The following is a 72,089-nucleotide window of genomic DNA, read 5'->3' as shown; positions in this document are numbered from 1 at the left end:
TATTATTATTACTTTGTTTTGTAGCTAAGATATCACTAATTGAATTTTAAATAAAATATCTGTAACACTGAACAAGTAAATATGTAAACATACCCTACTCGACAACCAGGAATACCAGTATTACATAATACTTCATAGTTTGTGAATTCCAACTCTTTACCGTCAAGTGGAATATATGCTTTTCCATATTTCTCTGAAAATTTGCCACAAATTAAATCATCATCCATTTGACAACGAGCCACATAAATTGCTTCATCTGCTTTAACAGCATTCTTTGGAAGTATACCATCTTTGGCTGGAATCCATGATAAGGGAATTTGTAAACCGTTGCTAACTCTTGCCATTACAAATAGATTACTATAAAATAAACATTGAAATAGTTTGTAAAGTACAAATAAATATTTCAATGGTGTATGATCAACTGATTATTTGATGTGATAGCAATGTTTACAACATAGATATGCTCTAATACTTATTTAACTGTATAATATATTTATGTACTTACTGATAGAAATCTACAATAATACTTTCAATTAATTTATCAAAGTTTGTTTGCATTATTCATTTACATATCCTATAAGGTTGGAAAGCATTTGTTCAAAGGGATTTAATGATCAACTTTAAATATATACCACCTATTCAGTTTGTAATATAATCTCTCCAAGCTAAATGTTTCGATTTTATTTTGCATTATAATTAGTCTTTTATTACTGATGCCAAAACAGTTTTATAACTGTTAACATTAATCATAAATTCATCTCTACAGTAACTGAAACAATCATATTCATTAAAATAGAATCAGTATTTACCAGGAAATGGATTGTAAATACATCTGAGTTTCTATGAAAGTTATAGAGGGATTTTTTTTAAGGTTTACTCTTATCACAGCTAAGAGGGTATTTTTAATTAATGGGATACTTAGTTTTATTCTCATTTTTTTCTTAAATTAAAGAATATTGTTTAAAACTGACCATGGAATCAATAATTTAGACCTTTTTAATTTCTATTATATACATGTCAAAAACATATTTCTACTCTTTCAATCAATAATGATTGGTTTAATCTCCCACTAGAAATCATGATGTAGACTGATGATTAAACCAAATGACTTTCAGACAAGTATAAAATTCAACTCTATCTATTTTGATTGGAATCATTTCTTGTTGTTAATTGTCCTTAATAATGGTATATTTCTGTTTATCTTTACATTCAGACTTTAAAATGTTCTCTAGTTTGTGTCATTTTATGATGAAGGCCAGTTTCAAATTAGAAAAAAAAAAGTTTTATAAAGCACCAAGAAGAATCGCAGTTATAAATCGTTCAAGTTTGCGTGCATTTTTTGTCAAAGTGACCTAACTTCTATAAATCTAACATTTTAAACAAATCATTTTACTGGTGAATCGGTTAAATCTAGCTTCAGCTATTTTGTTGTAAATGATAATAATAATAATCAGGTAGAACTGGATCAAATATGTGACTAAATACATTATAAATGAAACATGATCAATTAATTCTCAAAGATTCTGGTAAATTTGGATAGCAGCCACAAGTGGAATCTAGGAATACTGTTTTTTTTCTTATTTGAGACTAATCAGTTGGATGTACTTACATTCCAACATAGATTGATTAAAATCTAAACAATATTATCAACGATAGGAATATTGAAATTTTTTCTCGTAATAATACAGCAATATGCAATTCGAATTTGTAGTCATTCATTAGAAGTGATGAGAAAAGTCTAACTTCTTATAAGATGTTTACTAGTTCACTGAGTAATTATACTCAAAACTAATTCAAATATATATTTCAATAGTTGAGATCATGAGTCAATTGAAGCTAGACTACTATGGAAAACATGGACGCACTGGACAGCTGTTTTGTTTTATTGTGTGACTCCTCAACAGTGCGCATCCAAGATCCCGCTCGCAGAATTCGAACCCAGGACCTATCATGACTATTGAAATTACTACAACATCTACTCAATAGTGACTAGCTTCAAGATGTATATCTTGGAGTTCTAGTGAGAAACAGTGACCAGTGGAGTTCAACTGGGTCAGTTGTGAGATAGGAACTCACTGAAGACAATGGTGGGTGTGTTGCTCAATTTCGTGGATTAGTTGAAGTTAGACATTAAAACTACTAGATGCCGGTTCAGTGGTCTAGTGGTTAAGCGTTCGCGCGCGAGACTGACAGGTACTGGGTTCAAAGCCTGCGAGGCGGGATTGTGGATGCGCACTGTTGGGGATTCCCACAATAAGAGGAAACGGTTGTACAGCGATTCCAGGTTTTCCATAGTGGTCTAGTTTCAACTGACTCATGATCTCAAATATTGAAATTACTACAATCTCCACAAAACCCCTTCTGATACTAACCAAAGATATATGTCAAATATGAATCCCATTAATCTCAGGAGCAACTTACATGAATTTAAATTATTAACAATATGAGTAAAATGTTTCACTTGAGATTAATTATTTACATTTACTATATATATAATCTATCCCTGATCCATTATTGGTTTATATTGACAACTAATATCGGATTGGTTGGTCATGTTCATTATTGATTGACAAGTATAATGTCCGTAATTTTGAAGTTGTAATTAAACAGTAGTTTAATTGTTTATTCTGCCTTTTATTGGAACCTATCTTTTTTAAACAAAAAAAACAACTAATAACCATTGTAAGATTATTAATTTATATATTGGATAGTATACACCCATTTGTGTTTCTACCGTTCGTATCAATATAATCCTTGTTCACACGAAAGAGATTGTGCTAAACAAAAGTTGAAGAATACAGAAATCAACGTATTCTTTCTTAGATAAGGTTTATGATTATTATTCAGCAATTGAATATATTCTGTTTCGAAATAACTAGTTAAAAAAGACTAATTGACCAATATCCATTATTTCAGTTTTATGACAATTAAATTAACAATAAAAGTGTTCATACGTTGTTAAGGGAATCATTCATTATAATGTAAACATTGTTTACAATTAGAAATAGAGAAATGCATTGAAGCTTTTTGTTAAACTATTTTTTATAGTTAAATTAGTTTATTTAGAGTTTTTCATTTCATCACAGTTTATATGATGAAATATTGTTTATCTAAACAATCATTTCAAACCAGAGAATATTAGGTAACCATACTATCAAACATAGTAACGTAAGTCTCAAGGAGTATCAATTGATAACTCCAACTAAAATTAAGCCAAAAACTTTCAAGCTTCACAATGAGCTAATCTACAATGAGTTAAGGTCAAATAATTCACGTTTCTTACTTAAGTCAATTGGTGATATTTCATTTTTATCATCCATTTTCATAGGTGATACCTGACTTACCCTTGTTATGGTTAAACAACACTGATCACGAGAACTTCAGGAATAATTACTCACTTGTATGTTTATGATTATCACTCCTGTTTCACAGTATTAAGGTGAACCAGAGCTATCAAGAGAAAATTAAAATCTCATAGAGATCACACATTTACTCTAGACTCTAAATATACCCTGTTGACAAATTAGTTAGCATAAAATATTGATTTAGGCCATCTTGCTGATTTCTTCTAATGATGTGACATCAAAATATAGTGCACCCTATATCAATATTGTTACATTATTTATTGGGTGTAGTGAAAAAAATGTCAGTAATCGTAATCAGATTTAAATTCGTATTCTTCTTCTATTAGATGTTTAATGAAACATCTGATGAATACAAAACTAAGTCTTAAATTTTCTGTTATAAAAAAATGAGTTACATTGAGAACAGTTAAGATTGCTTAAACTTCTCTTCAAGTCAATTAGGTAAATTTTAGTCAATTTGTGAATAGTTCAAAATAAAGAATGTTTTGGTCACGAATGACTCTAAATAGAGAACCATGGTGAAAGGAATTGTTGAAGACAGTAAAATATAGGTGACACGATAGAGTAGGGTAGATATTTATAAATCAATAAACTACAATCTAGTAGTTTAAGTTTCCAACTTTATTCAATTCATGATCCACAGAGCGATGATCACTATCAGTTTAAAGTATTTGAACTTGGATGTTCTTGAACTACACCTGTACAAAATAACTGAAGTTAATTATGTGAAACATTGAATTCCTATTCATTTGTTAGAAGCATCATGTTTTCCCCAAGTCTTCAACTTTTGAACTCATAAAGGATTGGGGTGACTATTGAAAAATCTTCACCTATCCAGAAATAATCGCAAAACCCCTGTAGTGACCTACTTTTATCAAGAGAACGCGATTGGTTTAATGGAAACAATTATTATAACCAATTGTACCAGTGATTGTTTTACTGTACTTGTTTGTTAAACTGTACTAAAGGCATACATTTTTCCGTTGATTGTGACTTTGCACGCACTTACGTTTGCTTAGTGATTCCGCTTGTACTCCTTTGGCACGATCTCAGTATTCTTTCAATACCACGAGATCGCCAACAAATATATCTCGCCACAACCTCCAATCACCTTCTGATATCTGGTACGCAACCTTCTTGTAGTGGTGATCATAGTCAACCGCGACTCAACGCCACACTACACCCCTCCCCCAGAGTTTATAATAATTTTCCAACTTATGTTTAAGAAAAAAACAATAGTATTAACGAAAGCAATTCAAACTTATATTTGTATTATAACTAGGTATATGTTTTTGTTCAGGGAAAAAAAACCGGAAACACTTTTGTATGAATGTAAATGTGATTATCTACTTAATTTTCACACGTTTATAAAAACTAATTAAGAGTATAAAACTTGTTATTTAATAGTGCACTTCATATTAATAATCTTTAAATGATATGAAGATTAATTGGAGGTAAAACATTATTATAATTATGAAAATCATTTATGTGAATAGTTTCAAATTGTTTAATTCTATGTATTCTGTAAACAAAAACACGGGCGAATAGATAAGTAAGTGAAAAGAAAGTTAATCAAATAAACCAAAAATTATACATTCATTTTAATGATTACATCATCTTTCATGTATTCAACCTACTGACAAACTGTACATTCATCATGATCTTTTAAGATTCTTTCTCCAAGAACAAACCAATGAAAAATGTTGTGAATGATAAGAGTACTACTTGCTACCAAATCGAATATTTATCAATTATAAACAACTTTCATTTAATTAACTTGTTTATTTATTTATTCAGTAAGTATTTACCATTCTAACATTTGTGAACCATTCAAAATAACAATGAAGTATAGTTTTACATATACTAACTTGTTGAAATATATAAATATTCATATCGTTAAACGGATGCTATAAAAAAACTATGTAGTTCAATGAAATCTTTCATTATATTTGGTTTACCTCTTTAAATACTGTAATATTTTGATAGTCCTATTGTTGCGTAGAAAGGCAATGAAAACTTTACAAATAAGCTATATATCTTAAAGAATCCAATATTATTTGTGTTAATAAGTTGCTTACAAGTAACCGATATCTTAATTATCTAGTCCTTATTACTGACAGAATTTCACTGATCCAGTTCCAAACGGGACATTGAAATAATCTGTTGACTGAAATGGCTTAGATTCAATAAAAAAGGTATAAATTCGCTCACTCTTTGTCAACCAATAAAATTTAATTTTCAAAAATTGTGTTATGCTTTCCTTCTCGTACATATCCTCTATACCTGATCACTTAGACTGCCGTTAATATTGTTACTACTTTTACTACTTAAATATTCATCTCCATAACTTCATCTCACTTTGTTGATTTAGTGTAGCAACTTGACCTGTTACATATTTTTGCCACGTCCAAATGCTACGTGTAACCAACTAGAATGAGCGACTGAATATTGATGTAAAATCGAGGACCAATTAGTACAAACCTCTCAATCCTATGCGATAATTGTTTCGAAATGAATAATTTAGTTGTCATGTCTCTGATTATGAAACCAACTGATTAGGATTCGAATCCTACAACAACAGTTAATTTCCGTAATAATACAGACAAACTTTGCCGACGAGTGCGTTATCAGTCAAACCGAAAATTCTAAAATTAATATTCCTAACCAAGCATTTTTGAGGACTAATGTCCATAATATTCAACTTGAATCATGGGACATCTCCTTGTATTGTCGAAAAAGATTACATTTGGCAGCAACTTTTTCGCTCTATAATACATGAAATTTTCATAGAACATAAATAACTTACATAAAACTATTTCTGAAAGGAAATGTTAAACTTAGTACAAGTTCAAATGAAAACTGCAAAGGATGTGTTCAGTAGGACTAAGTAAACAAGCTATCATCTTTTTGGTTATGTTCTGATTACCAAATATTCCAATATTAAAACAGAATATTATCTAAGGATTGAGCCGTTGGTGATTAAAGCTGACAATCAAATCTTACAATGAAAGATTTAAAATGGGATGAAAACACTCTGGTTATTTATTATGTTTCATACAACAATCATTACTTAAAAAGGGTCAGCTAAAGGATCATTTCGAATTACAAATTTATCATCAGACTCATGTCTATCTAGTCTTCAGTTCAGATTAAATTATATCAATCAAACTGAAATATACTTATTGATCACATGCACTATATTTTGATGTTGGGTGATTAGAAACGACAGAGAGAAAATGTGGTGTTGGAATGAACTGATAATTCCTCTGTACTTGTTGAATGCTTGATTTCGAATTCCAAATACAGTATATTCGTTCGTGCTTATCTAATACTTCTTGATCCGATTACGTTATTTCTGGGATTCTTAGTTCATACTATAATTCAAATACTCCTGATTATCACAAAAAACCATATTCTAACCTTGCTGTCATCCTAGATGACACTCATGAGTACGGTGTATCTACAATTTTCTAAGAACTGATGCTTTCCGCTAGATTTAAAGCCATGTCACCCATTATCACCCAATACCACTTAGCTATCCTGATTAAGAGTAACCTTACATAGGTCTAACATATTCACAAAAACTGATTATTGCTTGACGACTTATGTCATATTTGTCCAATCATTGATCCTGATCAAATTCTATCGATTACTGACTGCTGCATTTTATTTCATCGAAATGATGTAAGTGAAAAATACTCCCTATATTAGCTAAATGGATATGATTAACCACTTTAGGTTAATCAAGTTAATATAACTGAAAGAATATCCTTTTTTTAAGTGATAAAAGTGTTTATATTTGAGCTAAGAGACTTCATTATCAGTTGCTTAGGGTATATAGAGCTCTAACTTCACTTTTTTGAATGCATCCTGAAACATTAACCTGGTCAACTTTGAAACAGTGTTCTTCTAACGATCAAAACTGAAATGATTCACAGTCAACTTATTTCAAGATTGAAAATATAAATTAATAACACTCATTTATTTCTTCATACTACAAGAAATCAAGTGATTAATTCTCATTAGCATAGGAGGATTTGTGGAGATTGTTGAATTTTTATAGTTTAAATCATGAACTGATCTTTATTATTATCATTACTATCACTATTCATGGCTTTATTCAATACTACATTTTTGTTACAATATAGAATTCTCAGCACAAAATATTCCAACAAGTTTCCGTTTCTTACTTCTTGGTCGATCATGACGATAAATATTGAGTGATCGCTAGTTGAATGCTAGCAGTCCAGTCAATCGACATCGAAATAATAAACATTCTTTTCTATGCACATTGCCAGCAACCACGATATCTCTGAATTGGCGTATTGTAACTTGTACAACGAAAGAGTGAACATTTTCCAGAAACGCACAGAACTAGATAACTTGTTGAAATATTTAGACGGCAGGAACAGGTAGCCCAGATGTTCAAGAAGGCCGCCATGTTACATCATTTGTTACACTATCACTCAAAACCTGGAAGCACTGGGCTGCTGTTTCACTCTAGTACTGGACTCTCCAATGGTGCACATTCACTTTTGACTGTAATAATATATTTCCATGTAAGGAAAGTATCCTTTCACTAATACATTTCAGTCCTAATAATCTATCTGTTATGTCTCAACTTCAATTCCTAAAGTTAAAACCCAAAGGCCAAATGGATTTTTTTTTCAGGCGTAGAAAGTGATGCAGTGGGCTAATCAAACATCGACCGAATGTTATACTCACGCGACTAGTTGAAACAAAGCTCTCTTCTCTAAGAAGAGAAAAATACCCTATTGGTGGAAAAATGTAGCTTTAACCTCTAAGATTCAAATATGGATATAAGGAAGTGTAGTTATTTCTCTATTCGGTTTGTCAATAAGAAGCTTCCTTCTCAATCAATTAATTAATTGGACTTACATACAGGAATCTTGTTCATCAGTATCAGAATAAGACACTGCATAACTCAACAATATCACAGAAAATATAACCCATAATACTATTGGTGATGTATAAATTTTAAACTAATTTATTGGATTGCGAATATTTTTTAATTATACAAGGGGCTAAGTTATAACAATTTAAGTATTTTTAATAGTTGAGATCCTGAGTCAATTGAAACTAGACCACTATGGAAAACCTGGAAGCACTGGACAGACGTGTCGTCCTATTGTGGGACTCCTCAACAGGGCGCATCCACAATCCCGCCTCGCGAGGTTTGAACCCAGTACCTATCAGTCTCGCGCGCGAGCGCTTAATCACTAGACCACTGAGCCGGCATCCAGAAGTGTTAATGTCTAACTTCAACCAATTCACGAAATTGAGCAACACATCCACCATTGTCTTCAGTGAGTTACTTTCTCACAGTTGAAGAGTCCCACAATAGGAAGAAACGGCCGTCCAGTGCTTCCAGGTTTTCGATACTGGTCTAGCTTCAATTGACTCAGGATCTTAACTATTAAGATTACTATAATATCCACAAAACTCCTTCTGAACTTAAGTATTTGTTTTTTTTGAATTCATTATGGTTAATATTATTCGTAACTGTAAATAACTACTTTAGTTTACAATGCTGATAGTATTTAAAAATGTATTTCATTTAAATAAAAGTAATTACAATCGAAATAGAAAGATAATCTCCTAAAATTTCATAGGGGTTTTAAATTTCTTAAATCTTTATAAAAGTACTTTGGTGCTTCTGGGTGTGATTTACGTTTCATAAAAACATACAAATAAAGATTAAATTTGATTTGTTAATAATGTGCATTTTAACGAATGATCATGAGCTTGATAAATTACCGTTAATTCTTAATGGAAATATGGTAAAATTATAGGACTTAGTTGTAAGAGCACTAATATGGTGGTTACTTGAACACTTGACATCAACTTTCTAACTGCTTCCGAATCTATTAGAAATCTTCTAGGTTTGGGCCTCGAAAACATGAAAAAAGTAGCTTTACTTTCAAGAGTAGTCCAGACATAGAAAGCAATGGTATTTACAGGTTTATGTTTAACGGTGAAGTGCTAGAAGCTTGTTGAAACATGTGAGAATTAGTATTCGAATCAATAACTGTCTAGAATTCTAGGAGATCCGGATTGTATATTGATTAAACAGAGCATTCTCAGTTTTTGCCCACCTTCTAAAAACTTCTCCCAGGAATTTGCAAGGGCTTCCAACAACTAAGTTAACAAATAATTAGGATCATTTAATGTACATTTAGGAATTTTAACAATAACCTTGTAAAACTAAGATAACTAGTTCGATTATTTTACAGTTTAAATGTTTCTATGTTTTTATCTGTGGTTTTTGTATATACTAATGATTCCTTTGCACTTGATTTCCACCCGATTTCGAATTCCAAATAGAAAACGTTCGTTTGTGCTCATCTAGTTGTTCTAGAATTAACTTGCTCTATTTCTGAGATTCCTAGTTCATATAATAATTCAAATACTTCTAATCATCACACTATCTTATATTTCTATGAAATACAGTGCATTCAATTTCAAATTTTCTCAGTTCTGATTATCTAATTTTGCATTTAGACTTATTTTTTCAGAAATATCTTTAGGACGATAGAACATCTCGATTCGTAAAGAGCCACATAATTTATTGAAGAGTCTTATTGATCCTTAGAAAACTATATTTGTGTAGGTTGAAGAGATTAATACATTTTCTCTATACATAATCACCCACTTTAAACTTAGTCAATAGAATCTTGACGTAATCATGATTTTAAATAACAGATACCACATCCAAAAACCCAAATATATAAATCTACTAGATCGTTTCATTAATGATGCTGGTGAAGAGACTGGGGATATTCAGTTTGGAAATGCTACTTCTCAAAATCACTTTTGACACAATGACGACAAAGAACAAGAACAACCAGAAGTCTAGAACGACGGGATTGTGAAATTTGTACTAATTGGTGATTCCATTGTATTTTATTCGGAGGCTAATTTGAATTCTAAATATAATACGTTCAGTCTGTAGCAATACTTATCGAGTTCCGTATGTCTTAAATTGCATTATTGCAGGAATTCTCAGTTAAAACACCAATCCAACTACTCCCAACTATCGTACAGATGGGAATACTTATTTAAATTCAGGATAAATGTACTGTAAAGCATGGAATCTAAGCTATCTAGTTAACATAAGAAATACACATTTAGTGAGCCGGGATCTGAATCCAGTTTGATCGTATGAATGTTTGCTGTCGAAATATGTCTCCTGACTATTCTCGTATACATTTTTCGACTTAATCCGCGTTGAGTAAATAGCGGAATTAAATAAGTCAAATAATGAGAATGGACTTTTGAATACATATATTTTGTTCATGAAGCGACCCACCGTAGCTGCTACCTTGAAGTTGTGGTCGGGCTTGCCTATCGTGATGACCCAACCGAGCTATATTGGCTGGAACATATGTTCCTGTAGGTTCTACCATGCCAGGCAGGTCGATTGGAGAACGGTAAGACTAAAAGCAGCAACTCAAGGTCTGAGGGCGAAGTCGCACTGCTGACTGTAGAGGGGTTTGACAGCAGTAAGGTGTTTCCCTCAGACAACCAGCATCTGCAGCAATGCTGACTTCTCACAAGGAAGGAAGGGGTTAGAAAAGGCTGACCCTAAAAATGTCACACCACACCTTACCTCCTAGGGCAGAACTAGCTCTCTTAGACTGGAACCAAGTAGACGGTCGTTTGTGCGCTGTCCGACTGAACGGAACAGTAAGGATCCGAAAAGATAGGGACACTCGTCGTTGCCTCTTCGTCGTCTCTGCCTATTCTCCAACTGACTGCAGCGCAGATGATGTAAAAGATGAGTTTTACAGAAAGCTCTCCGACCTCCTCCTAAAAGCTAGGCGCTCGGATGTAGCAATAATGGCTGGTGACTTTAATGCTCAAGTAGGTAAACTAAGCGAAAGGGAAAGACACCTGGGTGGATCTTATGGTGTCGTGGTTCGAAAATCAGATAGTGGCGACCGTCTGTTGCAGCGATGCTCAGATAACCGCCTGTCCCTTGCAAATACTAACTTTAAACATAAGGAAAAACATCTTTTAACATGGAGACCCCCTAATTCGTCCCAACGTTGGACCCAAATAGATCACATCGCTATCAGCCACCGATGGAGAGGCTCGATAGAAGACTGTCGCTCATTCTGGAGCACATGCTTAGATTCAGATTACGCTCTAGTGCGAGCGCGTATTTGTATGCGTCTTACTGGACGTAGGAAAGACGCTGCAAGGAAACCTCTTTAGGCCCTACTTAATGATAGTCAAGCTAAGAGTATATTTCAGGAACAACTAGAAAAACAGTTAGACAGCCATGTATGTGATGCCCACCTCGAGGCAGCATGGAATGATATACGAAAAGCTGTGGAAACGGCAGTGATATCTGCTAGTACGGTAACCTGTAAGGTTAGGGAGAAACACTGGATCTCAGCAGCATCTATCGCACTGATAGATGCTCGTGAACTCATTCCATCTGGCTCTGAACATAATGAGGAGCGGAGTCAACTTAAGCGCAAGCTGACAAGAAGTCTACGCAATGATCGTGAACAGTGGTGGGTAGCGAAAGCAAGAGAGATGGAAAAGGCAGCGGCAATAGGTAATAGCAGACAATTGTTCAGACTTCTTAAGGAAACCGGAATTAGGAAACCGACTGTTAGCGAAACGCTCTCAGAGAAAGATGGACATATTATACATTCTCAATCCAGGAGATTGGATCGATGGGCAGAACACTCTAGGGATCAGTTCAACTGGCCTTCAGCCACACTTCGGTTTCCCACAATCTCCAGTCAACCTGAATGGCAAGTTAATGTAGGTCTTCCGTCTCTTTACGAAGTTGAAAAAACCAAAGGAAATCTGAAGCGAGGGAGAGCAGCAGGTCCTGACAGGTTCACTCCTGAGATTTTTAAGGATGGTGGTCCAGTATTAGCAGGGAGATTAACTGAGGTCTTAGGTAGAATTTGGGAACTGGACGTAATCCCACCCGATTGATCCCAATCACTGATTGTGCCAGTCTATAAGAAAGGACAAAAGTAATCTTGTGACAATCAAAGAGGAATCAGTTTGACAAATATAGTGTCTAAAATATTAGCCTCAATAATACTTCGACGCCTAACTAAAGCTCGTGAAGAGCAGACTAGAGAAAACCAGGCTGGTTTTCGACCTGGACGTGGTTGTATAGACCAGATATTCACACTACGTCAGGTTCTGGAACACAGACACACATTCAGACGCCCCACAATGGTAGTATTTCGCGACCTTAAGGCGGCATTCAACTCTGTTGATCGTGAGGTTCTATGGCAGTGTTTGTCACTGAAAGGAGTACCAAAGAAGTACATTAACCTTGTAAAGGCTCTCTACTCGAACATTGCTGCAGAAATGAGAAGATACAACCTAGAGGTACTTGGGATCAGTGAAACACATTGGACACAAGTTGGACAACCACGACTAACTTCAGGAGAGCTCCTGTTATACTCCGGCCATGAAGAAGAAAATGCACCACATACACAAGGAGTTGCATTGATGCTGTCCAAACAAGCGCAAAATGCGCTTATAGGATGGGAATCTCATGGACCAAGGATCATCAAAGCCTCGTTCAAAACAAAGAAAGAGGGTATTTCAATGAACATCATCCAATGCTATGCGCCTACCAACGACTACAATGAAGACGCTAAAGAGTAATTCTACGATAGACTGCAGTCAATCATCGAGAAGTGCACAACAAAGGACCTGACTATTCTGATGGGAGATTTCAATGCCAATGTTGGAACGGACAACACTGGATATGAAGACATCATGGGACGACACGGACTGGGAGAAAGAAACGAAAATGGTGAGAGATTTGCAAACCTATGTGCCTTCAATAAACTGGTCATAGGCGGCACCATATTCCCACATAAACGCATACACAAAACCACATGAACTTCACCGGATCACTCTACACAAAACCAAATCGACCATATTTGCATCAACAAAACGTTCAGGAGGACTATAGAGGACGTGAGAACCAAGAGAGGAGCTGATATAGCATCAGATCATCACTTGCTGGTCGCCAAGATGAAATTGAAACTCAAGAAGCACTGGACAACGGGGTGGACAGTATCACAAAAGTTCAATACAGCCTTTCTTCAGAATACTAACAAGCTCAACAAATTCAAGATAGTCCTCAGCAATAAGTTGCAGGCCTTTCATGATCTACTCAATGGAGAAGGAATTACTGTGGAGAGCAACTGGAAGGGGATCAAAGAAGCAATCACTTCAACATGTCATGAGGTCCTGGGTCACAAGAAGCACCATCACAAGGAATGGATCACTGTTGATACACTGGATAAGATTCAAGAAAGAAGGAACAAGAAGGCAGCAATCAATACCAGTCGAACAAGAGCAGAGAAAGTCAAGGCACAAGCTGAATACACAGAGGTAAACAAGCAAGTGAAGAGGAGCATCAGAACCGACAAACATAAATATGTGGAAGATCTAGCAACGACGGCGGAAAAGGCTGCAAGAGAAGGAAACATGAGACAATTGTATGACACGACATAGAAACTCTCTGGAAATCGCCGCAAACCAGAACGACCAGTGAAAAGCAAAGAAGGCGAGGTAATCACCAACATTGAAGAGCAACAAAATAGGTGGGTAGAACACTTCGAAGAACTCTTGAATCGACCAGCTCCACTGAACCCACCCAACATCGAAGCAGCACCCACGGACCTCTCAATCAATGTTGGCCCACCAACAATTGAAGAAATCAGCATGACCATCAGACAAATCAAGAGTGGCAAAGCAGCAGGACCGGACAACATCCCAGCAGAGGCACTAAAAGCAGACGTAGCGGCAACTTCAAGGATACTACACATTTTCTTCAATAAGATTTGGGATGAGGAACAAGTACCAACAGACTGGAAAGGAGGACTTCTGATCAAAATACCGAAGAAAGGCGATCTCAGCAAGTGTGATAACTACAGGGGCATCACTCCTCTCTCAATACCGGGAAAAGTCTTCAACAGGGTATCGTTAAACAGGATGAAGGACTGTGTAGACACCCAACTTCGTAACCAACAGGCAGGATTCCGTAAGGATAGATCGTGTACAGGCCAAATCGCAACTCTACGGATCATTGTGGAACTATCAATTGAATGGAATTCATCACTCTACATCAACTTCATTGACTACGAAAAGGCATTTGATAGCGTGGACAGAACAACACTATGGAAACTTCTTCCACACTACGGCGTGCCTCAGAAGATAGTCAATATCATACAGAGTTCATATGACGTATTACACTGCAAAATCGTGCATGGAGGACAGTTGACAAAGTCGTTCGAAGTGAAGACCGGTGTTAGGCAAGGTTGCTTACTCTCATCCTTTCTCTTTCTCCTGGTGATCGACTGGATCATGAAGACGTCAACATCTGAAGGGAAGCACGGGATACAATGAACATCTAAGATGCAGTTGGATGATCTAGACTTCGCAGACGATCTGGCCCTTCTATCCCAAACGCAACAACAAATGCAGGAGAAGACGAACAGAGTGGCAGCAGCGTCAGCAGCAATAGGTCTCAATATACACAAAAGGGAAAAGCAGGATTCTCCGATACAACACAGAATGCACCAATCCAATCACAATTGACGGAGAAGATTTGGAAAATGTAAAAACCTCTACATATCTGAGCAGCACCATTGATGAACATGGTGGATCTGATGCAGATGTGAAGGCGCGGATCGGCAAAGCAAGAGCAGCATATTTACAACTGAGGAACATCTGGAACTCAAAGCAACTGTCAACCAACACCAAGGTCAGGATTTTCAATACAAATGTCAAGACGGTTCAACTGTATGGGGCAGAAACCTGGAGAACTACGAAAGCCATCATCCAGAAAATACAGGTGTTTATTAACAATTGTCTACGCAAAATACTTCAGATCCATTGGCCGGACACTATTAGCAACAACGTACTGTGGGAGAGAACAAACCAGATCCCAGCGGAGGAAGAAATCAGGAAGAAGCGCTGGAAGTGGATAGGACACACATTGAGGAAAGCACCCAACTGCGTCACAAGACAAGCCCTCACATGGAATCCTCAAGGCCAAAGGAAAAGAGGAAGACCAAAGAACACATTACGCCGAGAAATGGAGATAGACATGAGAAAAATGAACAAGAATTGGATAGAATTAGAAAAGAAGGCGGAGGACAGAGTGGGTTGGAGAATGCTGGTCGGTGGCCTATGCTCCATTGGGAGTAACAGGCGTAAGTAAGTAAGTAAGTACTCGAACACAACTGGTCGAGTGAGAGCTTATGGCGAACTGTCACCAGAATTGATTACCTCAAGTGGTGTTCGTCCGGGCTGTCCACTCTCTCCATTCTTGTTCAACTTTGTCGTCGACCTGCTTTTAGAGATAACACTTTCCTCATCTAAATTTCCAAGGGTTGAACTTCTACCGGGAGGTTCACTTGTTGACTTAGAATATGTCGACGACATAAGTCCATTTGGTGAAGATGCTGACAAAATGCAGTCTTCTGACCACTCTAAGCAACAATGCAGTCATGTTCGACATGCGATTCTCTCCCTCGAAATGCAAAATGTGCTTCACGATTGGGTTGCATCGACACCTGAACTAATGATAGGGAGTGGAGTAGTTGAGCGTGTCGACCGTTTCACTTATCTTGGAAGTCTCATCAGCCCTTGTGGTCTGGTGTGTGACGAAATCTCAGCACGGATACAGGAGGCTCGACTAGCTTTTGCCAACTTGCGTCATTTATGGCGTAGGCGAGATATCCGTCTATCAGCCAAAGGACGGGTTTACTGCGCAGCAGTTCGTTCCGTCCTTCTTTATGGCAGTGAAACATGGCCGGTAAGAGTAGAGGATATTCGTAGGTTACTAGTATTTAATCATAGGCGCCTTCGAAATATTGCTCGTATATCCTGGGACCATCGAGTAAGTAACGCAGTTGTTAGGAAACGGGTACTAGGTAAGGATGGCAAATCAATTGATGAAGTAGTGAAACTTCATCAGTTGAGATGGCTAGGACACGTGTTACGTATGTCCAACCACCGAATGCCTCGACGTGCGATGTTTTATGATGTAGGAGTAGGTTGGAAGAAAACTAGGGGCGGCCAGACCAAAACATGGAACAAGTCCATGAAGTCACTGACAAGTGGACTGAGTCATATTTATAGGTGTAGACTACCTGGTTGGGATCCGCGAGATGATGCCAACCGATGGCTAGAGACCTTGAATGACATGGCTCAAAATCGTTTACGATGGCGCAGGTGCATCCACTATTTGTGTTCTCCCAAATTCTAATCTTCTGAATTCCGAATGGCCTTTTCTTTTTACTCTTTCCAAATTTACTTCACTGGATTATACTCCTTGAATAATATCTTCAAACCTTGATCTTTCCGATTACTGCTTATATTGTTACTACCTCTACCATTATGGGATTTGAATTGACAATTGCATCTCTGTGCTAATGTGATATGGTAACTCGAACTGATGTACGTACCTACGAAGTTCTACGTCGTTACTGACTGCCTGAAACAAAAAGAACCCCTCAAAAATCTGTGTAGTTATTATGTAGTTGAATTACAATCTCACCAATATGAATGTTGGTAACTTACTATTTGGTAAACCTTTGGCCAAGTGAAGGAAAATTCATTAATTCAACACGATGACACTTCACTTGAATGTTATTCTAGTAAAATTTATCTATTGGTTTGCGGAATCTTATAATAGTGAGTTTATCTTACAAATCAATCAACTGTTTTTACTAGGACAATTCAACACAATTTCTAATTAATACTATATATTTAGATTATCAGAGACTACAGTAACCAATTTAAGGTGAGATAAAATTTCGATAAGTACTAACAGTGCAAATGACTATTGTAACTGAAACTTATAAAGCGTGTATATTTGTCTTATTTCCGTATTATATTACTAGCAAACACATCTAAACTAATAGGCTTTAAAGAAAATATACAAACGTGTGTGGTAATTTAGCCTATATATTATTTTTTATGTGAAATAGTGTTGTGTTAGGAAAATAGGCGTTTAGTTGACTGGGTTCAAAAAAGTTACTAGCATGTAATGAGTCCTAGTAAGAAGCTCGACAGATTGCTCAAATACAGGTAAATAGCCTTCCCATTAGTAAAATGTAAACATAATTTTAAAAAAAAACATAAACGGACTTGAGTTACCGGAATCATATCGATGAAAAGCAGTTACGCTGAGGGTATTTATTCACGTGAATCAATCAACAGAAGTTTACATACAGGAAGGCATTTGCACCTGTGGAGTGCTTCGAACATATCTATGTAGAGACGCTGTATTTACGCTAAGTGTGAAGTGTAGTGAAATGTTTGGTAATTATAGTACGAATGTTCGCATTTTGACGCGTTTTGCAGAAGTGGAAATTATGGGCTTAGAGTGCTATTGTTGAATGTATATAACATCCAAACTAAATCATTTATTTAATAATTAGACCTACTAAACATTACTGGAAGTTAATACCAAGGTTAACTGTAATAACAATCTGAAACGATAAACCATTTTAAACACGCATGCTTATTCCAAACTAAATATCTGTTACGTACGGCTTAAAAATGAAAAAGTACCTGTTTAATTGAATCTATTAGGATTCTTGGAAAGTAGACTGTCAACCACAGATCTAAAAGTAACTCAATCTGTTCTCACGCATTATTTATGGTTTGAAAGTCTACTACGAAAATTTCTAAAAATTAGTGTTTTTTAAGACTACTAGAATAGGACGAATAGTAGTGGTTGAGAAATAATATAAAATCAACTTTTTTATAATAAAAAATAGTACAGTAAATGCATAAAATTTCAAGTTTAAAACCGATTTAAAAGTATCAATTGACTTTTTCCGTAAGAATTCTCCAGAAAACTGCTATTGCAAACTTCAAATAGAAAGAGCTATCAAAAGTAACAAGTGGAGGAGTCCATGTTAATTCAAGTTTGTCCACAACATAAGTCTGATACGTGATGAAAAATATTCCGCAGAAACATTTTGAATATTGCACCGTAATTCTGAAAAAGAGGGAAAACAAGAGAAAAGAACAAGCAGTATAACAAAGACACAGATGGCTAATGAAGTTCAAAAAATTTACAATGAAAGAATCAGATGCGAAATAAGCCAATCAAGTAAACTAAAAATAAATTCATTCTATTAGATCGACATCACATCACAGATCATCTGATAAGTGACAAACTAAAGCACAGAAGTAAATAACAAAAATATTGAAAGAAAATATTATGAGCGAGACAACAACGTAGAGTCATAAAATATTTACCGTATACTAAAGATTCAAATGCGGAAATAAAGCAAACGAAAAAAGAACAAACGAAGAAAAACCTAAATATGATTATCTTAAGAATCTACGATATTCCAAAACTGAAGAACGAACAAAATCTTCTTAAGTAAATAGATAAAACTAAACAAACCCTACATAAGACAACATCAGACAACAACAAAAATCAAACTTAGAATATGAAAAAAACGGAGCTATATCACGGACATGTGCATTAAAAGAGAATAAAAGAAAATCTCCTAAAGCGCAAAGAGCAAACATCAACCGAATGCTGATCAGACTTCCAAGATAAGTGAAGTTGCCAACACGTTCGACTACTTCATTCCCTATCCTTAGTTCAGGTTCAGGTGTTGACGCAGACCAGTCCTGAAGCAACAACTTGCATTTAGAGGGAGAGAAGCGCATTCCAAACATTCTGGCATTGTTGCTCAGTGCTACCAAGAGACTGTATTCTATCAGCGTCTTCACCAAACAGGACTATATCATCCGCGTATTCTAAGTCGATAAGTGGACCTCCTGGAAGGAGATCAATACCCGAGAACTCAGTCGACGAGAATGTTATTTCCATCAGTAGATCTATGATGAAGTTAAACAAAAATGGGGAAAGTGGACAGCCTTGACGGACACCACTTGAGGTTGCAAAAGTAGATGACAGTTCGCCATAAGCTCTGACTCGACTAGTAGTGTTCGAGTAAAGAGCCTTTACAAGGTTTATGTACTTCTGGGGTACGCCTTTCAATGACAGACACTGACACAGAATCTTGCGGTCTACAGAGTCAAATGCTGCTTTTAAATCGAGAAAGACCACCATTGTCGGACGCCGATAAGTATGCTTATGTTCGAGAACCTGACGAATGGTGAATATGTGGTCGATGCAGCCACGACCAGGTCTGAAACCAGCTTGGTTCTCTCGTGTTTGCAGTTTACGAGTCTTAGTTAGGCGTCTGATAATTATCGAGGCTAGTATTTTAGATATTATATTAGTTAAACTAATCCCTCTGTGGTTGTCACAGGATGATTTTGACCCACTCTTATATATTGGGACGATAAGTGATTGTGACCAGTCAGATGGAATAACGTCTAACTCCCAGATCTTAGCTAAAATTTTAGTCAACCTAATCTTTAAAACTGAGCCACCATCCTTAAAGACCTCTGAAGCCAATGCATCTGGACTAGCCGCCCTTCCTCGTTTCAGATTAGCTATAGCCTTTTGAACTTCATCTAGAGTCGGGGGACCTACTTCAATGGTCCATTCACACTGTCTGGGAATGGAGGGTAGTTGTAGAGTAGCTGAAGGCCAGTTGAACTGTTCTCTGAAATGTTCCGCCCATCGTTCTAAACGTCTGGACTGGGAGCAGATGAGAGTATCGTCTTTTTCTGATATAATCTCACTTACACTTGACTTATTAATTCCAGTTTCTTTTATTAGTCTGTAAAGCTGTCTTGTGTTCCCTATAGTCGCCGCCTTTTCCATCTCTTTCGCTTTCATTGCCCACCACTGCTCACGGTCGTTTCTTAGACTTTTTCTTAACCTAGATCTGATTTGTTGTCGCTCTTCATCACGTTCGGAACCTGATGGGACGAGTTTACGAGAATCCATCAGTGTGATAGACTTTGAAGAAATCCACTGGTTCTGTGTAACTCTGTGGTTTAAGTCGCTAATAGATGTCACTGCTGTTTCCACAGCTGCTTGTATGTCTTTCCAAGCAACATCTGGGTCAGCCTCGTCTTCAGAACTACCTAATTGTGAACTCAGTTGTTCTTGGAACCTACTTTTGGTTTTCTCGTTACTCAACTCAGTTCTAATGGGTCTTTTTAATGTGGCTTTTTTGCGTCCAGTGAGGCGCAAGCAGATGAGTGCTCGCATTAGGGCATGGTCGGAGTCCAAGCAGGTACTCCAGAATGAGCGATAATCTTCTACCGACCCTCTCCAACGATGACTGATGGCAATATAGTCTATTTGAGTCCATCGTTGGTTTGGTGTAGGGGGTCGCCATGTTAGACGATGTCTCTCCTTATGCTTAAAATTTGTGTTTGCTAAAAATAAGCGATTGTCTGAGCACAGTTGCAGCAGACGATCACCATTATCTGTTCGCTGTGCCGGTATACTAAAATACCCACCTAAATGCCTTTCTGAGCATTAAAGTCACCCCCTACGAGTCGATGTAGGAGGAATAATACGAATTAAAGAGGAAGGTTGATTGTGAATAAAGTGATCTTGGGTGCTGTTAGAGGTAAGAGGGCGGTTATCACTTCCCGGATGCCCAAACCGAGGGCGGGTCCTTCTGGACGTACCTGAATTAGAGGCGGTCTCAGTGACCCGACAGCGTGACCGCAGTGCCCAAGAGATAACTACTTGAGGCCGTTCGCGCACGGCCTTTTCGTGGGATGTTTTTCACGTGTTAGCTCTCTTCTTCAAAGGGCCTTGCCGCCGGAAACGGAAATCTGTGAGCTAAGGTGAGGTCTCCATTTCTAGGGTCGACCTTTAATAACCCCAACCCACAATGTGGGAAGGCAGCATCGCCTTCATGCTACTGTCACACCTCTCTATAGTCAGCAGTAGGACGTCGCCTTCGGACCTTGGGTTTCTTGCTTTTAGTCTCACCGCTCTTCAACCGACCTCTCCGACGTGGTAGGACAACGACAAACAGTTGTTCCAGCCAGCAGAGCTCAGTTACTTCATCCCGATAGCCAAAAACAACGACCACATCAAGAAAGCAAAAACGGTAGCGACACGCGGACACCAGCTATCGCATGATCATACGAACAACACTGCTCTCTACATCATACAAACAACATCGCGCTAGACGATCACAAACCAAACAACACAACACAACACAACACTCTCACCATATCCATTCGCAAACTGACTCATCAACCACACTCAGACATCGAAATGACCTACCACACAACACATTCGACCACTCATCATCACAGCAAACATCCTCTGCAATAAACAATCAAACGTCAGACGTCTCTCTATCTATCTGGATGTACGTCTGTGTGTGTGCGCGCACCCTTTCACAGAGGCAGACACAACAACACAGATGAACATTCATTTCGCAAGGTCATTAGTATTCCATGGAACAACAACCAGGAATGTGGAGCTCTTGCACAACAATCACCTCGACTAACAGACAAATTCAAACACTCAACAAACCAACAACAGACACACACACACATATACATATCTATATATATATATATAAATATATAATCGACCTCACTCACATACCATGCCGCATCAAACCGATCACCAATATTCACCAACACCCAAAAACACACAACAACCCAACATTCATGACTGTCACCCACGTCTCCGACACACCTCATCAACATAAACCATAGTCAGTACAATCAAATAAATCCAATACACAACAAATCCCTCGTATTCCTTCACCGACAACATGTCGCAAATATACACACCTTCACACACACACACACACAAACTCCCACCAGATGCAACAGAAACAACACCAAACACAACTTCAAACATCCTTGTCACCATACACAATCAATCAATTTGTCATACAGTCATTCGTCGTTTCAGTACATTGTCACGCCTTTCTCCACTATCAAAAACAAATACCGCCAAACAAATATACATCACAACTGCCACATTTCATTTTCAACTCAACAAAATAACTCATTATACACTCTCTCAACAGTCCGTCTTCCTAGCACCCGCAACCATAACCACAACCACACTCTCCGACATAACATAACACAATCTCCAAACGAACAGATCAGTTCCTACGAATACAATACACGAACGACAGGGAGAAATCTTATCCACATAACACACATAGCAAACACCAACCGACTGCTCAACACACACACACACACACTCTCTAAACGAAAACTCAACTCACAACTCACACCACAATTATGTTATCACATTCAACCAGCATTCGTCACAGATAATATATATATATATATATATGCTTACATTGATATTGTTACACGCGGACACAAGCTATCGCATGATCATACGAACAACACTGCTCTCTACATCATACAAACAACATCGCGCTAGACGATCACAAACCAAACAACACAACACAACACAACACTCTCACCATATCCATTCGCAAACTGACTCATCAACCACACTCAGACATCGAAATGACCTACCACACAACACATTCGACCACTCATCATCACAGCAAACATCCTCTGCAATAAACAATCAAACGTCAGACGTCTCTCTATCTATCTGGATGTACGTCTGTGTGTGTGCGCGCACCCTTTCACAGAGGCAGACACAACAACACAGATGAACATTCATTTCGCAAGGTCATTAGTATTCCATGGAACAACAACTAGGAATGTGGAGCTCTTGCACAACAATCACCTCGACTAACAGACAAATTCAAACACTCAACAAACCAACAACAGACACACACACACATATACATATAAATATATATAAACATATACATATACAATCGACCTCACTCACATACCATGCCGCATCAAACCGATCACCAATATTCACCAACACCCAAAAACACACAACAACCCAACATTCATGACTGTCACCCACGTCTCCGACACACCTCATCAACATAAACCATAGTCAGTACAATCAAATAAATCCAATACACAACAAATCCCTCGTATTCCTTCACCGACAACATGTCGCAAATATACACACCTTCACACACACACACACACACACACACACAAACTCCCACCACATGCAACAGAAACAACACCAAACACAACTTCAAACATCCTTGTCACCATACACAATCAATCAATTTGTCATACAGTCATTCGTCGTTTCAGTACATTGTCACGCCTTTCTCCACTATCAAAAACAAATACCGCCAAACAAATATACATCACAACTGCCACATTTCATTTTCAACTCAACAAAATAACTCATTATACACTCTCTCAACAGTCCGTCTTCCTAGCACCCGCAACCATAACCACAACCACACTCTCCGACATAACATAACACAATCTCCAAACGAACAGATCAGTTCCTACGAATACAATACACGAACGACAGGGAGAAATCTTATCCACATAACACACATAGCAAACACCAACCGACTGCTCAACACACACACACACACACTCTCTAAACGAAAACTCAACTCACAACTCACACCACAATTATGTTATCACATTCAACCAGCATTCGTCACAGAAATATATATATATATATATGCTTACATTGATATTGTTACACGCGGACACAAGCTATCGCATGATCATACGAACAACACTGCTCTCTACATCATACAAACAACATCGCGCTAGACGATCACAAACCAAACAACACAACACAACACTCTCACCATATCCATTCGCAAACTGACTCATCAACCACACTCAGACATCGAAATGACCTACCACACAACACATTCGACCACTCATCATCACAGCAAACATCCTCTGCAATAAACAATCAAACGTCAGACGTCTCTCTATCTATCTGGATGTACGTCTGTGTGTGTGCGCGCACCCTTTCACAGAGGCAGACACAACAACACAGATGAACATTCATTTCGCAAGGTCATTAGTATTCCATGGAACAACAACTAGGAATGTGGAGCTCTTGCACAACAATCACCTCGACTAACAGACAAATTCAAACACTCAACAAACCAACAACAGACACACACACACATATACATATATACATATATATATATACATATACAATCGACCTCACTCACATACCATGCCGCATCAAACCGATCACCAATATTCACCAACACCCAAAAACACACAACAACCCAACATTCATGACTGTCACCCACGTCTCCGACACACCTCATCAACATAAACCATAGTCAGTACAATCAAATAAATCCAATACACAACAAATCCCTCGTATTCCTTCACCGACAACATGTCGCAAATATACACACCTTCACACACACACACACACACACACAAACTCCCACCAGATGCAACAGAAACAACACCAAACACAACTTCAAACATCCTTGTCACCATACACAATCAATCAATTTGTCATACAGTCATTCGTCGTTTCAGTACATTGTCACGCCTTTCTCCACTATCAAAAACAAATACCGCCAAACAAATATACATCACAACTGCCACATTTCATTTTCAACTCAACAAAATAACTCATTATACACTCTCTCAACAGTCCGTCTTCCTAGCACCCGCAACCATAACCACAACCACACTCTCCGACATAACATAACACAATCTCCAAACGAACAGATCAGTTCCTACGAATACAATACACGAACGACAGGGAGAAATCTTATCCACATAACACACATAGCAAACACCAACCGACTGCTCAACACACACACACACACACTCTCTAAACGAAAACTCAACTCACAACTCACACCACAATTATGTTATCACATTCAACCAGCATTCGTCACAGAAATATATATATATATATATGCTTACATTGATATTGTTACACGCGGACACAAGCTATCGCATGATCATACGAACAACACTGCTCTCTACATCATACAAACAACATCGCGCTAGACGATCACAAACCAAACAACACAACACAACACAACACTCTCACCATATCCATTCGCAAACTGACTCATCAACCACACTCAGACATCGAAATGACCTACCACACAACACATTCGACCACTCATCATCACAGCAAACATCCTCTGCAATAAACAATCAAACGTCAGACGTCTCTCTATCTATCTGGATGTACGTCTGTGTGTGTGCGCGCACCCTTTCACAGAGGCAGACACAACAACACAGATGAACATTCATTTCGCAAGGTCATTAGTATTCCATGGAACAACAACTAGGAATGTGGAGCTCTTGCACAACAATCACCTCGACTAACAGACAAATTCAAACACTCAACAAACCAACAACAGACACACACACACACATATACATATCTATATATATATATATACATATACAATCGACCTCACTCACATACCATGCCGCATCAAACCGATCACCAATATTCACCAACACCCAAAAACACACAACAACCCAACATTCATGACTGTCACCCACGTCTCCGACACACCTCATCAACATAAACCATAGTCAGTACAATCAAATAAATCCAATACACAACAAATCCCTCGTATTCCTTCACCGACAACATGTCGCAAATATACACACCTTCACACACACACACACACACAAACTCCCACCAGATGCAACAGAAACAACACCAAACACAACTTCAAACATTCTTGTCACCATACACAATCAATCAATTTGTCATACAGTCATTCGTCGTTTCAGTACATTGTCACGCCTTTCTCCACTATCAAAAACAAATACCACCAAACAAATATACATCACAACTGCCACATTTCATTTTCAACTCAACAAAATAACTCATTATACACTCTCTCAACAGTCCGTCTTCCTAGCACCCGCAACCATAACCACAACCACACTCTCCGACATAACATAACACAATCTCCAAACGAACAGATCAGTTCCTACGAATACAATACACGAACGACAGGGAGAAATCTTATCCACATAACACACATAGCAAACACCAACCGACTGCTCAACACACACACACACACTCTCTAAACGAAAACTCAACTCACAACTCACACCACAATTATGTTATCACATTCAACCAGCATTCGTCACAGAAATATATATATATATATGCTTACATTGATATTGTTACACGCGGACACAAGCTATCGCATGATCATACGAACAACACTGCTCTCTACATCATACAAACAACATCGCGCTAGACGATCACAAACCAAACAACACAACACAACACAACACTCTCACCATATCCATTCGCAAACTGACTCATCAACCACACTCAGACATCGAAATGACCTACCACACAACACATTCGACCACTCATCATCACAGCAAACATCCTCTGCAATAAACAATCAAACGTCAGACGTCTCTCTATCTATCTGGATGTACGTCTGTGTGTGTGCGCGCACCCTTTCACAGAGGCAGACACAACAACACAGATGAACATTCATTTCGCAAGGTCATTAGTATTCCATGGAACAACAACTAGGAATGTGGACCTCTTGCACAACAATCACCTCGACTAACAGACAAATTCAAACACTCAACAAACCAACAACACACACACACATATATATATACATATATATATACATATACAATCGACCTCACTCACATACCATGCCGCATCAAACCGATCACCAATATTCACCAACACCCAAAAACACACAACAACCCAACATTCATGACTGTCACCCACGTCTCCGACACACCTCATCAACATAAACCATAGTCAGTACAATCAAATAAATCCAATACACAACAAATCCCTCGTATTCCTTCACCGACAACATGTCGCAAATATACACACCTTCACACACACACACACACACACACAAACTCCCACCAGATGCAACAGAAACAACACCAAACACAACTTCAAACATCCTTGTCACCATACACAATCAATCAATTTGTCATACAGTCATTCGTCGTTTCAGTACATTGTCACGCCTTTCTCCACTATCAAAAACAAATACCGCCAAACAAATATACATCACAACTGCCACATTTCATTTTCAACTCAACAAAATAACTCATTATACACTCTCTCAACAGTCCGTCTTCCTAGCACCCGCAACCATAACCACAACCACACTCTCCGACATAACATAACACAATCTCCAAACGAACAGATCAGTTCCTACGAATACAATACACGAACGACAGGGAGAAATCTTATCCACATAACACACATAGCAAACACCAACCGACTGCTCAACACACACACACACACACTCTCTAAACGAAAACTCAACTCACAACTCACACCACAATTATGTTATCACATTCAACCAGCATTCGTCACAGAAATATATATATATATATATATGCTTACATTGATATTGTTACACGCGGACACAAGCTATCGCATGATCATACGAACAACACTGCTCTCTACATCATACAAACAACATCGCGCTAGACGATCACAAACCAAACAACACAACACAACACAACACTCTCACCATATCCATTCGCAAACTGACTCATCAACCACACTCAGACATCGAAATGACCTACCACACAACACATTCGACCACTCATCATCACAGCAAACATCCTCTGCAATAAACAATCAAACGTCAGACGTCTCTCTATCTATCTGGATGTACGTCTGTGTGTGTGCGCGCACCCTTTCACAGAGGCAGACACAACAACACAGATGAACATTCATTTCGCAAGGTCATTAGTATTCCATGGAACAACAACTAGGAATGTGGAGCTCTTGCACAACAATCACCTCGACTAACAGACAAATTCAAACACTCAACAAACCAACAACAGACACACACACACACATATACATATATATATATATATATATACATATACAATCGACCTCACTCACATACCATGCCGCATCAAACCGATCACCAATATTCACCAACACCCAAAAACACACAACAACCCAACATTCATGACTGTCACCCACGTCTCCGACACACCTCATCAACATAAACCATAGTCAGTACAATCAAATAAATCCAATACACAACAAATCCCTCGTATTCCTTCACCGACAACATGTCGCAAATATACACACCTTCACACACACACACACACACACACAAACTCCCACCAGATGCAACAGAAACAACACCAAACACAACTTCAAACATCCTTGTCACCATACACAATCAATCAATTTGTCATACAGTCATTCGTCGTTTCAGTACATTGTCACGCCTTTCTCCACTATCAAAAACAAATACCGCCAAACAAATATACATCACAACTGCCACATTTCATTTTCAACTCAACAAAATAACTCATTATACACTCTCTCAACAGTCCGTCTTCCTAGCACCCGCAACCATAACCACAACCACACTCTCCGACATAACATAACACAATCTCCAAACGAACAGATCAGTTCCTACGAATACAATACACGAACGACAGGGAGAAATCTTATCCACATAACACACATAGCAAACACCAACCGACTGCTCAACACACACACACACACTCTCTAAACGAAAACTCAACTCACAACTCACACCACAATTATGTTATCACATTCAACCAGCATTCGTCACAGAATATATATATATATATATATATGCTTACATTGATATTGTTACACGCGGACACAAGCTATCGCATGATCATACGAACAACACTGCTCTCTACATCATACAAACAACATCGCGCTAGACGATCACAAACCAAACAACACAACACAACACAACACTCTCACCATATCCATTCGCAAACTGACTCATCAACCACACTCAGACATCGAAATGACCTACCACACAACACATTCGACCACTCATCATCACAGCAAACATCCTCTGCAATAAACAATCAAACGTCAGACGTCTCTCTATCTATCTGGATGTACGTCTGTGTGTGTGCGCGCACCCTTTCACAGAGGCAGACACAACAACACAGATGAACATTCATTTCGCAAGGTCATTAGTATTCCATGGAACAACAACTAGGAATGTGGAGCTCTTGCACAACAATCACCTCGACTAACAGACAAATTCAAACACTCAACAAACCAACAACAGACACACACACACATATATACATATATATATATATATATATACATATACAATCGACCTCACTCACATACCATGCCGCATCAAACCGATCACCAATATTCACCAACACCCAAAAACACACAACAACCCAACATTCATGACTGTCACCCACGTCTCCGACACACCTCATCAACATAAACCATAGTCAGTACAATCAAATAAATCCAATACACAACAAATCCTCGTATTCCTTCACCGACAACATGTCGCAAATATACACACCTTCACACACACACACACACACACAAACTCCCACCAGATGCAACAGAAACAACACCAAACACAACTTCAAACATCCTTGTCACCATACACAATCAATCAATTTGTCATACAGTCATTCGTCGTTTCAGTACATTGTCACGCCTTTCTCCACTATCAAAAACAAATACCGCCAAACAAATATACATCACAACTGCCACATTTCATTTTCAACTCAACAAAATAACTCATTATACACTCTCTCAACAGTCCGTCTTCCTAGCACCCGCAACCATAACCACAACCACACTCTCCGACATAACATAACACAATCTCCAAACGAACAGATCAGTTCCTACGAATACAATACACGAACGACAGGGAGAAATCTTATCCACATAACACACATAGCAAACACCAACCGACTGCTCAACACACACACACACACTCTCTAAACGAAAACTCAACTCACAACTCACACCACAATTATGTTATCACATTCAACCAGCATTCGTCACAGAAATATATATATATATATATATGCTTACATTGATATTGTTACACGCGGACACAAGCTATCGCATGATCATACGAACAACACTGCTCTCTACATCATACAAACAACATCGCGCTAGACGATCACAAACCAAACAACACAACACAACACAACACTCTCACCATATCCATTCGCAAACTGACTCATCAACCACACTCAGACATCGAAATGACCTACCACACAACACATTCGACCACTCATCATCACAGCAAACATCCTCTGCAATAAACAATCAAACGTCAGACGTCTCTCTATCTATCTGGATGTACGTCTGTGTGTGTGCGCGCACCCTTTCACAGAGGCAGACACAACAACACAGATGAACATTCATTTCGCAAGGTCATTAGTATTCCATGGAACAACAACTAGGAATGTGGAGCTCTTGCACAACAATCACCTCGACTAACAGACAAATTCAAACACTCAACAAACCAACAACAGACACACACACACACATATATATATATATATATATATATACATATACAATCGACCTCACTCACATACCATGCCGCATCAAACCGATCACCAATATTCACCAACACCCAAAAACACACAACAACCCAACATTCATGACTGTCACCCACGTCTCCGACACACCTCATCAACATAAACCATAGTCAGTACAATCAAATAAATCCAATACACAACAAATCCCTCGTATTCCTTCACCGACAACATGTCGCAAATATACACACCTTCACACACACACACACACACACACAACTCCCACCAGATGCAACAGAAACAACACCAAACACAACTTCAAACATCCTTGTCACCATACACAATCAATCAATTTGTCATACAGTCATTCGTCGTTTCAGTACATTGTCACGCCTTTCTCCACTATCAAAAACAAATACCGCCAAACAAATATACATCACAACTGCCACATTTCATTTTCAACTCAACAAAATAACTCATTATACACTCTCTCAACAGTCCGTCTTCCTAGCACCCGCAACCATAACCACAACCACACTCTCCGACATAACATAACACAATCTCCAAACGAACAGATCAGTTCCTACGAATACAATACACGAACGACAGGGAGAAATCTTATCCACATAACACACATAGCAAACACCAACCGACTGCTCAACACACACACACACACTCTCTAAACGAAAACTCAACTCACAACTCACACCACAATTATGTTATCACATTCAACCAGCATTCGTCACAGAAATATATATATATATATATGCTTACATTGATATTGTTACACGCGGACACAAGCTATCGCATGATCATACGAACAACACTGCTCTCTACATCATACAAACAACATCGCGCTAGACGATCACAAACCAAACAACACAACACAACACAACACTCTCACCATATCCATTCGCAAACTGACTCATCAACCACACTCAGACATCGAAATGACCTACCACACAACACATTCGACCACTCATCATCACAGCAAACATCCTCTGCAATAAACAATCAAACGTCAGACGTCTCTCTATCTATCTGGATGTACGTCTGTGTGTGTGCGCGCACCCTTTCACAGAGGCAGACACAACAACACAGATGAACATTCATTTCGCAAGGTCATTAGTATTCCATGGAACAACAACTAGGAATGTGGAGCTCTTGCACAACAATCACCTCGACTAACAGACAAATTCAAACACTCAACAAACCAACAACAGACACACACACACACATATACATATATATATATATATATATACATATACAATCGACCTCACTCACATACCATGCCGCATCAAACCGATCACCAATATTCACCAACACCCAAAAACACACAACAACCCAACATTCATGACTGTCACCCACGTCTCCGACACACCTCATCAACATAAACCATAGTCAGTACAATCAAATAAATCCAATACACAACAAATCCCTCGTATTCCTTCACCGACAACATGTCGCAAATATACACACCTTCACACACACACACACACACACAAACTCCCACCAGATGCAACAGAAACAACACCAAACACAACTTCAAACATCCTTGTCACCATACACAATCAATCAATTTGTCATACAGTCATTCGTCGTTTCAGTACATTGTCACGCCTTTCTCCACTATCAAAAACAAATACCGCCAAACAAATATACATCACAACTGCCACATTTCATTTTCAACTCAACAAAATAACTCATTATACACTCTCTCAACAGTCCGTCTTCCTAGCACCCGCAACCATAACCACAACCACACTCTCCGACATAACATAACACAATCTCCAAACGAACAGATCAGTTCCTACGAATACAATACACGAACGACAGGGAGAAATCTTATCCACATAACACACATAGCAAACACCAACCGACTGCTCAACACACACACACACACTCTCTAAACGAAAACTCAACTCACAACTCACACCACAATTATGTTATCACATTCAACCAGCATTCGTCACAGAAATATATATATATATATATATATGCTTACATTGATATTGTTACACGCGGACACAAGCTATCGCATGATCATACGAACAACACTGCTCTCTACATCATACAAACAACATCGCGCTAGACGATCACAAACCAAACAACACAACACAACACAACACTCTCACCATATCCATTCGCAAACTGACTCATCAACCACACTCAGACATCGAAATGACCTACCACACAACACATTCGACCACTCATCATCACAGCAAACATCCTCTGCAATAAACAATCAAACGTCAGACGTCTCTCTATCTATCTGGATGTACGTCTGTGTGTGTGCGCGCACCCTTTCACAGAGGCAGACACAACAACACAGATGAACATTCATTTCGCAAGGTCATTAGTATTCCATGGAACAACAACCAGGAATGTGGAGCTCTTGCACAACAATCACCTCGACTAACAGACAAATTCAAACACTCAACAAACCAACAACAGACACACACACACATATATATATATATATATATATATATACATATACAATCGACCTCACTCACATACCATGCCGCATCAAACCGATCACCAATATTCACCAACACCCAAAACACACAACAACCCAACATTCATGACTGTCACCCACGTCTCCGACACACCTCATCAACATAAACCATAGTCAGTACAATCAAATAAATCCAATACACAACAAATCCCTCGTATTCCTTCACCGACAACATGTCGCAAATATACACACCTTCACACACACACACACACACACACAACTCCCACCAGATGCAACAGAAACAACACCAAACACAACTTCAAACATCCTTGTCACCATACACAATCAATCAATTTGTCATACAGTCATTCGTCGTTTCAGTACATTGTCACGCCTTTCTCCACTATCAAAAACAAATACCGCCAAACAAATATACATCACAACTGCCACATTTCATTTTCAACTCAACAAAATAACTCATTATACACTCTCTCAACAGTCCGTCTTCCTAGCACCCGCAACCATAACCACAACCACACTCTCCGACATAACATAACACAATCTCCAAACGAACAGATCAGTTCCTACGAATACAATACACGAACGACAGGGAGAAATCTTATCCACATAACACACATAGCAAACACCAACCGACTGCTCAACACACACACACACACACTCTCTAAACGAAAACTCAACTCACAACTCACACCACAATTATGTTATCACATTCAACCAGCATTCGTCACAGAAATATATATATATATATATATATATGCTTACATTGATATTGTTACACGCGGACACAAGCTATCGCATGATCATACGAACAACACTGCTCTCTACATCATACAAACAACATCGCGCTAGACGATCACAAACCAAACAACACAACACAACACAACACTCTCACCATATCCATTCGCAAACTGACTCATCAACCACACTCAGACATCGAAATGACCTACCACACAACACATTCGACCACTCATCATCACAGCAAACATCCTCTGCAATAAACAATCAAACGTCAGACGTCTCTCTATCTATCTGGATGTACGTCTGTGTGTGTGCGCGCACCCTTTCACAGAGGCAGACACAACAACACAGATGAACATTCATTTCGCAAGGTCATTAGTATTCCATGGAACAACAACCAGGAATGTGGAGCTCTTGCACAACAATCACCTCGACTAACAGACAAATTCAAACACTCAACAAACCAACAACAGACACACACACACATATATACATATATATATATATATATACATATACAATCGACCTCACTCACATACCATGCCGCATCAAACCGATCACCAATATTCACCAACACCCAAAAACACACAACAACCCAACATTCATGACTGTCACCCACGTCTCCGACACACCTCATCAACATAAACCATAGTCAGTACAATCAAATAAATCCAATACACAACAAATCCTCGTATTCCTTCACCGACAACATGTCGCAAATATACACACCTTCACACACACACACACACACACAAACTCCCACCAGATGCAACAGAAACAACACCAAACACAACTTCAAACATCCTTGTCACCATACACAATCAATCAATTTGTCATACAGTCATTCGTCGTTTCAGTACATTGTCACGCCTTTCTCCACTATCAAAAACAAATACCGCCAAACAAATATACATCACAACTGCCACATTTCATTTTCAACTCAACAAAATAACTCATTATACACTCTCTCAACAGTCCGTCTTCCTAGCACCCGCAACCATAACCACAACCACACTCTCCGACATAACATAACACAATCTCCAAACGAACAGATCAGTTCCTACGAATACAATACACGAACGACAGGGAGAAATCTTATCCACATAACACACATAGCAAACACCAACCGACTGCTCAACACACACACACACACACTCTCTAAACGAAAACTCAACTCACAACTCACACCACAATTATGTTATCACATTCAACCAGCATTCGTCACAGAAATATATATATATATATATATATGCTTACATTGATATTGTTACACGCGGACACAAGCTATCGCATGATCATACGAACAACACTGCTCTCTACATCATACAAACAACATCGCGCTAGACGATCACAAACCAAACAACACAACACAACACAACACTCTCACCATATCCATTCGCAAACTGACTCATCAACCACACTCAGACATCGAAATGACCTACCACACAACACATTCGACCACTCATCATCACAGCAAACATCCTCTGCAATAAACAATCAAACGTCAGACGTCTCTCTATCTATCTGGATGTACGTCTGTGTGTGTGCGCACCCTTTCACAGAGGCAGACACAACAACACAGATGAACATTCATTTCGCAAGGTCATTAGTATTCCATGGAACAACAACCAGGAATGTGGAGCTCTTGCACAACAATCACCTCGACTAACAGACAAATTCAAACACTCAACAAACCAACAACAGACACACACACACATATATACATATATATATATATATATACATATACAATCGACCTCACTCACATACCATGCCGCATCAAACCGATCACCAATATTCACCAACACCCAAAAACACACAACAACCCAACATTCATGACTGTCACCCACGTCTCCGACACACCTCATCAACATAAACCATAGTCAGTACAATCAAATAAATCCAATACACAACAAATCCCTCGTATTCCTTCACCGACAACATGTCGCAAATATACACACCTTCACACACACACACACACACACAAACTCCCACCAGATGCAACAGAAACAACACCAAACACAACTTCAAACATCCTTGTCACCATACACAATCAATCAATTTGTCATACAGTCATTCGTCGTTTCAGTACATTGTCACGCCTTTCTCCACTATCAAAAACAAATACCGCCAAACAAATATACATCACAACTGCCACATTTCATTTTCAACTCAACAAAATAACTCATTATACACTCTCTCAACAGTCCGTCTTCCTAGCACCCGCAACCATAACCACAACCACACTCTCCGACATAACATAACACAATCTCCAAACGAACAGATCAGTTCCTACGAATACAATACACGAACGACAGGGAGAAATCTTATCCACATAACACACATAGCAAACACCAACCGACTGCTCAACACACACACACACACACTCTCTAAACGAAAACTCAACTCACAACTCACACCACAATTATGTTATCACATTCAACCAGCATTCGTCACAGAATATATATATATATATATATATTACATTGATATTGTTACACGCGGACACAAGCTATCGCATGATCATACGAACAACACTGCTCTCTACATCATACAAACAACATCGCGCTAGACGATCACAAACCAAACAACACAACACAACACAACACTCTCACCATATCCATTCGCAAACTGACTCATCAACCACACTCAGACATCGAAATGACCTACCACACAACACATTCGACCACTCATCATCACAGCAAACATCCTCTGCAATAAACAATCAAACGTCAGACGTCTCTCTATCTATCTGGATGTACGTCTGTGTGTGTGCGCGCACCCTTTCACAGAGGCAGACACAACAACACAGATGAACATTCATTTCGCAAGGTCATTAGTATTCCATGGAACAACAACTAGGAATGTGGAGCTCTTGCACAACAATCACCTCGACTAACAGACAAATTCAAACACTCAACAAACCAACAACAGACACACACACACATTTATACATATATATATATATATATACATATACAATCGACCTCACTCACATACCATGCCGCATCAAACCGATCACCAATATTCACCAACACCCAAAAACACACAACAACCCAACATTCATGACTGTCACCCACGTCTCCGACACACCTCATCAACATAAACCATAGTCAGTACAATCAAATAAATCCAATACACAACAAATCCTCGTATTCCTTCACCGACAACATGTCGCAAATATACACACCTTCACACACACACACACACACACACACAACAAACTCCCACCACATGCAACAGAAACAACACCAAACACAACTTCAAACATCCTTGTCACCATACACAATCAATCAATTTGTCATACAGTCATTCGTCGTTTCAGTACATTGTCACGCCTTTCTCCACTATCAAAAACAAATACCGCCAAACAAATATACATCACAACTGCCACATTTCATTTTCAACTCAACAAAATAACTCATTATACACTCTCTCAACAGTCCGTCTTCCTAGCACCCGCAACCATAACCACAACCACACTCTCCGACATAACATAACACAATCTCCAAACGAACAGATCAGTTCCTACGAATACAATACACGAACGACAGGGAGAAATCTTATCCACATAACACACATAGCAAACACCAACCGACTGCTCAACACACACACACACACACTCTCTAAACGAAAACTCAACTCACAACTCACACCACAATTATGTTATCACATTCAACCAGCATTCGTCACAGAAATATATATATATATATATATATATGCTTACATTGATATTGTTACACGCGGACACAAGCTATCGCATGATCATACGAACAACACTGCTCTCTACATCATACAAACAACATCGCGCTAGACGATCACAAACCAAACAACACAACACAACACAACACTCTCACCATATCCATTCGCAAACTGACTCATCAACCACACTCAGACATCGAAATGACCTACCACACAACACATTCGACCACTCATCATCACAGCAAACATCCTCTGCAATAAACAATCAAACGTCAGACGTCTCTCTATCTATCTGGATGTACGTCTGTGTGTGTGCGCGCACCCTTTCACAGAGGCAGACACAACAACACAGATGAACATTCATTTCGCAAGGTCATTAGTATTCCATGGAACAACAACCAGGAATGTGGAGCTCTTGCACAACAATCACCTCGACTAACAGACAAATTCAAACACTCAACAAACCAACAACAGACACACACACACACATTTATACATATATATATATATATATACATATACAATCGACCTCACTCACATACCATGCCGCATCAAACCGATCACCAATATTCACCAACACCCAAAACACACAACAACCCAACATTCATGACTGTCACCCACGTCTCCGACACACCTCATCAACATAAACCATAGTCAGTACAATCAAATAAATCCAATACACAACAAATCCCTCGTATTCCTTCACCGACAACATGTCGCAAATATACACACCTTCACACACACACACACACACACACAAACTCCCACCAGATGCAACAGAAACAACACCAAACACAACTTCAAACATCCTTGTCACCATACACAATCAATCAATTTGTCATACAGTCATTCGTCGTTTCAGTACATTGTCACGCCTTTCTCCACTATCAAAAACAAATACCGCCAAACAAATATACATCACAACTGCCACATTTCATTTTCAACTCAACAAAATAACTCATTATACACTCTCTCAACAGTCCGTCTTCCTAGCACCCGCAACCATAACCACAACCACACTCTCCGACATAACATAACACAATCTCCAAACGAACAGATCAGTTCCTACGAATACAATACACGAACGACAGGGAGAAATCTTATCCACATAACACACATAGCAAACACCAACCGACTGCTCAACACACACACACACACACTCTCTAAACGAAAACTCAACTCACAACTCACACCACAATTATGTTATCACATTCAACCAGCATTCGTCACAGAAATATATATATATATATATATATGCTTACATTGATATTGTTACACGCGGACACAAGCTATCGCATGATCATACGAACAACACTGCTCTCTACATCATACAAACAACATCGCGCTAGACGATCACAAACCAAACAACACAACACAACACAACACTCTCACCATATCCATTCGCAAACTGACTCATCAACCACACTCAGACATCGAAATGACCTACCACACAACACATTCGACCACTCATCATCACAGCAAACATCCTCTGCAATAAACAATCAAACGTCAGACGTCTCTCTATCTATCTGGATGTACGTCTGTGTGTGTGCGCGCACCCTTTCACAGAGGCAGACACAACAACACAGATGAACATTCATTTCGCAAGGTCATTAGTATTCCATGGAACAACAACCAGGAATGTGGAGCTCTTGCACAACAATCACCTCGACTAACAGACAAATTCAAACACTCAACAAACCAACAACAGACACACACACATTTATACATATATATATATATATACATATACAATCGACCTCACTCACATACCATGCCGCATCAAACCGATCACCAATATTCACCAACACCCAAAAACACACAACAACCCAACATTCATGACTGTCACCCACGTCTCCGACACACCTCATCAACATAAACCATAGTCAGTACAATCAAATAAATCCAATACACAACAAATCCTCGTATTCCTTCACCGACAACATGTCGCAAATATACACACCTTCACACACACACACACACACACACACAAACTCCCACCAGATGCAACAGAAACAACACCAAACACAACTTCAAACATCCTTGTCACCATACACAATCAATCAATTTGTCATACAGTCATTCGTCGTTTCAGTACATTGTCACGCCTTTCTCCACTATCAAAAACAAATACCGCCAAACAAATATACATCACAACTGCCACATTTCATTTTCAACTCAACAAAATAACTCATTATACACTCTCTCAACAGTCCGTCTTCCTAGCACCCGCAACCATAACCACAACCACACTCTCCGACATAACATAACACAATCTCCAAACGAACAGATCAGTTCCTACGAATACAATACACGAACGACAGGGAGAAATCTTATCCACATAACACACATAGCAAACACCAACCGACTGCTCAACACACACACACACACACTCTCTAAACGAAAACTCAACTCACAACTCACACCACAATTATGTTATCACATTCAACCAGCATTCGTCACAGAAATATATATATATATATATATATATTATATTGATATTGTTACACGCGGACACAAGCTATCGCATGATCATACGAACAACACTGCTCTCTACATCATACAAACAACATCGCGCTAGACGATCACAAACCAAACAACACAACACAACACAACACTCTCACCATATCCATTCGCAAACTGACTCATCAACCACACTCAGACATCGAAATGACCTACCACACAACACATTCGACCACTCATCATCACAGCAAACATCCTCTGCAATAAACAATCAAACGTCAGACGTCTCTCTATCTATCTGGATGTACGTCTGTGTGTGTGCGCGCACCCTTTCACAGAGGCAGACACAACAACACAGATGAACATTCATTTCGCAAGGTCATTAGTATTCCATGGAACAACAACCAGGAATGTGGAGCTCTTGCACAACAATCACCTCGACTAACAGACAAATTCAAACACTCAACAAACCAACAACAGACACACACACACATATATATATATATATATATATATATACATATACAATCGACCTCACTCACATACCATGCCGCATCAAACCGATCACCAATATTCACCAACACCCAAAAACACACAACAACCCAACATTCATGACTGTCACCCACGTCTCCGACACACCTCATCAACATAAACCATAGTCAGTACAATCAAATAAATCCAATACACAACAAATCCTCGTATTCCTTCACCGACAACATGTCGCAAATATACACACCTTCACACACACACACACACACACAAACTCCCACCAGATGCAACAGAAACAACACCAAACACAACTTCAAACATCCTTGTCACCATACACAATCAATCAATTTGTCATACAGTCATTCGTCGTTTCAGTACATTGTCACGCCTTTCTCCACTATCAAAAACAAATACCGCCAAACAAATATACATCACAACTGCCACATTTCATTTTCAACTCAACAAAATAACTCATTATACACTCTCTCAACAGTCCGTCTTCCTAGCACCCGCAACCATAACCACAACCACACTCTCCGACATAACATAACACAATCTCCAAACGAACAGATCAGTTCCTACGAATACAATACACGAACGACAGGGAGAAATCTTATCCACATAACACACATAGCAAACACCAACCGACTGCTCAACACACACACACACACACTCTAAACGAAAACTCAACTCACAACTCACACCACAATTATGTTATCACATTCAACCAGCATTCGTCACAGAAATATATATATATATATATATGCTTACATTGATATTGTTACACGCGGACACAAGCTATCGCATGATCATACGAACAACACTGCTCTCTACATCATACAAACAACATCGCGCTAGACGATCACAAACCAAACAACACAACACAACACAACACTCTCACCATATCCATTCGCAAACTGACTCATCAACCACACTCAGACATCGAAATGACCTACCACACAACACATTCGACCACTCATCATCACAGCAAACATCCTCTGCAATAAACAATCAAACGTCAGACGTCTCTCTATCTATCTGGATGTACGTCTGTGTGTGTGCGCGCACCCTTTCACAGAGGCAGACACAACAACACAGATGAACATTCATTTCGCAAGGTCATTAGTATTCCATGGAACAACAACTAGGAATGTGGAGCTCTTGCACAACAATCACCTCGACTAACAGACAAATTCAAACACTCAACAAACCAACAACAGACACACACACACATATATACATATATATATATATATATACATATACAATCGACCTCACTCACATACCATGCCGCATCAAACCGATCACCAATATTCACCAACACCCAAAAACACACAACAACCCAACATTCATGACTGTCACCCACGTCTCCGACACACCTCATCAACATAAACCATAGTCAGTACAATCAAATAAATCCAATACACAACAAATCCCTCGTATTCCTTCACCGACAACATGTCGCAAATATACACACCTTCACACACACACACACACACACAAACTCCCACCAGATGCAACAGAAACAACACCAAACACAACTTCAAACATCCTTGTCACCATACACAATCAATCAATTTGTCATACAGTCATTCGTCGTTTCAGTACATTGTCACGCCTTTCTCCACTATCAAAAACAAATACCGCCAAACAAATATACATCACAACTGCCACATTTCATTTTCAACTCAACAAAATAACTCATTATACACTCTCTCAACAGTCCGTCTTCCTAGCACCCGCAACCATAACCACAACCACACTCTCCGACATAACATAACACAATCTCCAAACGAACAGATCAGTTCCTACGAATACAATACACGAACGACAGGGAGAAATCTTATCCACATAACACACATAGCAAACACCAACCGACTGCTCAACACACACACACACACACTCTCTAAACGAAAACTCAACTCACAACTCACACCACAATTATGTTATCACATTCAACCAGCATTCGTCACAGAAATATATATATATATATATATGCTTACATTGATATTGTTACACGCGGACACAAGCTATCGCATGATCATACGAACAACACTGCTCTCTACATCATACAAACAACATCGCGCTAGACGATCACAAACCAAACAACACAACACAACACAACACTCTCACCATATCCATTCGCAAACTGACTCATCAACCACACTCAGACATCGAAATGACCTACCACACAACACATTCGACCACTCATCATCACAGCAAACATCCTCTGCAATAAACAATCAAACGTCAGACGTCTCTCTATCTATCTGGATGTACGTCTGTGTGTGTGCGCGCACCCTTTCACAGAGGCAGACACAACAACACAGATGAACATTCATTTCGCAAGGTCATTAGTATTCCATGGAACAACAACTAGGAATGTGGAGCTCTTGCACAACAATCACCTCGACTAACAGACAAATTCAAACACTCAACAAACCAACAACAGACACACACACACATTATACATATATATATATATATACATATACAATCGACCTCACTCACATACCATGCCGCATCAAACCGATCACCAATATTCACCAACACCCAAAACACACAACAACCCAACATTCATGACTGTCACCCACGTCTCCGACACACCTCATCAACATAAACCATAGTCAGTACAATCAAATAAATCCAATACACAACAAATCCCTCGTATTCCTTCACCGACAACATGTCGCAAATATACACACCTTCACACACACACACACACACACACTCCACCAGATGCAACAGAAACAACACCAAACACAACTTCAAACATCCTTGTCACCATACACAATCAATCAATTTGTCATACAGTCATTCGTCGTTTCAGTACATTGTCACGCCTTTCTCCACTATCAAAAACAAATACCGCCAAACAAATATACATCACAACTGCCACATTTCATTTTCAACTCAACAAAATAACTCATTATACACTCTCTCAACAGTCCGTCTTCCTAGCACCCGCAACCATAACCACAACCACACTCTCCGACATAACATAACACAATCTCCAAACGAACAGATCAGTTCCTACGAATACAATACACGAACGACAGGGAGAAATCTTATCCACATAACACACATAGCAAACACCAACCGACTGCTCAACACACACACACACACACTCTCTAAACGAAAACTCAACTCACAACTCACACCACAATTATGTTATCACATTCAACCAGCATTCGTCACAGAAATATATATATATATATATATATGCTTACATTGATATTGTTACACGCGGACACAAGCTATCGCATGATCATACGAACAACACTGCTCTCTACATCATACAAACAACATCGCGCTAGACGATCACAAACCAAACAACACAACACAACACAACACTCTCACCATATCCATTCGCAAACTGACTCATCAACCACACTCAGACATCGAAATGACCTACCACACAACACATTCGACCACTCATCATCACAGCAAACATCCTCTGCAATAAACAATCAAACGTCAGACGTCTCTCTATCTATCTGGATGTACGTCTGTGTGTGTGCGCGCACCCTTTCACAGAGGCAGACACAACAACACAGATGAACATTCATTTCGCAAGGTCATTAGTATTCCATGGAACAACAACCAGGAATGTGGAGCTCTTGCACAACAATCACCTCGACTAACAGACAAATTCAAACACTCAACAAACCAACAACAGACACACACACACATTTATACATATATATATATATATACATATACAATCGACCTCACTCACATACCATGCCGCATCAAACCGATCACCAATATTCACCAACACCCAAAAACACACAACAACCCAACATTCATGACTGTCACCCACGTCTCCGACACACCTCATCAACATAAACCATAGTCAGTACAATCAAATAAATCCAATACACAACAAATCCTCGTATTCCTTCACCGACAACATGTCGCAAATATACACACCTTCACACACACACACACACACACAAACTCCCACCAGATGCAACAGAAACAACACCAAACACAACTTCAAACATCCTTGTCACCATACACAATCAATCAATTTGTCATACAGTCATTCGTCGTTTCAGTACATTGTCACGCCTTTCTCCACTATCAAAAACAAATACCGCCAAACAAATATACATCACAACTGCCACATTTCATTTTCAACTCAACAAAATAACTCATTATACACTCTCTCAACAGTCCGTCTTCCTAGCACCCGCAACCATAACCACAACCACACTCTCCGACATAACATAACACAATCTCCAAACGAACAGATCAGTTCCTACGAATACAATACACGAACGACAGGGAGAAATCTTATCCACATAACACACATAGCAAACACCAACCGACTGCTCAACACACACACACACACACTCTCTAAACGAAAACTCAACTCACAACTCACACCACAATTATGTTATCACATTCAACCAGCATTCGTCACAGAATATATATATATATATATATGCTTACATTGATATTGTTACACGCGGACACAAGCTATCGCATGATCATACGAACAACACTGCTCTCTACATCATACAAACAACATCGCGCTAGACGATCACAAACCAAACAACACAACACAACACAACACTCTCACCATATCCATTCGCAAACTGACTCATCAACCACACTCAGACATCGAAATGACCTACCACACAACACATTCGACCACTCATCATCACAGCAAACATCCTCTGCAATAAACAATCAAACGTCAGACGTCTCTCTATCTATCTGGATGTACGTCTGTGTGTGTGCGCGCACCCTTTCACAGAGGCAGACACAACAACACAGATGAACATTCATTTCGCAAGGTCATTAGTATTCCATGGAACAACAACCAGGAATGTGGAGCTCTTGCACAACAATCACCTCGACTAACAGACAAATTCAAACACTCAACAAACCAACAACAGACACACACACACACATATATACATATATATATATATATACATATACAATCGACCTCACTCACATACCATGCCGCATCAAACCGATCACCAATATTCACCAACACCCAAAAACACACAACAACCCAACATTCATGACTGTCACCCACGTCTCCGACACACCTCATCAACATAAACCATAGTCAGTACAATCAAATAAATCCAATACACAACAAATCCTCGTATTCCTTCACCGACAACATGTCGCAAATATACACACCTTCACACACACACACACACACACACAACTCCCACCAGATGCAACAGAAACAACACCAAACACAACTTCAAACATCCTTGTCACCATACACAATCAATCAATTTGTCATACAGTCATTCGTCGTTTCAGTACATTGTCACGCCTTTCTCCACTATCAAAAACAAATACCGCCAAACAAATATACATCACAACTGCCACATTTCATTTTCAACTCAACAAAATAACTCATTATACACTCTCTCAACAGTCCGTCTTCCTAGCACCCGCAACCATAACCACAACCACACTCTCCGACATAACATAACACAATCTCCAAACGAACAGATCAGTTCCTACGAATACAATACACGAACGACAGGGAGAAATCTTATCCACATAACACACATAGCAAACACCAACCGACTGCTCAACACACACACACACACTCTCTAAACGAAAACTCAACTCACAACTCACACCACAATTATGTTATCACATTCAACCAGCATTCGTCACAGAAATATATATATATATATATATATATATATATGCTTACATTGATATTGTTACACGCGGACACAAGCTATCGCATGATCATACGAACAACACTGCTCTCTACATCATACAAACAACATCGCGCTAGACGATCACAAACCAAACAACACAACACAACACAACACTCTCACCATATCCATTCGCAAACTGACTCATCAACCACACTCAGACATCGAAATGACCTACCACACAACACATTCGACCACTCATCATCACAGCAAACATCCTCTGCAATAAACAATCAAACGTCAGACGTCTCTCTATCTATCTGGATGTACGTCTGTGTGTGTGCGCGCACCCTTTCACAGAGGCAGACACAACAACACAGATGAACATTCATTTCGCAAGGTCATTAGTATTCCATGGAACAACAACCAGGAATGTGGAGCTCTTGCACAACAATCACCTCGACTAACAGACAAATTCAAACACTCAACAAACCAACAACAGACACACACACACATATATATATATATATATATATATATACATATACAATCGACCTCACTCACATACCATGCCGCATCAAACCGATCACCAATATTCACCAACACCCAAAAACACACAACAACCCAACATTCATGACTGTCACCCACGTCTCCGACACACCTCATCAACATAAACCATAGTCAGTACAATCAAATAAATCCAATACACAACAAATCCTCGTATTCCTTCACCGACAACATGTCGCAAATATACACACCTTCACACACACACACACACAACTCCCACCAGATGCAACAGAAACAACACCAAACACAACTTCAAACATCCTTGTCACCATACACAATCAATCAATTTGTCATACAGTCATTCGTCGTTTCAGTACATTGTCACGCCTTTCTCCACTATCAAAAACAAATACCGCCAAACAAATATACATCACAACTGCCACATTTCATTTTCAACTCAACAAAATAACTCATTATACACTCTCTCAACAGTCCGTCTTCCTAGCACCCGCAACCATAACCACAACCACACTCTCCGACATAACATAACACAATCTCCAAACGAACAGATCAGTTCCTACGAATACAATACACGAACGACAGGGAGAAATCTTATCCACATAACACACATAGCAAACACCAACCGACTGCTCAACACACACACACACACTCTCTAAACGAAAACTCAACTCACAACTCACACCACAATTATGTTATCACATTCAACCAGCATTCGTCACAGAAATATATATATATATATATATATATATGCTTACATTGATATTGTTACACGCGGACACAAGCTATCGCATGATCATACGAACAACACTGCTCTCTACATCATACAAACAACATCGCGCTAGACGATCACAAACCAAACAACACAACACAACACAACACTCTCACCATATCCATTCGCAAACTGACTCATCAACCACACTCAGACATCGAAATGACCTACCACACAACACATTCGACCACTCATCATCACAGCAAACATCCTCTGCAATAAACAATCAAACGTCAGACGTCTCTCTATCTATCTGGATGTACGTCTGTGTGTGTGCGCGCACCCTTTCACAGAGGCAGACACAACAACACAGATGAACATTCATTTCGCAAGGTCATTAGTATTCCATGGAACAACAACTAGGAATGTGGAGCTCTTGCACAACAATCACCTCGACTAACAGACAAATTCAAACACTCAACAAACCAACAACAGACACACACACACACATATATACATATATATATATATATACATATACAATCGACCTCACTCACATACCATGCCGCATCAAACCGATCACCAATATTCACCAACACCCAAAAACACACAACAACCCAACATTCATGACTGTCACCCACGTCTCCGACACACCTCATCAACATAAACCATAGTCAGTACAATCAAATAAATCCAATACACAACAAATCCTCGTATTCCTTCACCGACAACATGTCGCAAATATACACACCTTCACACACACACACACACACACAAACTCCCACCAGATGCAACAGAAACAACACCAAACACAACTTCAAACATCCTTGTCACCATACACAATCAATCAATTTGTCATACAGTCATTCGTCGTTTCAGTACATTGTCACGCCTTTCTCCACTATCAAAAACAAATACCGCCAAACAAATATACATCACAACTGCCACATTTCATTTTCAACTCAACAAAATAACTCATTATACACTCTCTCAACAGTCCGTCTTCCTAGCACCCGCAACCATAACCACAACCACACTCTCCGACATAACATAACACAATCTCCAAACGAACAGATCAGTTCCTACGAATACAATACACGAACGACAGGGAGAAATCTTATCCACATAACACACATAGCAAACACCAACCGACTGCTCAACACACACACACACACTCTCTAAACGAAAACTCAACTCACAACTCACACCACAATTATGTTATCACATTCAACCAGCATTCGTCACAGAAATATATATATATATATATATGCTTACATTGATATTGTTACACGCGGACACAAGCTATCGCATGATCATACGAACAACACTGCTCTCTACATCATACAAACAACATCGCGCTAGACGATCACAAACCAAACAACACAACACAACACAACACTCTCACCATATCCATTCGCAAACTGACTCATCAACCACACTCAGACATCGAAATGACCTACCACACAACACATTCGACCACTCATCATCACAGCAAACATCCTCTGCAATAAACAATCAAACGTCAGACGTCTCTCTATCTATCTGGATGTACGTCTGTGTGTGTGCGCGCACCCTTTCACAGAGGCAGACACAACAACACAGATGAACATTCATTTCGCAAGGTCATTAGTATTCCATGGAACAACAACCAGGAATGTGGAGCTCTTGCACAACAATCACCTCGACTAACAGACAAATTCAAACACTCAACAAACCAACAACAGACACACACACACACATATATACATATATATATATATATATACATATACAATCGACCTCACTCACATACCATGCCGCATCAAACCGATCACCAATATTCACCAACACCCAAAAACACACAACAACCCAACATTCATGACTGTCACCCACGTCTCCGACACACCTCATCAACATAAACCATAGTCAGTACAATCAAATAAATCCAATACACAACAAATCCCTCGTATTCCTTCACCGACAACATGTCGCAAATATACACACCTTCACACACACACACACACACACACAACTCCCACCAGATGCAACAGAAACAACACCAAACACAACTTCAAACATCCTTGTCACCATACACAATCAATCAATTTGTCATACAGTCATTCGTCGTTTCAGTACATTGTCACGCCTTTCTCCACTATCAAAAACAAATACCGCCAAACAAATATACATCACAACTGCCACATTTCATTTTCAACTCAACAAAATAACTCATTATACACTCTCTCAACAGTCCGTCTTCCTAGCACCCGCAACCATAACCACAACCACACTCTCCGACATAACATAACACAATCTCCAAACGAACAGATCAGTTCCTACGAATACAATACACGAACGACAGGGAGAAATCTTATCCACATAACACACATAGCAAACACCAACCGACTGCTCAACACACACACACACACTCTCTAAACGAAAACTCAACTCACAACTCACACCACAATTATGTTATCACATTCAACCAGCATTCGTCACAGAAATATATATATATATATATATATATTACATTGATATTGTTACACGCGGACACAAGCTATCGCATGATCATACGAACAACACTGCTCTCTACATCATACAAACAACATCGCGCTAGACGATCACAAACCAAACAACACAACACAACACAACACTCTCACCATATCCATTCGCAAACTGACTCATCAACCACACTCAGACATCGAAATGACCTACCACACAACACATTCGACCACTCATCATCACAGCAAACATCCTCTGCAATAAACAATCAAACGTCAGACGTCTCTCTATCTATCTGGATGTACGTCTGTGTGTGTCGCGCACCCTTTCACAGAGGCAGACACAACAACACAGATGAACATTCATTTCGCAAGGTCATTAGTATTCCATGGAACAACAACCAGGAATGTGGAGCTCTTGCACAACAATCACCTCGACTAACAGACAAATTCAAACACTCAACAAACCAACAACAGACACACACACACATATATACATATATATATATATATATACATATACAATCGACCTCACTCACATACCATGCCGCATCAAACCGATCACCAATATTCACCAACACCCAAAACACACAACAACCCAACATTCATGACTGTCACCCACGTCTCCGACACACCTCATCAACATAAACCATAGTCAGTACAATCAAATAAATCCAATACACAACAAATCCCTCGTATTCCTTCACCGACAACATGTCGCAAATATACACACCTTCACACACACACACACACACACACAAACTCCCACCAGATGCAACAGAAACAACACCAAACACAACTTCAAACATCCTTGTCACCATACACAATCAATCAATTTGTCATACAGTCATTCGTCGTTTCAGTACATTGTCACGCCTTTCTCCACTATCAAAAACAAATACCGCCAAACAAATATACATCACAACTGCCACATTTCATTTTCAACTCAACAAAATAACTCATTATACACTCTCTCAACAGTCCGTCTTCCTAGCACCCGCAACCATAACCACAACCACACTCTCCGACATAACATAACACAATCTCCAAACGAACAGATCAGTTCCTACGAATACAATACACGAACGACAGGGAGAAATCTTATCCACATAACACACATAGCAAACACCAACCGACTGCTCAACACACACACACACACACTCTCTAAACGAAAACTCAACTCACAACTCACACCACAATTATGTTATCACATTCAACCAGCATTCGTCACAGAAATATATATATATATATATATATATATGCTTACATTGATATTGTTACACGCGGACACAAGCTATCGCATGATCATACGAACAACACTGCTCTCTACATCATACAAACAACATCGCGCTAGACGATCACAAACCAAACAACACAACACAACACAACACTCTCACCATATCCATTCGCAAACTGACTCATCAACCACACTCAGACATCGAAATGACCTACCACACAACACATTCGACCACTCATCATCACAGCAAACATCCTCTGCAATAAACAATCAAACGTCAGACGTCTCTCTATCTATCTGGATGTACGTCTGTGTGTGTGCGCGCACCCTTTCACAGAGGCAGACACAACAACACAGATGAACATTCATTTCGCAAGGTCATTAGTATTCCATGGAACAACAACTAGGAATGTGGAGCTCTTGCACAACAATCACCTCGACTAACAGACAAATTCAAACACTCAACAAACCAACAACAGACACACACACACACATATATACATATATATATATATATATACATATACAATCGACCTCACTCACATACCATGCCGCATCAAACCGATCACCAATATTCACCAACACCCAAAAACACACAACAACCCAACATTCATGACTGTCACCCACGTCTCCGACACACCTCATCAACATAAACCATAGTCAGTACAATCAAATAAATCCAATACACAACAAATCCCTCGTATTCCTTCACCGACAACATGTCGCAAATATACACACCTTCACACACACACACAAACTCCCACCAGATGCAACAGAAACAACACCAAACACAACTTCAAACATCCTTGTCACCATACACAATCAATCAATTTGTCATACAGTCATTCGTCGTTTCAGTACATTGTCACGCCTTTCTCCACTATCAAAAACAAATACCGCCAAACAAATATACATCACAACTGCCACATTTCATTTTCAACTCAACAAAATAACTCATTATACACTCTCTCAACAGTCCGTCTTCCTAGCACCCGCAACCATAACCACAACCACACTCTCCGACATAACATAACACAATCTCCAAACGAACAGATCAGTTCCTACGAATACAATACACGAACGACAGGGAGAAATCTTATCCACATAACACACATAGCAAACACCAACCGACTGCTCAACACACACACACACACACTCTAAACGAAAACTCAACTCACAACTCACACCACAATTATGTTATCACATTCAACCAGCATTCGTCACAGAAATATATATATATATATATATATATGCTTACATTGATATTGTTACACGCGGACACAAGCTATCGCATGATCATACGAACAACACTGCTCTCTACATCATACAAACAACATCGCGCTAGACGATCACAAACCAAACAACACAACACAACACAACACTCTCACCATATCCATTCGCAAACTGACTCATCAACCACACTCAGACATCGAAATGACCTACCACACAACACATTCGACCACTCATCATCACAGCAAACATCCTCTGCAATAAACAATCAAACGTCAGACGTCTCTCTATCTATCTGGATGTACGTCTGTGTGTGTGCGCGCACCCTTTCACAGAGGCAGACACAACAACACAGATGAACATTCATTTCGCAAGGTCATTAGTATTCCATGGAACAACAACTAGGAATGTGGAGCTCTTGCACAACAATCACCTCGACTAACAGACAAATTCAAACACTCAACAAACCAACAACAGACACACACACACACATATATACATATACATATATATATATATACATATACAATCGACCTCACTCACATACCATGCCGCATCAAACCGATCACCAATATTCACCAACACCCAAAAACACACAACAACCCAACATTCATGACTGTCACCCACGTCTCCGACACACCTCATCAACATAAACCATAGTCAGTACAATCAAATAAATCCAATACACAACAAATCCCTCGTATTCCTTCACCGACAACATGTCGCAAATATACACACCTTCACACACACACACACACACACACACACTCCCACCAGATGCAACAGAAACAACACCAAACACAACTTCAAACATCCTTGTCACCATACACAATCAATCAATTTGTCATACAGTCATTCGTCGTTTCAGTACATTGTCACGCCTTTCTCCACTATCAAAAACAAATACCGCCAAACAAATATACATCACAACTGCCACATTTCATTTTCAACTCAACAAAATAACTCATTATACACTCTCTCAACAGTCCGTCTTCCTAGCACCCGCAACCATAACCACAACCACACTCTCCGACATAACATAACACAATCTCCAAACGAACAGATCAGTTCCTACGAATACAATACACGAACGACAGGGAGAAATCTTATCCACATAACACACATAGCAAACACCAACCGACTGCTCAACACACACACACACACTCTCTAAACGAAAACTCAACTCACAACTCACACCACAATTATGTTATCACATTCAACCAGCATTCGTCACAGAAATATATATATATATATATATATATATATATGCTTACATTGATATTGTTACACGCGGACACAAGCTATCGCATGATCATACGAACAACACTGCTCTCTACATCATACAAACAACATCGCGCTAGACGATCACAAACCAAACAACACAACACAACACAACACTCTCACCATATCCATTCGCAAACTGACTCATCAACCACACTCAGACATCGAAATGACCTACCACACAACACATTCGACCACTCATCATCACAGCAAACATCCTCTGCAATAAACAATCAAACGTCAGACGTCTCTCTATCTATCTGGATGTACGTCTGTGTGTGTCGCGCACCCTTTCACAGAGGCAGACACAACAACACAGATGAACATTCATTTCGCAAGGTCATTAGTATTCCATGGAACAACAACTAGGAATGTGGAGCTCTTGCACAACAATCACCTCGACTAACAGACAAATTCAAACACTCAACAAACCAACAACAGACACACACACACATATATATACATATATATATATATATATATATATATACAATCGACCTCACTCACATACCATGCCGCATCAAACCGATCACCAATATTCACCAACACCCAAAAACACACAACAACCCAACATTCATGACTGTCACCCACGTCTCCGACACACCTCATCAACATAAACCATAGTCAGTACAATCAAATAAATCCAATACACAACAAATCCCTCGTATTCCTTCACCGACAACATGTCGCAAATATACACACCTTCACACACACACACACACACACAACTCCCACCAGATGCAACAGAAACAACACCAAACACAACTTCAAACATCCTTGTCACCATACACAATCAATCAATTTGTCATACAGTCATTCGTCGTTTCAGTACATTGTCACGCCTTTCTCCACTATCAAAAACAAATACCGCCAAACAAATATACATCACAACTGCCACATTTCATTTTCAACTCAACAAAATAACTCATTATACACTCTCTCAACAGTCCGTCTTCCTAGCACCCGCAACCATAACCACAACCACACTCTCCGACATAACATAACACAATCTCCAAACGAACAGATCAGTTCCTACGAATACAATACACGAACGACAGGGAGAAATCTTATCCACATAACACACATAGCAAACACCAACCGACTGCTCAACACACACACACACACACTCTCTAAACGAAAACTCAACTCACAACTCACACCACAATTATGTTATCACATTCAACCAGCATTCGTCACAGAAATATATATATATATATATGCTTACATTGATATTGTTACACGCGGACACAAGCTATCGCATGATCATACGAACAACACTGCTCTCTACATCATACAAACAACATCGCGCTAGACGATCACAAACCAAACAACACAACACAACACAACACTCTCACCATATCCATTCGCAAACTGACTCATCAACCACACTCAGACATCGAAATGACCTACCACACAACACATTCGACCACTCATCATCACAGCAAACATCCTCTGCAATAAACAATCAAACGTCAGACGTCTCTCTATCTATCTGGATGTACGTCTGTGTGTGTGCGCGCACCCTTTCACAGAGGCAGACACAACAACACAGATGAACATTCATTTCGCAAGGTCATTAGTATTCCATGGAACAACAACTAGGAATGTGGAGCTCTTGCACAACAATCACCTCGACTAACAGACAAATTCAAACACTCAACAAACCAACAACAGACACACACACACACATATATACATATATATATATATATATATACATATACAATCGACCTCACTCACATACCATGCCGCATCAAACCGATCACCAATATTCACCAACACCCAAAACACACAACAACCCAACATTCATGACTGTCACCCACGTCTCCGACACACCTCATCAACATAAACCATAGTCAGTACAATCAAATAAATCCAATACACAACAAATCCCTCGTATTCCTTCACCGACAACATGTCGCAAATATACACACCTTCACACACACACACACACACACAAACTCCCACCAGATGCAACAGAAACAACACCAAACACAACTTCAAACATCCTTGTCACCATACACAATCAATCAATTTGTCATACAGTCATTCGTCGTTTCAGTACATTGTCACGCCTTTCTCCACTATCAAAAACAAATACCGCCAAACAAATATACATCACAACTGCCACATTTCATTTTCAACTCAACAAAATAACTCATTATACACTCTCTCAACAGTCCGTCTTCCTAGCACCCGCAACCATAACCACAACCACACTCTCCGACATAACATAACACAATCTCCAAACGAACAGATCAGTTCCTACGAATACAATACACGAACGACAGGGAGAAATCTTATCCACATAACACACATAACAAACACCAACCGACTGCTCAACACACACACACACACACTCTCTAAACGAAAACTCAACTCACAACTCACACCACAATTATGTTATCACATTCAACCAGCATTCGTCACAGAAATATATATATATATATATATGCTTACATTGATATTGTTACACGCGGACACAAGCTATCGCATGATCATACGAACAACACTGCTCTCTACATCATACAAACAACATCGCGCTAGACGATCACAAACCAAACAACACAACACAACACAACACTCTCACCATATCCATTCGCAAACTGACTCATCAACCACACTCAGACATCGAAATGACCTACCACACAACACATTCGACCACTCATCATCACAGCAAACATCCTCTGCAATAAACAATCAAACGTCAGACGTCTCTCTATCTATCTGGATGTACGTCTGTGTGTGTGCGCGCACCCTTTCACAGAGGCAGACACAACAACACAGATGAACATTCATTTCGCAAGGTCATTAGTATTCCATGGAACAACAACTAGGAATGTGGAGCTCTTGCACAACAATCACCTCGACTAACAGACAAATTCAAACACTCAACAAACCAACAACAGACACACACACACACATATATACATATATATATATATATATATACATATACAATCGACCTCACTCACATACCATGCCGCATCAAACCGATCACCAATATTCACCAACACCCAAAAACACACAACAACCCAACATTCATGACTGTCACCCACGTCTCCGACACACCTCATCAACATAAACCATAGTCAGTACAATCAAATAAATCCAATACACAACAAATCCCTCGTATTCCTTCACCGACAACATGTCGCAAATATACACACCTTCACACACACACACACACACACAAACTCCCACCAGATGCAACAGAAACAACACCAAACACAACTTCAAACATCCTTGTCACCATACACAATCAATCAATTTGTCATACAGTCATTCGTCGTTTCAGTACATTGTCACGCCTTTCTCCACTATCAAAAACAAATACCGCCAAACAAATATACATCACAACTGCCACATTTCATTTTCAACTCAACAAAATAACTCATTATACACTCTCTCAACAGTCCGTCTTCCTAGCACCCGCAACCATAACCACAACCACACTCTCCGACATAACATAACACAATCTCCAAACGAACAGATCAGTTCCTACGAATACAATACACGAACGACAGGGAGAAATCTTATCCACATAACACACATAGCAAACACCAACCGACTGCTCAACACACACACACACACACTCTCTAAACGAAAACTCAACTCACAACTCACACCACAATTATGTTATCACATTCAACCAGCATTCGTCACAGAAATATATATATATATATATATATATATATATATATGCTTACATTGATATTGTTACACGCGGACACAAGCTATCGCATGATCATACGAACAACACTGCTCTCTACATCATACAAACAACATCGCGCTAGACGATCACAAACCAAACAACACAACACAACACAACACTCTCACCATATCCATTCGCAAACTGACTCATCAACCACACTCAGACATCGAAATGACCTACCACACAACACATTCGACTACTCATCATCACAGCAAACATCCTCTGCAATAAACAATCAAATGTCAGACGTCTCTCTATCTATCTGGATGTACGTCTGTGTGTGTGCGCGCACCCTTTCACAGAGGCAGACACAGCAACGCAGATGAACGTTCTTCGTGCTATGGAACATCAATTATTGTGGAATTCTTCTCCAGCAATATTCCTATTTTTATGTGTTTTTTAGGTTGGTGGTAAATGGTGTGATTAATTGTGGAAAAGTTTTGTTTCGTAATCCTTTTTTCAGGTCCATTTTGTGTTGTGCGTTTTTCAGTATGTTCTGGTACTAATGACATGACATTAAAGTCCAGAAACTTGTGTGATATATCCGATACTATGTTTGTTAATATTCATGAAAGATATAATGCCTGTGGTATTCATATGACATGTGTTTACATTTAGATATCGTGGATTGTGGCCTTATGAAACGCCACTCGCTGAAGTGATTTATGACACACTCATTTCTAAGACAGAAGATACAGTTACATAAAGTGAACGGGCATTATTCGATGTCAAGGTTTGTGATGTTTTATATTACAGATATAGAAAAATGAATAATATTATTGATAATATTAAAATCACACAGTTGTTACCTGGTTGTCGGAGTGTTCGAATTATTTCTTTTTCCTTTATATGGTGGAAAAACTCGTCTTGAGTAGATCGTTACCTGATGTGATGTATCAGTTGAACAAAATTTTTATCTTTAATACTGTACATTTTGTGGATCAAATATTTAACAAATACATAGTCAATTGCAAACTAGTGAGTTTAAAGGCAGTTATCGTTTATACAGCAAAAAAATATATTTTTAGATGAACGAGAAATGAATATTACTCGGTCAAATGACTGACTCAAGCGCCGTCCAAATGTTACAAGTAGATAGTATTTAATTTAAAAGGAATCTGATAAGGTGGGAGATATACATAAATTTTCCGTGGTGGATTTTCCGATGATGGCATTTATTCGATTGACAGTTTCGAAAACGACAGTCGGTGAACACTGGTCTTGTAACATCTTTAGTTTTCTAATGACCATTGCCATAGCACTATTGACGTCAATTCGCTTATCCCTCGTCGAAGCAGTTGATAGTGGTTGAAGATTATGAGATCTAAGCCACCGCGGGTATCTACAAGGTGTACCTAGATCCCGAATAAATTTTAAACCAACTTACCTGTATGCAAACCGATAGAAAAGTGGACTTTCATGAGATGTCTGCATGGTATCAACTCAACTGAATTTAGTGAACATGAACACACGCCATTATTTCTATCCACTCTGTAAGAATTCCCATCATCTGAACAAAATACGCAATCGTCCTCAACTTGTTCAATGGTGATGTCACTTTCGCGTACGATGTCGTTGTAGGTTTTATCAGAAGCATAATCTGTGAGTTGATTGAGAAATTCATGTAACTTTTCGTCTACATTGAACCTTTTATGTTTGAGAAGGCGAAAAGAAGTCTCATTTTCTAAGAGGTTACAGTATTTTCTAACTTCCTTATGTAAAGCCATCAAGCAATCTTTCAGTGAGTCATTTTCTTTAAGTGCTTCTCGTATATGCGGATGAACGCATTTTACTACACCATTGACTTTCGTACCTAATGTAACAACATTTTGTAAGAACGCTGGCACCCACATTTCTTTTATAGGGATCCAATGTTGAATGACGTAATCATAAACCTTCGAATCTAACTTCTTCATATTTTGTAGATCAGATTTAAATCTGAAAAGGTTTGATAAAATTTCTATTTACTTGTTTGGACATAACGTAGATGTCAACCCAGCAAAAATTTTATTTGCAACGGGACTTTTAAACTACTTGTACGTTAAAGAAGGAGAATGTATAATACCTTTTTCTTAAAGACCTTTCTAACGTATGACGAACTCAAAACAATCCTTGAAGTTGGAAAGAATTCCTGCACCAACTCCGGTTTAGAAACTGGGCAATCTACAGCTACTGTTAGGGTTGAGCTAACATCCTTAAAAATTTCACGGAAATGCTTTAGCAAAACGCACAGATCTTCTGTTTGTTCTGAGGAATGTAATGAAAACATGATGGGTCTTGTACATAGAAGACCATCTGTTACAGCTACCTGGAAAATAGTAAATCTAAGAAGTTGGAAAGAATACTTTACACTCACCCAACGAGACAAGCGTTGTAGGTGACACTGAAACTAAGAACTTCTGGGAACCTCTTATATAACTCGATCTGCTCATAGTGTGACAAAGAGACTTGAGTAATCTCACCGTCACACTGCTCCACGAACACAATAGAATCTTTACGTATTTCATCCAGTACGTCCGAGAGTTTCTTGGAACCTTAATATAGATAATTTCATGAAGTCAATCAAACCAGGGAAAACTTGATTGCGAAGTATCTTGATTTCCCAAGAAGTCAGTGGCCTAAGCAATCTTGAACTAACAAAGGCTAGTATTGTTTTCATTCCGCAATCACACTCCAATAACTGCTTTAGCAGTTTATCATCTTCTTCATTTAAACCAAATCCAAGAAAGCCCTCGGAACCCATCTTTATATAACCGCCACGTTATGCTCAACCTTCAGACTTTGCTCAAATGCTTTAAATGGTGCAAATGGTTGTGGACGGAATAGAAGAACCTTTCGCTTAACAGGCTTCCGTGTATAGTAGCAGGGGATCAACAAATCCTCCAGGCAGTAACCTAGGTATGTTAACACTAAAAGAGGAAAACGAAATTGGTAAATCATAGTATGATGCTGTCCTTGGTTCTTAAGAATAGGTCAAGTTGCCTATTGAAGGACTCCTGGAAAGTCGCTTGGACTAGCTCGGCCGGCAGCGAGTTCCAGCATTTGACAACTCTTAAGGAATAGAAGTTATGTCTACATCCTGTTTTGCTATGTTGTGTCTCCAGTTTCTGGGTGTTACCCTTAGGTTATTATTCGAACTAAGCTTAAGTAGTTGTTTAAGAGGATGTCCAGAAGTGTTGAGAATACTATAAGCCATCAATAAATCACGTCTAAGACACCTATACTCTAACGGGTAAAGGTCTAGATTTAAATTTGAGTCCTCGAACTGATTTCGTGGCTCGCCGTTGGATACGCTCCAAAGTGTCCTTATCCTTTTGGAGTGAGGGGGGGAGTACTATGTCTCCATACTCTAAGAGGGGACGGATGAAACTATTGAAGATTATATGAAAAGTTCTTCCGTCGAACTGTCCAAAAATGCGCTTCAACGTTACCAGTGCAAGGTTTGCTTGGAAGGCATTTTCGTCACAGTTAGCGTAAGACTTTAAATCATGGGGCACCAGGACTCCTAAATCTTTTTCTACTTGGGATACTACTAAAGAGGAGTTTCCCAACCTATAACTGTAGTCTGCGACATGTCGCAGATGGACTACTTTACACTCTGAAGTGTCAAAAGTAAGTCCGTTATTATCTGCCTAACTTTGGAGTCGAGTCAGATCCTCCTGAAGTGCCTGTATATCGTCTTGAAAAAGTGCTTCAAGTGTTCTATAAGATCTTAGGCTGCTCTTTTGAAGATAGTTTTGAATATAAAGAGTTTGAATTTTCACGTTTGTTTATCCGTAGCTGTTGAAACTAAACCACTTATTCATCCAATCACACGGATGGGTAAGATGAGTTCAAATGGCTTGTATTCTCGAAAGCGAGCTGACTAGCTCCCGAAGAGTTGAGGTTGGTTAAGAACGAATTCGACCACATGATAGACTTAGGAATCATCCGACCATCAAACAGCCCATGGGCATCTCCGTTGCACGTAGTCCCTAAAATGGAGGACAATGATTGGCGCCCAACTTGTGACTATAGGCGATCGAATGCAAAACCAGTCCTGACCGTTACCTGTTTCCGCACATTCAGGATTTGACAGCTGTCTTTAAAGATATGACTCTTTTTCGAAAATCGGCTTGGTTGAAGCACATAACCAAATTCCCATGGCTATTGACGATATTCCTAAAATTGTTATCATCACCCCTTTCGGAATCTACGGATGTTTGCTTGCCATTTGGTTTGAGAAATGCTGCACAAACTATCTAGAGATTCGTCGATGACGTTCTTCGAGATCCTAACACAGTACATGCCTTTGTTGATGACTGCTTAATAGGAAGTCAGGACAGAGAGTCACATCTTCAGCATCTAGACCTTGTCTTCGAACGACCACTAAAACACAGCATTACTGTAAACATTCAGAACCGAGCACAATCAAGCAATTACGCACGTTTAACGCCTGGTAAGTCTCTTATGAGACCTTTAATCGACCAACTTCGTGGAAACGCGAAATCCGTCAATTTGGACGATATCGCAAAGAATGTATTATCTACAGTTAAGGAGCTTATCGCCAAAAACAACATTGCACGTACACCTGGACACCAAAACATCCACTAGTATGTCAGTATACGAATCCAATCGGGTATTCGGAGGAGTCATACAACAATGGGTTAACCACACCGGGCAATCTTTGTCGTTCTTCTTGATACGGCTGCTAGACGTTGAATCGAGGTATAGCGCTTCCGGTGGGGAACTCCTAACCTTATATTGTGCTGTACATTCAACACTCTGTCGAAAGAGAGAATTTACTTTTTCACCGATGACAAACCTCTTACCTTCCCTTTAATCTCATCTTTAGGCAAGTACTCACCTCAAGAATCTCGACAACTGGACTACATTTCCCAGTTTACTTCCGATATACAACACATTTCTGGCGAAAACAACGTATTTGCAGACGCCCTGTCTCGTATAGCTTCCTTGAACAGTTTCCGAAGGATCAAACTTCTTAAACTCGCCCAGCTTCAAAAAGAAGGCACTGATCTTCAGAACGAGTTATCTTCCCAACTCTGAAACTATGTATTAAGCAGATAGGTATTTTCCAATAGAGCTGAAACACTATCGACACAACGTCTTCAATATGTTGCACAAGCTTTTTCATTCAGGTGTTCGTGCAATCATCAAGCTCATAGCAGACCGATTTTGGTATGAATAAAGACGTGAGGGAGTGGGCACGCTCCTGTGTCAGCTGCCAGAAATGTAAGGTGATTAGACACAACAAATGTCCCTTAGGCTCTCTCAAAACTGCGGACGCTCGTTTCGGCCGTGTTCATCGGGGTTTGGTAGAATCCTTACCAGATCCAAATTATTACTCTTATCTCTTAACCTGTGCAGATCGTTTCACTCGATGGCCAGAAGCAGTGCCCATTATTAACATTAATGCTGAAACGGTGGTCGTCGTCTTCGGCGAACGATGGGTAGCAAACTTCGGCTGCTCTCCCACTATCTATACAGACCGTGAACGCCATTTCGAACCTGGACTTTATCGTTGTCTGGCTACATTATTAGGAACCACACGATCCAGAGCGACTGCCTACTATCCACAAGTAAACGGGTCGGTAGGATTCTGTCATAGTCTAACGCTCCGCTCTCAAGAACGGAAAAAACGAAAGCATCAGCATCGATAGCCCCGAAGCCGAGTATTTAGAGGGCAACTATATGCGTGTCGACTTTCCTTCGGTACAATCGAAAGACACGAGTCTCACAATTACTACACTTTACCCGATAATCAACAATCACGACGACACTTTGATAGCATCTGATAACCAACTTGAAACAATGCGTTTAGGAAGAAGAATAAGGTTTCCAGAACACTTAATAGATTACTGCACATAAGACACTACATAACATGCTGTTTCGTCTCGATTTGTTAGTATTATTATGTCCATAGATAAAAACAAAACTTCGCCTAAAGCTACTGCCGGTCGTAAGCTCGGATAAAGGAGGAGGGTTGGACATGGGGTTGGCGAGCCCATCCCGTAGAAAACCAACTCGCTAAAAAACGCTAAGCAGAAGGAATAATTCAAACCATTTAAACTCTGTCCTGGGAGTTAGAAGGCCTTCATTTAAAAAAGTTATAACGCCCCATGGTGAAAGCCGAGTTTCTTCGGAAGCCATAAAGCCAATGACCCTTCTAACAACCAGAGCAACCATCTATTTAGGTACATGGATTGCTCATACAATGTAGGAGACTGAGAGAGTCTTCCGAATTGCTGCAGAAATGAGGCGATAAAACCTAGAGGTGCTTGAGATCAGTGAAACACATTGAACGAAAGTTGGACAACAACGACTAGCTTCAGGGAAGCTTCTGTTATACTCGGGCCGTGAAGTAGAAAATGCCCCACATACACAAGGAGTTGCATTGATGCTATCAAAACAAGCACAAACAGCAATTATAGGATGCGAATCTCATGGACACAGGACTATCAAATCCTCCCCCAAAACAAGGAAATAGGGCATTGCAATGAACGTCATACAATGCTATGCGCCTACCAACCATTACAATGAGGACGCTAAAGATCAATTCTACGATAAGCTGCAGTCAATCATGGAGAAGTGCCCAACAAAGGACCTGACCATTCTGATGGGAGATTTCAATGCCAAGGTTGCAATGGACAACATCGGATATGAAGACATCATGGGACGACATGGACTGGGAGAAAGAAACGAAAATGGTGAGAGATTCGCAAGCCTATGTGCCTTCAATAAACTGATCATAGGCGACACTATATTCCCACACAAACGCATACACAAAACCACATAGACTTCACCGGATCATACTACGCAGAATCGAATCGACCATATCTGCATCATTAAAAAGTTCAGGAGGACAATGGAGGATGTAAGAACCAAGAGAGGAGCTGATATAGCATCAGATCATCACTTGCTGGTCGCCAGGATGAAATTGAACCTCAAGAAGCGGACAATATCACAAAAGTCTAATACGCTTTTTCTTCGGGATACTGACAAACTCAACAAATTCAAGATAGTCCTCAGCAATAGGTTCCAGGCCCTTCATGATCTACTCAAAGGAGAAGGAACTACTATGGAGAGTAACTGGAAAGGGATAAAAGAGGCAATCACTTCAACATATCATGAGGTCCTGGGTCACAAGAAACACCATCACAAGGAATGGATCACTGTTGATACACTGGATAAGATTCAAGAAAGGAGGAACAAGAAAGCAGCAATCAATACCAGTCGAACAAGAGCAGAGAAAGTCAAGGCACAAGCTATATACACAGAAGTAAACAAGCAGGTGAAGAGGAGCATCAGAACCGTCCAACCTAAATATGTGGAAGATTTAGTAATGACGGCGGAAAAGGCTGCAAGAGAAGGAAACATGAAACAACTGTAAGGGCGGCAAGGCAGTAGGACCAGACAACATTCCAGCAGAGGCACTGAAAGCAGATGTAGCGGTAACTGCGAGGATACTCCACATTCTCTTCAGCAGGATTTGGGATTAAGAACAAGTACCAACAGACTAGAAAGAAGGACTTCTGGTCAAAATACCAAAGAAAGGCGATCTCAGCAAGTGTGGTAACTACAGGAGCATCACTCTTCTCTCAATACCAGAGAAAGTTTTCAATAGGGTATCGTTAAACAGAATAAAGGACTCCGATGACACCCAACTTCAAGACCAACTATCTGGATTCCGTAAGGATCGATTTTGTACAGACCAAATCGCAACACTACGGATCACTGTGGAACAATCAGTTGAATGGAATTCGTCACTCTATACCAACTTCATTGACTACGAGAAAGCATTTGATAACGTGGACAGAACAACACTATGGAAGCTTCTTTGACACCACGGCGTACCTCAGAAGATAGTGGATACCATACAGAATTCCTATGATGGATTAAACTGAAAAATTGTGCATGAAGGACAGTTGACAAAGTCGTTCGAAGTGAAGACCGGTGTTAGGCAAGGTTGCTTACTCTCACCCTTTCTCTTTCTCCTGGTGATCGACCGGATCATGAAGACGTCAACATCTGGATAGAAGCACGGGGTACAGTGGACAGCTAGGATGCCGCTGGAAGATCTAGACTTCGCAGATGATCTGGCTCTTCTATCGCAAACACAACGACAAATTCAGGAGAAGATAAATGTAGCAGCAGCCTCAACAGCAGTAGGTCTCAACATACACAAAGTGAAAAGCAAGATACTCCGATGCAACACAACATGCGCCAATCGAATCACATTTGACGGAGAAGCTTTGGAAGATATAGAAACCTTTACAAACCTGGTCAGCATCATTGATGAACACAGTGTACCTGATGCAGATGTGAAGGCGCGGATCGGCAAAGCAAGAACAACATATTTACAACTGAGGAGCATCTGGAACTCAAAAACCCTGCCAACCAACACCAAGGTCAGGATTTTCAATACAAATGTCAAGACGGTTCTACTGTATGAGGCGGAATCCTGGAGAACTACGAAAGCCATCATCCAGAAGATACAAGTGTTTATTAATAGCTGTTTACTCAAAATACTTCGGATCCGTTGGCCAGACACTATCAGCAGCAACCTACTACGGGATAGAACAAACCAGATCCCAGCGGAGGAAGAAATCAGGAAGAAGCGCTGGAAGTAGATAGGACACACATTGATGAAAGCACTCAACTGCATCACAAAACAAGCCTTATATGTAATCCTTAAGGCCAAAGGGAAGGAGGAAGACCAAAGAACATACTGCGTCGAGAAATGGCGACAGGCATGAAAAGGATGAAAAAAATTTGATAGAGCTAGAAAGGAAGTCCCAGGACAGAGTGGGTTAGAGAATGCTGGCCGGCGGCCTATACTCCACTGGGAGTAACAGGCGTAGACAAGTAAATAAAAACAAAGGCAAACTGTTTTTAATATGCTCGTCACTATTATTGTGTAAAAGGGCGGAGGTTTTTAATTTCAAATATGCTTGCTCATGTGTGCACATTTTAATTTTTTAATGTTCATTCTGCTAAAATCGGTTTGACGCTATCTCATGTTTACGATGTTTGTTTTTGCTTAATCGTCCGTTTTGTGTCTTTGCGCATATACAAGTGTGATTCGACGCGCAACTATGTATCTTATCTTTTGCTTTCCAGGACGGCTAGAAAACATAGAAAACCGACGGTTTGCGATGAATCGAAATTTTTATCATACTTGCTTTCCATTACTATATTGGGTCACATGGCACCTCATAGTAAGGGAAGGAGACCAAACGTTGGCGAACACAGCAAGCTTTCAGAAAAGTGTTTACCAGCGATAAACTTGCTAGGTTTAGACTTCTGGCTGGCCACGTTTTTGAGTCATCACTGCCTGACTTTGTGGGGGATTGAGCTGTAGCGGTAAATAAATCCTCAAAATCAATAGCTCTGCAGACCTTCGACATTTGATGCTGACCGCATTAGTTTTGATGGACTTATCTAGCTTAAGGCGATCGGTCACGCATCCGAACCAGATTACGAGTGGGTACGCCGTGCTTCACATCTCCTAGCCAGCATATAGTGGTCAATTCTCAATATATCGATAGCTTATCAAGTGTATCTTCGAACCTCTTCACTTCTGACTTTTGATTTGACTAGGTTGACACATTCCGATTATACAAGGTGCTACTGGTTAGGGTGTTGTCAAACTCCGAGTGCTAGTGGCATTTTTAGGTTCAAATGATTCTGGACAGAATAGAAGCTTTCGCTGAAAAGGCTTCCGTGTCTAGTGCCAGTGGATCACCGATACCTTAAGGTAGGAACCTAGGTATATTTAACGATAATGAAGAAAAATTATTGGTAAATTACAATAAGATACTGACCTTAGTCTTATAGGATAAGTCGATTTTCGGCTCAAAGTCCTCCTAGGTAGTCGCTTGGACTAGCTCAGACGGCAGCCATTTCCACAATTCTACTACTTGTAAAAAGCAGGTGTGGATGTAAACAAAATTGCGATTTTTTCCACCAATTCCTCTGCGTTGCCACTAAGATTGATGTTGAGCCTGATTTTGGATAAGTACTTTAGGGGGTGCCTATGAGTGTTTTCGGCTCTATAATTAATTAATAGATCATTTATGAGACGCCTTTGCCCTAGTGAGTAAAGATCCGTCGATTTAAGGTGCTGTTGTTCTGGCTTGAATTTGAGTCCCGGGAGTGATTTCATGACTCGCCTCTGTGTATGTTCCACTGTATTCTTATGGTGTTAGAGGGGGGGAGAAAACGCTATGTTTCCATATTCTATGTGAGAGCGAATATGGTTGTTAAGGGTTAAGTGCAAAAATCTACTGTCAAACTGGCTGAAATTGCGCTTCAGCGTTACCAGTGTTAGGTCTGCTCGAATAGCGTTATTTGTCATATTTCGCGTAAGAATTTTGGATCATAGGGCATTAAAACACCTGGATCTCTTTTACATTGGAATACCTCCGGAGGATGATTACCTAAGTTTTATGTGTAGTTTGCAACATGTCTCAGATTAACTGCTCCAAACCTTGGAGCTTTGAAAACAGGCCCGTTTGTCATTACTCAACTTTGAAGTCAAAGCAGTTACTCCTGGAGTTTTAGCTTATTCTCATGGTTGCGAATTCCCCTGTAATGTCGGTGGAAGGCAATAACTCAGACGATACCTGATGAGAAAGGCTATTTATATGAATTAAAAATAAGGACTAGTGATGAACCCCGTAGGACCGGAATCGGACACTCAGTAACCAGTGAAAATGCAAAGTTTTTTGGCCTCGAAAAGCTGATTAGCAAGATATGAGCTAAACCAGTCGATTAATAATGACTTGATGACTATCACTTAGAGCTTGTTGATGAGACGTGTGTGATTGACCTTATCAAAAGCTCTTAAGAAGTCAAGATTTATGATATCTATCTGCCCAGTGGTATCGAGGACGGTTGTTATATATAAGTTGCTCTCCTTGAAACCGTGTTTTTGGCATGAAAAGAAGTTTATCGATAGCAAGCAGACACGTAATCGGTCACGTATAAAAGAATCCATAACTTTTGAAGATAATGAAAGTTGTACTTGAAATGTCATTGCTTCGCCCTTCTTTAAAAATTGGTGAATTGTGAGACAGCTTCCGATTGTTTGGGACCGCGCTTCGGTTTAACGAGTGTGAGAACACTATAATAAGAGATGTGGCCACGATTGAAGGCACTTTTCTCAGTATACTAGAGCGAACAGTATTTCGGCTAGAATATGCTGTTATTTGGCTGCCGCAGTTTGTGACACACAAATTTAGAGTTTAGGTCTACTCATGAGACTCCTCGTAAATTGCAGATGAGGCCTTCATCAACGTGGATTGTAGAAGACTGTTGGAACGTTTAAAAACTCATTTGGCAGGGGCCTTGAAGTAACATCTTAGTTATTGTTTGGGTTATTAAAGACCCGATAACTGAGAAACCTTTTTGGCTTATCAAAGGAAACTTATGTGATGGAATAGGCTTTACAGATTGAAGGCAAACTCGTCGGTTAGCCCGACATGATATGCAGTGGTTCTTTACTTGGTTGAACTGTTTGTTTTTACTGTAGCCGCTAGTTCTTTGGTATTCCACCCAGTAGTGCATTTTCAGTTTTAGCGTTTGAAGAGTGTGCCTCTCTGTGACTGTAGTTTGCTTGCTACTTTTGGTAAACGTTTGTGGGATATATTGACTTGCAGTACGTAGGTCTATGTGGGGCTAGAAACCCAATGAGCGTTCACATCGGGTAGAAGACAGGTTTATCAGCCTACCCGCCGTAGATTGACCTTTTAAAATGGGACGCATCCAACCAATTGAAATTCAAACGTATCTTATCGGTCAGACGTTTTAGCTCCGCCCAGCTGATCGAATTGAAGTTTGTGACTGTGCGACCCCTTTTTCTCAGGTGAGCCAGGATTGAGAGATTGTCAGTTAAGAATTCATCGTTTGTGAAAATTCAGTCCACATGAGACTTTGTCTGGCTGTTTCTCAGTGGAGTTGCTGACTTAACATTTTTAACAATTCTAGTTCTTCAAAAGAGTCAATGAACAGAGCTTCGGTAGACTAATCCCCTCTATCATATGTAAGTCTAAAGGGGCTGATCCACTGCACCCGAGACAAAGAGAGAGGAGTAGTCCATTCAACATACAGTCTTAGTTCTCGGTGTCGGCAGTAAGCTTCTTGCAGATTACTTCAACTACACATCTTGAGGTGTTAGACAACCTCGTCGAAGACTATAAGGATTCATCACGATTACTAAACTCTCGAATGTACGCACGTGACGTGTAAAGATGTAGGATAGTAGATAAAGGGCCCCCTATCTTCAATCTTGGTTTATACGTCATTGCGAAACAAAGACTGGCCTGAAATTGTCTGGCCTGGCCCGTAATTTAATATGTCTATGTTTTAGATTTTCTTATCTGATAAGTATTATTAACATTACTTACTTTACGCAGACCATTCATTTTCCTAAGTAACTTTGCAGTGTTTGTATGTAATTAATTGATGCTTTTGATTTGAAACTCATGAGTGTAAACCACACTTGAAGACGCTTAAATTTGCAGTAGTAAATACCTCCTCCCGAAAGGTAGTTGCATTATTGTTCCCCACCGGCCATGTGGTGCGTATTTTTAATAGATACTAGTGGCTGGAGGCACCTGGTGGAGTGTAGGGTGCACATCCAAACATACCGTATAAGAAACGTTCCCCTTCTTTTGCATGACCAACCTCGTTATACCTCTTTCATATGTTCCTGGTGATCTTTATTATTGCCTCCAAAATAGGGTCATGTAATTCTGTTGTGTTAACGACGTCCATAGAAATACAGTCCATCTTGGCATTATGTCGACTAAACTGTATGACTTGTATCTAAAGGAACATGTTGTGCAGGACCATTAGCACAAAGTTCTTATTCTGGTCAAACAGGAATGGAGAAATACCCTCCTGATTTCAACAACATTTTATCAGCCGGTCTTCAAAGCCATGTCGAGCTTCGACTGTTAGGAAGCCAGTGATAGATCTGGACGAATCAAAAACACTCTAATCTATTAGGTCTAATGGCTGCTCAACATTGCTGCCGACAAAAGTGTCCACATACTACATAAAAACAGTGACAAAAAACACCAAGGATTTTGCAATATTCAGTGTATAATGATCATTCAGTTCCTCACACATTAAAGGAAGGATGGAGTTACTGACCAGCAAGCATTGATGGTGAGGGCGATAACTTCAATCCACCCGTGTTTGTGGGGACAGAACATTTTTTATGTATCAGGCTCCTCATGATTGAGAATAAGTCAATCAATCTGTGATATAGATTGTCTTCCTACGCTCACCACTCAGACTCATGTTTCCAATATTATGGTGGATTAGCTATTCTACTTAGACAACCTATAACATGCTAACTCGGACTTTAACACTAAGATTGTGTGGCTGGCATCGGACAAACAAAAAAAGGAAAAAAAATTTAGACAACAAAAGATGTAGTCATTAGTATTCTTAACACTTCACCCTCTATATACACACCCTTCTAATAAACCGCTTCCCTTGTACCAACCTTGACTTCCCTTCCTTCATGTGTGCTTACTCCAACTTGTTAAACATCACAACTCATTGTTCTTTATTAGTACATTCTCTAATATGGAGCCTCTGACTTCATTTCACTCTACCAAGACATAATATGAATTTATCCTAATTTATTACACCTCTGTCCGTTCTACTACACAATGTTAAGCAACCTTTGGCGTTCATATCCAAGTGCCTTGCTGCCCTTCTGTTTCTCTTTTTTCTTCTTCAGAATCTTGCTCGGAGAGCACAGCTATGAAACTTCTGACGTTTGGAACAAACTTGACGTATGCGTCCTCTCAAGGTCATAGTTTACAACAAGTGCTATGCGATTTCACTTTATAACAACCATCAACTTAATAAGTTGGGAAACATTTTGTGAACCAACAAAAGTTGTAATTTATAAATCATGCCTGTAAAAACGGTGTGTACCTGCACATGCAGAAATATATTATTATTATTTGCAAACCCTGGAGTGAGTTGCGAGATTCCGGGGAACTTAAAAAATTATTATTATATGTGCGTTACAAACTGAAAAAAACCATAGGTTGTTTCATCCGTTAGCGGACCTGGATATATGATCACTATTGCTTCATCAACGGCCAAATCCCTCTACAACACGCGCGAACTTTGAAAGTGGTAACATTTTTTTCACGTGGTTTAGGAATTCTTCGACTTGCTCTTTTGTAGGGTGTATTATACTGTGATTATCATCCTATCCTGTACATCGGGTACATCTTACCCGGAAAAATAAGGAATAAACTTATTTTTATTCGACGGACAAGTATCAGTTCGTATTGTACCTATTGCGGACTTAAGTCGTAAATAGATCTGCAATTCATTATATACTCACAGTCTCTAATCCTAGTATTAACCAGGGTAATACTTAATAACAACTAATACTCAGATATTATGTTTAATTTGACGAGCTCTGTACTCACCCAGTCTCAAATCATGGCCAATAACTCCAGTAAAAGAGAAATTCCACCAACTTCTAAGCCAAATAAAAGGTCCAAATCTGTAACCCCTATTACTGACGATTCAGTACCTGACAATGTCGAACCTTCAACTACTGAACAATATGCGTATCGTACACAAATGTCACTATCATCATCTGATTCTCCATGTTACAACCCCTCTATCTCTGCGTGCAGTATACCAACGGTAAGACTGGTTGACATACAAGACACTACACCGACGTGCATCGAAACGTCAGCACAGTCTACCAGATGGTATGTTCTACCAAGGCCTAAATCTAAAATTTCAAAAACTAAAGAGTCCAGTAGTACATCTTTTACACACGAAAATACTGATAGATATATTACTGACATCCGTCAGCTAAAAAAACCTCTATCCGAAATTAACGGCAGACTTGAGCAACTAGCACCCCTCACACATA

General features: G+C 39.4%; 2 protein-coding genes across 3 annotated transcripts in view; both read right to left on the bottom strand.

The window, feature by feature from the left end:
• MS3_00005242 (uncharacterized protein) overlaps positions 1 to 2,668 on the bottom strand; it is a 7,628-nt gene extending 4,960 nt beyond the window's left edge. The window contains exons 1-2 of the mRNA XM_012938469.3: positions 2,422 to 2,668; positions 94 to 357 (exon numbers count right to left, since the gene is read on the bottom strand). Of these exons, the coding sequence (XP_012793923.1) occupies positions 94 to 344 (251 nt within the window). The 5' untranslated portion in view covers positions 345 to 357; positions 2,422 to 2,668. The remainder of the gene's footprint in view (positions 1 to 93; positions 358 to 2,421) is intronic.
• Positions 2,669 to 15,558: 12,890 nt separating this feature from the next.
• ZSWIM3_3 (Zinc finger, SWIM-type containing 3) lies at positions 15,559 to 60,045 on the bottom strand (the record flags this gene model as incomplete). Of its 2 annotated transcripts, XM_051213258.1 has the most annotated exons (7): positions 15,559 to 18,399; positions 57,976 to 58,521; positions 58,554 to 59,104; positions 59,135 to 59,196; positions 59,232 to 59,490; positions 59,523 to 59,700; positions 59,735 to 59,909. In XM_051213258.1, 6 exons carry the CDS (start codon positions 59,907 to 59,909, stop codon positions 58,274 to 58,276), a joined length of 1,473 nt encoding a protein of 490 aa, XP_051073438.1. In that variant the 3' UTR covers positions 15,559 to 18,399; positions 57,976 to 58,273. The 2 variants fall into 2 exon arrangements, with proteins under 2 accessions (XP_051073438.1, XP_051073437.1); XM_051213257.1 differs by lacking the exon at positions 15,559 to 18,399 and having other exon boundaries at positions 51,604 to 58,508; positions 59,135 to 59,199; positions 59,735 to 60,045.
• Positions 60,046 to 72,089: the final 12,044 nt, after the last annotated feature.

Source organism: Schistosoma haematobium, chromosome 1, assembly GCF_000699445.3.
Source record: "Schistosoma haematobium chromosome 1, whole genome shotgun sequence".
Taxonomy (NCBI): Eukaryota; Metazoa; Platyhelminthes; class Trematoda; order Strigeidida; family Schistosomatidae; genus Schistosoma; species Schistosoma haematobium.
This window is presented reverse-complemented; position numbering and strand designations above follow the sequence as displayed.